Raw genomic sequence first — 64,956 nt, 5'->3', positions numbered from 1 at the left:
CCCCCTCCTAGTTCTTGATATTATTAATTTGACTGCTGGCAATACTAAATAAAGAAAGGATCTGGAATTGTAAATGTTTGTGCTTATTTGCCATTTTTTGAAGGAAATTTTCCCCCAGATTTACTTCATTTTTGTTATGAACAAGCAAAATCCCACATCAGTACAACTAGCTTCAGAGCTGATAGTAGAAATTATTCCAAAATTAATCTTAGGTCACAAATAACTACTATCTCACATAAAAAGAGTAAAACCCCACCCAATCAAGGAAAAGATATCTTGTATAAGTTTCCATGGCGATGAGTTTATGCATTCTCAAATTTTGTCTGGCTGGTTATCCATTACTTATCTAATGGATTCATTAAATCTCTCGGAGAGAACCATATAGACTAATGATAGTAACTGGGACTCACGGGCATATCAAGTTCATGGGGGATACTGCTACTATGCTACTATAAAAATACTCAGGATTTAGGAGAATTCCTCTGCTGAAGGATCCCAAAATGCTTTATAAAAAGCTTATCATTTATTTTTATTTCCCTTTTTATTTTATATTCATTTTTAAATAATAAAAACAAAAAATTGTCAGTAATTATATGACTGATGTGTTGGATTTATACCAATTTTCTGAGTTGTTAAAGCACTAATTTTATACTGATAGATTATAGATTTTTGAGAATTCTCAAATTTAAAAATCATTCGGAGAAATGGGTAAAATCTGCATGTTATTTAGATGTAGATACAGATTTTAGAGAACTTTAAAGTTCTACTCAGGGAAGTAGGTACAGATTTTGGAATATATTGAGATTGATTTCTTTTTCCAATAGAAGAAAAGTCATGAAGATCACATCACATCCAGTAAGAGCGTAGATAACAACGTCCTGGTCTCTTTTGGCTAAACTAACATCACCCCGGTCCAATACCACAGTCGTGCATGGTTTTATATGAAAATCATGGTTGGAAGCCATAAGTAATCCTGAATTTGGAGCAGTTCCAAAGCTGCTGGGGCGGCGACCTTGGTAGGGGTGGTGGCAGTGGAAATGCAGCTGCTGAGTATTAAAACCCCTGAAGTGAGCCAGCATTTGGATGATTTCTGGAAGGTGGTTAGCTTCTGCTCACAACCAAACAACAGTTTACTGGCATGAAATCCTTATAGACTAGAACTACTGGCTAATTTGTAATAAAAGATTCCTATTTTATTCATTTCTCTTTTCTCTGCTCCTTTAGAGGACAATTTAAAAACAAGTGCAGCAAAACAAACACAAAAAAACAGAAAGGAACAAAATCCTCTCAGTTTCCAAAATCCTATGAACCAACAGGAAACTCAGGAATTTAGAATATTTCCAAAGGCAATATATTTGGTGTGTGAAGATAAAAGGTTTTAATGCTGTGTTTGGGCCTATAGCGCACATCAAAGCTTTTTTATACTTTGATAAGGCAGTAATAACAGATTTTAAATAATTAAGAAATATATTTTCAAAGAAAGAGGGGTTTTTATTTTCCTCCATTCTAATAGGAAAATGCTTCAGAAATTTTACAGAAAGTCATAGCTCTTTCTTTACTCTTATTCTGCCCAAAAAGCTAGCAATATGAGCTGTATCATTTAAAGATAAGACTTTACAAAGCTTTCCAGCTATAGCTGGTAACTATTTTCCTTGATTGCTGTGGATATGGATATTTAAAATGAATCTGAACTTTTTTCTATTCAAATTAGAAAGCAAAACATATGGGAAAGCAACAGGTATGTTTACAGAGTTCTGTTAATTGTTTCAACGAGGCTTCCAGTGACTAGCTAGGTTAGCTTGGGCAGGTCAGAGAACTCAGCTTGATTCTATTCATCTATAAAATGGAGATGGCTGCTGGGAAGCATATATGACATTGTGGCTCTGAAAGTTCTTTGAAAACCGTGAAGCCCCATGTGGCTGCAGTGTATTATTATAATCAAGTCCCAGACAAAGTCTGTTTGTTCATTAAAGATTGTAACGCCACATTTCTGTACATGCCTGCGTCACTCACTCACCAGTCAGCATGAACTGATAGGCGTTGTCAGAGATGGAGAAGATGTGGGGCGGGGCCTCCTGGCGTTTTTTGCCTCGGTAGGCAGCCACCACCTCGGGGTTGTACACCGGCAGCCACTTGTAGGGGTTGACGGTGACACAGAAGAGGCCCGAGTAGGTCTGAGAAAATCAGACAATGCAACATGTAGATCTTGTTTTCACTCAGAGAGATAAACGGAATAAAGAGAGGCTGAAGGGCACTCACGTAGATCATCCAGGCTGCGTAACGCTCTTTGAGGTTGTACAGCACAGCGGGCTCGTGGAGATGGGTCATCATGGCCATGTCCTCGATCTTGTCGTATTTCGGAGGGTTCATAGGGTAGACTTGGTCTTCTTTGACAGTTAGAGTCTGGCAAGTAAAGGAAGAGGCCAGTTTATGCTAATGGTTGGAGGTAGGGTTTATGTTTATCTGTTGGTTTTGGTTATAAAACTACACTTGCAGACACTGTCCTTTAAATAAAGTCATGAAAATATATTCATTTCAGAGTTTGGTGCTAAAAAAATCTGTTTCCTATGGTGAGCTAGGATATTACCTTTAAAAAAAATTTTTTTCCTCTGTCCCAAGTTTATCCGGTTATGTCCTTTCACTCTTGTCTTAATAGGTTAATTTTTAAAATTTTCCTTGCCATTAATTTCAAGAAACTTCCATTTGAGGGGAAGTAATGGGGAATATTAATACATTATTTAACTTAGTAAATATTACTTCCGATAGGAGAAGTTAGTTTTGATTTCCCCAGGTGTGGGGATTTAGACTGGGAAGTGGGGGATTTACACTGGGAAGTGGGGAATTGAAGGGAAATGGGGAGGCTGATACTAGTGGGTAGTTGGGAAGGTGAGAAATGAGGTTACTACTGAGAATTCTTTTGCCTTCCAAATCTGGTGTCCATAAATGGACTAGAAAGGTGCTTGTATTGGCAATAGGCTTAGCGATTCCTCATCCGTAAGGCTTCAGCTCGAAGTGAGGAGATAAAGAAAAAAAAATTGTATTTTCTCCTTATGTTTTTACTTACTGCTCCACTTGCCGTCTTTACAGTTACTTTTTCTCCGTCCTTGCTTTGTACGGTGCTTTTTACATAGGATTCCTTGGGTTCCACGACAAAGACTGATGTTTTAGCATCAAAGGGCTTGTTTTGGGCCTCAATCCTCTCCTTTTCCGATTTTCGAAGGTAGGGAGCGGCTGCACCAAAAACAGCCATCTCAGCGTCTGAACTCATGGCTGCGATGTATTGAGCAGAGGATTCTGCCTTAGGGAAGAAATGGGAGAGCTGGAGAAATAGAAACCAGAAATCATGCATGTGAGTTAGGATTTGAAATGAAAGTATTGTTGAGCCTCTACCACCTAGGCAGTAACTATTCTTCCAAGCTGCCATCACCCGAGTTCAAACACAGCAACACTAACTCAGGACTGGTTTAGAATGAGATTGTCATTTGGGTCTTCATTTTTAGAACTTTGAAAATTCCCTTCCTAGATTGCATGTATGTTTACCTTTAGGGCTAGGGTACCTACGGTTGAATGAAAATGGAATCCTTGCCTATTTTAATCTCTAAACTGTAACAGTATCTATAGCTAAAACTGTTGCTGGGTTGTTTTATAGCAACTGTCATTCTTTAATCCCCACTTTTCCTTCTGCATAATGTTTGCAACTGCCATGTGCTAGGGCAATTATAGAGTTAGGAAGGAAAGTTTGTCTTGTGCAAATGAAGGTCGATATTTTCAAAGCTATAAAAAAATCCTTGCCTTTTAGATGGTCGTTTTTGTGTTTTTTTTAACTCATAAACCAAATATTTATTTTTAACATCTACTTGATGTTAACGTTTGGTGTTATGTCTCTCAGTGGGTCATTAAAAGAACCTTATAATAAATTGCCAGTATTTGGGATGTGTAGTCATTTGTCTTGCTCCCAAGAGATTTAGCATTGCCTTAATTCCAAAATCTCTCTGACACTCTCCTTTTGGCATGAGAGATTTCAACCGTCGGTTAACAGATTTAACCACAGAGAAATGAGAGCTTCGGCATGGAGAAGGCCCCCTTTTCCCGCATAAATTCCACTGGCTTTTTTTCTTTCCATCCAGAAAAGAGGAGACAAAAACTTAAAAAGAATTTATCACATGCATGTAAGCCATTGTCCTCTGATAGTAAATATGCCTGTGCAACATTAGCCTGATAGACTGATTAAGTCCTTCATTTCCTTTCAGGTATAATTACTTGGGGAAGGGCCAGGATCTCTTCTAATTTAGTTATATATTTAACAGTCTGTGCGTGTAATACTTGTGACCTTTTAAAAGAACAATAATAAATCTTTAAAAACAAATAACAGTGAACCCTCAAAAAGGAGCTGAAATATTATGGTTTTAACCAGATGTTTGTTTGCGTTACACTTTTAGATAAGAATTTTCCCAGAGTGTTTAAAACGCATTGGTGCAATGTTTAAGTATTCATCACTTTGCAGTAGAGGGAAGTTAACGTGCAATAGTCTCTTGCCCTGGACAGGTCTAAGTGCAGCTGAGAACTCGCTGTCCTTAATGGTCCTTAAAACCTGGAACTCAATTGAGGGTAGTCTCAGAGAAGATGTTCTGAAACAACAACTTGCTAGCATTTATAAGACTATTCGGAAGCACCATCTACTTACATAATTGTAAAAACATAGAAGTGGTATATAATTAAGAGTTGTTCCCAGCTTCATTAGATCAACAAATGAATAAAGCTGAGTCTTACCTCTGAAGTTCCAGACAAAAATGCAGGTTCAGAAGTATCAACACTGTAAGACAACAAAATTTTTTTTTTTATTAGCAAAGCTCTGAATTTCCGGTAAGATAGTTACAGAATTAAAATTCCCCTGCTTCAAAGCTTGAATCTATGAAAATAAAGGTTACGGTTGGAACAGTTTCAGGCTCAGAGATGGGTCATGGGGTAAGCTCTTTCTGCCCCCTGGGGTCCAAAAGTCCCAAGGCCCCCATCACTTACCTCTGGTTTCTTGGTGGAGATAAGGCAGGAGCGATCTGTCATGCTTATATAGGAACTAATGTGCTGATGCTGCAGCTATCGTCTCTTTGTTAGGGCAAGACATTTGGCAACATGAACCCTCAGCATAATTCTTACTGACATTTGTCATGTTTGGATATAATTAGAAGTATTCATATCATTTTGAGTATGTGAACCAATCTCCTATAAATAATTTTACAGGGGCCAATCTGCTGGCAGAGAATGCTTTCTAGTATGCTGGGAAGGTAATCTTTGACATGCCTGGTGGGGCCTCAAAGTAAGTTCCTAAGAGCTATATTCGTTTTGGCAAACTCGTGCATGCCTGTAGTAACTCGGTGATCAAGATACTCAGTGACACATTGTTGTCAGGGTCCTGACCACTTTTCCTTATGTGATACCACAGGGACCCCCCAATTCCTTCCCTTGGGTCACTGCCAAGGCTCATCCTTGGAGTCTGGGCTTGGGCAGCGGAGCCAGTGTGAGAGGAAATTCTACACTGAGTTTCCACCATTGGGCCAGTGCCCACATACTCAACATTGAAAAAAGGTATTATTTCATTAGAAAATAATGTGTATTCATAATAGAAGAAAATTGGCAAAGAGAAAAATGTCTATAATCCTAATATGCAGCAATAAAATAACACGAAGACATATAAGTAGAATATACTATATGCACACACAGAGTATATATATTTATATGTGCCTTGTAATCTGCTTTTAAAATTAATATACCACTAATGTAATTTATACCCTATTCTTTAAACGAATTATATCATAATCATTCTTTTTAAATTAAAATCTTCCTTTTTGCAAAGGTCAGGTACATTGAGATATAATTTATATACGGTAAAAAAAATCATCAACAGTTGTATGAGGTTTCTTGGCTTCTATTAAAACATTTTTAAACTTTATAATGAAATTCACTTATTTTGTTGTATAGTTCTATGAGTTTTTACATGTGCATCGATTCTTTTAACCACCACCACAGACAGGATGCAGAACAATTACATTTCTATGAGTTTTGATAAATATATGCAGTTGTGTAACCTCTTACATTTTAATTACATGAAAAATTAAAGCCTTATAGATCAGGCTAAAATTCCCCTTTGATGAACACTCGCAATGCAGGTATCTCCCTTCTCTCTAGAGGTAACCACCGATTTCAGTTTGGTTTATAATATTTCATACCTTTTCTGTGAATTTACAAATTTATATTTAAGAAAATATAAATTAGTGAAACTGGCCTAAGAAAACTGTCCCATAGAAAATAAAATACAGATATTTTAAATATATTATAAATAGTTTACGTATGTGCCAACTTGCTTTTATCGTTCTATACTCTTGGATCATTTTCCATGTTAATAAATACACAAAAACATGGAGATTTTTCCAAAATATACAGAAGTAAAGAGAATGGTATAATGAAACCATTGTATTATATATATCACCAAGCTTTAATAGTTACCAGTTCACGGTCAATCTTGTTTCGTATATATGCCCCTAACCATTCCTTTCATCCCTGGAGTATTTCAATATTAACTCATGTAAAAATTTCTGTGTAGAATTCTGTATGTTGTAATTGTAGTCATTTCTTTTTTAATAGGAGTTGTAAAAGGTTTCTTTTGGCCTAATAATGATCTTAATTTTACATCTCAGGCTAATAGAAGTTTTAAATTTTTACCTAATCAAAGCTATAAAAACTTTTTCTTTATATTTTTGGTGTTTTTGTGTGTATTATAAAAGGCCTTCCCTAATTTAAGGACTCAGGGTCATAAATACATTCTATATTTTCAAACTAATGTTTTTTAAAGAAAATATTGAGATTTATAATCTAGTTATGTATGTGTGAGAGAGAGAGAAAGGGAGAGAGAGACACAGAGAGAGAGAATATTATCTGTTTCTGAATTCCACATTTTGTACCATATTTCTGTGCTAATAACACTTATGTTTTGATAGCTGATAGGGCAGATTTTCCCTAATTATTTATTTATTTCAAAATTGTCTTGACAATTCTTGCACTCTATTATATGAATTTTAGAATCAGATTATATGGAAAATCCTGCTGGGATTTTGATTTAGATTAAATTGAATGAATAGATTAATTTGATGAGAGCTGATACTTTTATAATAGTGAGTCTTTTAAGAATGATATATTTTTATTTATTCCAAGTTTTAAAAAAAATCTTCTCAAGTCATTTTTTTCTAGTTTTTTAATTTATCAAATTTATTGGGGTAACGTTGGTTAATAATATTATATAAATTTCAGGTGTACAACTTTGTAATACAACATTTGCCTACTCTGTTGTGCGCTTACCACCGAAGTTAAGTCTCCTTCTGTCAGCTTGTATTTGACACCCTCTACCCTCTTCATCCTCCCTCCACCCCCCTCTTCTCCTCTGGTAATCAGCATTCTGTTGTCTGTATCTATGAGTTTGTTTTTTTGTTTGTCGCTTTTTGTTCTATATCCCACATATGAGTGAAATCATATGTTTCTTGTTCTTTTCCATCTGACTTATGATAAAAAATATGGTGAATACTGCTGCTGAGTGCCAACAGAAAGGCAGGGATCTTCCATACGGGAAGCGGCAAGTCGAAACTTAGTAACCGTGTATGATAAGTTTCAACTCATTCCATGCAGTCAGATGTGAGCTATGGTTGAGAGAAGGTGTGTTTTAAAATGTGCCGTAAATCATGGATCACGAACAACATGTTTACGTGAAAAGGTCAAATGGTTTCATCCTCCATCATGACAACGCTCCATGTCACACATCGCTTCTGGTACGGCAATTTCTGTCAATAAAAACTTTACGGTGTGTCCTCATCCACCTTATTCACCAGATCTGGCTTTTCCCTAAAGCCAGACTTCTGGCTTCTGACTTCTGGCTTTTCCCTAAAGTCAAAATGACCATGAAAGGTAAACATTTTGATTTGTTTCAGGAAATTGAGGCAGCCACAGCAAAACAACTAAAGACACTCATAAAAGAGGACTTCCAGAACTGCTTCAGGAATTGGCAAGAACGATGGGATAAATGTGTTCAAAGTGAGGGGGAGGATTTTGTGGGGAATTCATATATGCCTAATAAAATTGAAAACATATGCTTATATAAAAACTTGTACACAAATGTTCATAGCACCATTATGGAAGTGATGAAGCTGTTCTGGAATTAAATAGTGGTTATGGTTACATAATTCTGTGAATCTACTAAAACCACTGAATTGTATATTTAAATGGTGAGTTTTATGGTATGTGAATTATATCTAAAAATACATTGTATTTTATTAGTGGTTTTTTTTCCTGCATCTATTGAGATTATTAATATTTTCTCCTCTAACTTGTTAATGTAGTGAATTTTGTGGTAGGTTTTCTCACTTTTACCATTCTGGAATGCATGAAAAAAACCTATTGATATAATATTGTTTAATTCCCTGGTGCTTTAAGTTTACTAATTTTTATGTGGGATTTCTGTTTCTGAGCTTATATGTGACTAGGCCATAGTTTTCTTTTCTTCTGTTATTCTTTTCTAGTTTTGATATCAGGATCATGCTAGTGTTGTAAAATGAGTAGCTTCCCATTTGTGTCTATTTTCTGCAACAGTGCGCTTAGGATGTGAATAAGCTGTTCCATGACAGGCAGTTCATGAACTCTCTTGGCCTCTTGCCTCTTTGGAGAATAAGTATTTTACTCTTATTTAAGTTTTTTCATGACTGTTGGTTAGTCTATTCAGAGATCTTATTTGATTTTTGGTGGGGTCCATTTGGAAAATTTATATTTTCCTAGAAAATTGTCTATTTCATGTGAGTTTTTAGATTTTTTGGACATTTTTGTGCATATCATTTACAATTAAAAACTCCTATATAGTCATCTATTCCTTTTTATTCTTTACATAATTTAATTTTGTTCTTTTTATTTTATATCATATTTGCCAAAGTTTTGTCATTTGTGTTAGTCTTTTAAGTTAGTTTTACCAAATAACCGTTTTTTTCTCCTATTTTATTGAATTCTGCTTTCAATCTTATTCATTCCTTTCTTTTATTTCTTTAGGTTTATTTTATTGGTCTCTATCTAGATTCTTGAATTAAAAACTTACTTCGTTTATTTTCATTCTTTCTTGTGGTTTTACAAGGTTATTTGTGGTTATAAATTTTTCTTTGGTTACTACTTTGACTGAATCCCACAGGTTGGTATGTAATGCTTTAATTATATTACACTATTATTTTAATTATTTAACATTTTAATTATTTATATAATATTAAATAAATTATTTTAAAAATTTTTAATTATTATTTTAGTATTTTTTATTTTCATTTCAACCCCAGAAGTATCTAGAGCATATTTGTTTTTTCTTCTTTTATTTTGAGATTTTTATTAAAAAATATAGCTAACATACAATATTATATTAGTTTCAGGGGTACACAATAGTTATTCAACATTTATATACCTAAAGAAGTGATCACCATGATAAGTCCAGCAACAATCTAACACCATACCATGCTATCACAGTATTATTGATTATATTTCCCATGCTGTACATTATATCCCCATGACTTTTTTTGTTTTATGCCTGGAAATTTGCATCTCTTATTTCCTGCTCCCTTCCCCCTCTTTTAAATTTATCAATCACAGTTGACATTCAATATTATTTTATGTTAATTTCAGGTCTACAGCATAATGGTTAGACATTTATATAATTTAAGAAGTGATCCCCCTAACTAGCTTAGTACCCACCTAGCACTACACATAGTTATTACCATATCATTAACTATATTCCCTATGCTTTACTTTACATCCCATGACTATTTTGTAACTACCAATTTGTACTTCTTACCCCTTTTACCTTTTTCATCCTGCTCCCAACCCCCTCCCACCTATTACCCAACAAATCTAGTACCCATCTGACACCATGCATAGTTATTACACTATTATTGACTATCTCCCTTACACTATACCCTACATCCCCATAACTACTTTGTAACAACAAATTTGTACTTCTTAATCCATTCCCCTTCTTTTCATACCCCTAACGCCCCTTCCATCTGGCAACCATCAAAATGTTTTCTGTATCTATGAGTTTGTTTCTGCTTTGTTTGTTAATTTTGTTCTTAGATTCCACATATAAGCAAAATCACACTGCATCTGTCTTTGTCTGATATAGTCCACTCAGCACAATACCATCCAGGTCCATCCATGCCACCACAGATGGCAAGAACCCATTCCCTTCCATGGCTGAGCAATATTCCATTGTATATATGTACCACCTCCTCTTTATCCATTCTTACATCGACAGACACCCAGGCTGCCTCCACATCTTGGTCACTGTAAACAATGCTGCAATGAACATATGGATGCACACGTCTCCTTGAAGTAGTGTTTGGATTTCTTTGGATAAATACCCTGAAGTGGGATCACTGGGTCTTTCATTGTCTCTTCCTATAGCCTTTGTTTTAAAGTCTATTTTGTCTGGTATTTTGTCTGAAGTATTGTCTATTTTGTCTGAAGTATTGCTACCTCAACCTTTTTGGTTTCTTTTCCATCTCCATTTTCATGAAATAACTTTTTTCATCCTTTACTTTCTGTCTATGTGTGTCTGCCAATCTGAAGTGAGTCTCTGGTAGGCAGCATATGTAAGGGTTTTGTTTTCTTATCCATTCAGCCCTCCTATGTCTTTTGATTGGAGCATTTAATCCATCTACACTGAAAGTAATTGTTGATAGATATGTAGCTATTGCCATTTATTAGGCCTGTGGGAGAGGCTACGCTGCGAACTGCAGATGGCTGCCACCAGTACCAGGCCTGGGATAACGCTGCAAAAAGTGAGGACACCCAGAGGACTGCTGCCACCTTCTAGCTCCTTTAAGGTTCAGCCACTGATAAAGCCTCATGCAGTACATGAGTTGAGTGAGACAGGGTCTCATGGAGTCACTAGAGTGAGAAGTGTTGTGGTCACCAGGTTAATTTAGACTCTAGTTTCATACCAGTGCTGAGCCTGGAATGACTCAGCAAAAATTGCAGAGCACACCTAGCCCAGTCGCCACCTGCCTAGGGCCCGTGGACTCTGAACATTTTCTAAGAAATAGTGCAATGTGGGAGTTTTGGCTGCTCATGGAGAAAGTGCCTCCAGTGTTGTGCAAGTTGGGTGGGGCAGGGTCTCTCCCAGTGAGTCAGCAGGATGGAGCTTCAGAGCTCATCAGGTCAATCAGACTCTGATTTGGCTGGTGAGGGTTGGCTCAACATAGAAAAGATGGCGCCCGCCTGCCGGCTGCATGAAAGGAGAACCTCTCACCAGGAAAATGCTGACTGTCCTTTAGTCCTCCCCTCGTATGTCTCCAAGGCCCATGAGTCACTGACCCAACACTGGAGCCCAAGGTGAGTACCTGCAAGTGAGTGAGTCTGTGCGCAGGCCATTTAAGGGTTTGTTTGGGTTTCCCACAGCCTTCCATCCTACTGGAACTGTTAGAATTCTTACTGTTTCCCACAAACTGATGTTGAGGGGGCTCCTCTTTCTGGCACTTGTCCTCAGGGATGGGGAACCTGGTGTGGGGCATTGGGGTCCCTTGTTCCTTTGGGCAGAATTGCCACAGCCAAGATATCCCTCCTGATTGTCACACAGGGAGGTTTGGAGCCATTCCGCATCTCCACTCCTCCCACCAGTCTCTATGTGGCAGCTTTTTTATATTTTTAGTTATAGGACTTCTGTTCGGCCAGACTTCAGATGGCTGTCTAGGTTGATTGTTTAGTTGTGATTTTAATGTGTTAATGGAAGGATGCAGGCACAGTGTTTATCTACTCTGCCATCTTGGATCTCTCAGCATGTTTGTTTTTTAAATTTCCACATTTTGGCATTAGGGTGAAGTTCTCTTTTAGCTGTTGCTTATGTGTGTCTGTGTGCAGTTTGTTTTCTAGCAGGCCTAATAGGAATGAGGAATGTGGTTCATGTGTCTGGGCTTTTATGTGTGCGTGTAAGTAATAAAACAATTTAGATAGCATTCACATATGAATATTATTAGCACTCCATAAAAGTAACTGTAATTTTTATGCTTTTCTTTATAGTTTTATTATTTGTGTATGCATTCAAAACAATGCATGTAATTTTTTCATGTTTTTAAGCTTCTTCATATAAATGCAACTTTGTTTATTCCTCAGTATCTTACTTCTTTTACCCAATGTTATTGTGAGATTTTTCTGTTAAGTTGCATATAACTGTATTTATTTTCATTACTGTACAGTAGTACACTGTATGGTATTAAGACAATTTTTTTATTCTACTGTAGACAAAATTCGGTGTCGTTCCCAATGTTTTTGCTATAGTTTTTAATTTTATCTTGTTCTAGAAATAGCTGATATTTCTTTTGTGGCTTTGTACATGAGTTGGTTGTTTTTGTTGTTCCTCCGCTGCCCCCCCTTCTTCTTTTAATAGCTTTATTCAGGTAGAATTTTATATATCTTAAAGTTTATCCAATAAGATTTACTAAATTTAGGCAGTTCTATAACCATCACACCCAGTTTTATAATACATCCATAAATGCAAAAAGTTCCCTTGTGCCTATTTGCAATCAGTTCTACTTCTAACCCCAGACCCGAGGCGGTGGCTGATTTGCTTTCTGTCCCTATAGTTTTGCCTTTTATAGAAATTTCACATAAATGGAATCTTAAAATGTACAGTCTTTTGTGTCTGCCTTCTCTCCCGTAGCTTGTTTTGGAGTTGAGTTCATCAGTATTATTGCATGTATCAGTAGTTCACTCATTTTTATTTCTTAGTAGAAGTCACATTTTGTTTTTCCATTCCATTGATGTGTCACATTTTGTTTTTCTATTTACCAGTTGAAGGATATTTGAGTTGTTTCTAGTTTTTGACTATTTTGAATAATACTGTCATGAATATTCCATATAAGACATTGTGTGGGCATTTGTTTTTATTTTTCTTGAGTAGGTAGCTAGGAGTTGGATTGCTAGGTTATATTTGTTTAACTTATCTCAGAGTTTTTTGCACCCCTCATACCTAATTTTCACTTCTCAAAGAGTGTTATCACCTCTATTGAAAATGCATGTATTAGATGTGTGAAAAGCATTTATATTCTTTCATTGTTGAGTACAAAATGTTATATTTAGCTTTATAATTGAGCTTGTTACCTGTGTTATTCATCTACGTTTTTAGTTTTGTCTACTTGATCTGTTATTTTTCTAGTATATGTAAGTTAAAATCCTCTACTACAATTGTTCTCAGAGTTCAGATTTTTGTTTGTATGATTCGAAGATGGTTACTAACACCATTGAAATTTGTGATTCATTATAACCTTCTGGTAGATTGTATCTTTTAAAAATTAAATATGAGCTGTATTGGTCTCTTTTTGTATTATTTTGCCTGGAATTCTACTTTTGCTAATATTTTGCTATACTTGCTTTCACTTTTTGGTAGCATATATATAGGTTATCTTTATTTTCAACCTTTCTTAGTTATTTTATTTTACACCAAACTTTTAAAATGCAAGTAGTGACTTTAAAAATCCATTATGAGATCCTCTTTTAGTAGAGGCAGGAAACTGGCTTGTATGCTTTTTATGGTGTGCAAAATGTTTTACTGGGTTGTCGGAAAAGTCATGATGCATTTTTGCAATGAAAAACATATAAAAAAATACATCATGACTTTTCTGACAACCCAATATATGTCAATGTAACTAGCCAGATGTTATTTTGTATGGTTTTAGGCAAGTCACCTAACCTCTGTAAGCCCCAGTTTGTTCATCTTTTAAAGGAAAATAATAATAATTTCCCACTACCTCACAGGATTAATGTGAATATTCAGTGAGAAATATACGTAAAGCATCTAGCATAGTTTCCTGGCAATGTAGAAAATATTTGTTAAATATTGGCTATAATCACTCTACTTAAAGTTATATAAAAAGGCTCTATCACTGTGAGTCATGGGATATCATGGGAGTCTTTTACAAGGAACTGACATCATAAGACCTTTGTTTTAAACACAAGTATGGTAACAGCATGGAAGATGAATTAGAGGAGTGAGACAGAGATAAAGAACTCACTTAAGCAGTTGTTGTGCTATTTTAGGAAAGAGTTGTAGACCTGAGATAAGCCACAGCTCTTGAGAAAGAAAAGAGGGGGAGGAAATCAAGAAGTATTTAGATTGTAGGTTTGACTATCCTTGCTGCTGGTGAAATAAAAATACTTTTAGATGTTCAAGAGCCATTTAAAATGATTCTACTCCAAGAGAGCTAAAAATGAACTGAATTTCTTGAGTTTGGGGGTAACTTTTTCATGGAAAGGAAACAGACTTGGAAATAATATTTGGTTGTCGGAAAAGCCATGACGTATTTTTTCTGTTTCTCGTTGCAAAAATGCATCATGACTTTTCCGACAGCCCAATAGAAAGGTTATATATATAACTTGATGGAGAATTGCAATATTAGAATTCTTAGTAAAAGAATGCAAGTGTCAGCTTTTACCAGATAATGAAGTAACAAGCCACCCTACCTGACATCAAACATATTTTAGAAATATGCAGGTCAGATTAAAATAGTGTAAAATTAATGTAGGTGAAGACAAGTAGATCAGTAGAACATAATGTAGTCCAAAAATTGGGCTGTTGCATATATGGCAATTTAGTATATGATAAAGGTGGCATTTCAAATCACTGGCGGAGGAGTGGGGTGGAGAGAAAGGAAGGACTATTCAATGAATAAGGTTGAGAGTTATCATTTGAAAAAATATTAAATTAGGCCCTTGGCTCACACCATTTATAAAAAGTTCTCGCTAAATTGAAGTCTTAGCATTAAGACAAAGCAAAACTATAAAATAATAAAAGATACACACACACACATACAACACACACATGCGCACACACACACATCTTTTGGCACCTTCTGTATATATGTATCCTTCAAATAAAAAAGGAAGGGGGATACATGCAAATAGAAAAAATAGCCAAAAGATATAAATGTAAAATTTGTGGAAGAGGCAATACAAATGGCCAATAAACTTGAAAACATGCTCAACTTTCGGAGGTGCAAGATCAAATAACAGCTAGTATATTTCACCCACCCATCATGTTGACAAAAAAAAACAACAAAACAATTTGGTAGTAGCAAATGGTGCTGTGAGAGAGTGGATGCTCTTACATGCCATGGATAAGGGTATAAAATTCCAGCTCAATTTGTTGCATCTTTTGAAATTTAAAATTGCAGTAATTTCCCTACTTACTCTCTTTCTTACAGAAGCACAGAGGAACAAGAAGGTATGCCAAGGCTGTGCATTTAGCATTTATCCTAACAGCAAAACTTTGGAAAACTTTGAGGACCTTAAATGTCCATTCAGTTACTTTGTATTCATTAAGTGACCACCTGTTAAGTGGTGGTGATCTGATTTATATGGTCAATGGTTGAAACCTGACACTAACTTTAATCGGAGATTTGGATCAACATAACACATTTCCCACCTGTTTTCTTTGAGCTATAACCCTATAAATGAAAAACCTTATTCAAAATGACAATAAACACCAACATACATAGTTTAATGGACAATATATATAAGGAAACTAAACTGTGAGATATATTTTGCTAAAGCCTCTTTATTGGTATATTCCAACCCTTCTCCAATGAGATATTTGTTACACAATTCTTGAGTGACAACTCATTTCTTTTAACTTAGAGTAAAAGTTTTTCCAACATCTGTCTTATATCCCTTTTCCGTGATCTTCTCTCTAGTATCTGCTTACAATTAAGCTCAAGGCCAGCATTAAGTTACCATTTCTAATGTCCCGTCTGCTCCAAGAGTCCTTGCCAAAAATTAGCTTACAATTCCTAAGATTCCCTTTGCCCTACCAATTTCTCTATTTTCTTTCTCCAGTGAGGAAAAGCAGAAGAATAGCAGTCACTTAAGGCATCCCTACCTTTCCTAAGGTGAAACTCTGTGATTATCTCATCTTGAACCAAAAAAAAGGACTCTCCTTTTCTTAAGACTCACACCAGAGAGGAATGTTATTTAGATTCATCTGTTATCGCACATGGTTAATTTCTTCTTATTGTTGGTAAGGAGTAGTCCATTGTGAGGATACACCATATTATGTTCATCTTTTTGTGGACATATTTTTTGGACATATTTTGTGGACATCTTTTTGTGGACATATTTGTCTTCTTTTATGGACATATTTTTCATTTCTTTTGGTTAAACACCAAAAGAGTGGAATTGCTATATCAAAAGGTGTGAAGATGTATATTAAATTTATAAGAAATGTCCAAAAAAATCTAAAGATAATAGTGGAACCATTGTACATCTTCATTAGCAATACATGAGAGAAATAGTTGCTCAGCATACTCACTTGTCATTGTTAGTCTTTATGATTTTAGCCATTTTTATGGATGTGTAGTGGAATCTCCTGTGGTTTTAATCTGTATCCTCTAGACCAGTGATATTGAGAATCTTTTAATCTGGTTATTGCATTACCGATGCAGGGGTCCTTGCCCCTTTCAGGATTGAAATCAAGACAATGGGTGAAATAGTTTTGCAGAGAGGAAGGTTTATTAAAGTGAAAACTTGCTGCACTCTGGAAAAAAAATGGATGTATCTCCCTGAGGCTCACATGTACAGTGGTTTTATGGGCTCTTGGGGCTAAGGGCCACACCTCTTCCTCTTTCTTTCCCCTGCCCCCCCTACACTGTACCTGTGCAGTGTGGGTCTTACACTGTACCTATGCAGTGTACCTACATATTACTCCATGTGTCACATGTCTTCTTAGCATCTTAAATCTCCATGGGGGGGGGTGTTTACTATGATAATGAGGAAAAGTTAACTATAGGACAGCTCTTTTAAAAAATGCACATGCACGACTTTAAAAACTTTCTCTGAGCTTGCTTATCTCCCCTGTTATTATGATTCTGTCTGCTCATTGTTTTTTATTGACTGAGAAATGTGGCTCCAGGTTGTTTTCCTTAGCTGCAAGTTCTGACCACAATTGGACCTTCACACATCTTTTTTTCAAAAGTGTCTGTCAAAGTCTTTTGCTCATTTACATTGGATTGTTTTCTTTTTATTGTCGTTTTGTATGTGTTCTTCATATACAACAAAGTCGTTTGTTGCATATATTATTGCATATATTTTCTCCCATCCTGTGGTTTACCTTTTTTATGTCCTCAAAAGTTCCTTAGTGAGTGATAGTTTTAGTTTTAAAGAGGACAAGTTTATAATTTTTTCTTTTGTATTAATGCTATGTTCTGTTTAAGAATTTCTGCCCAGGATCACAAAGATATGCTCCTACATTTTCTTTTATAAGATTTATAATTTTAGGATTTACATTTAGGTTTGTTATACCTATTTAGTTAATTATCATATATGGTATGAGTTATTATTTTTTTCCATATAGATATCTAATTGATCCAGCATCATTTGTTGCAAAGACTTTTCTTTCTACATTGAATTGCATTGGGAATTTAGTAAAAAGTCATTTGACTGTATATAGTGGATTTATTTTCAAATTCTCTATTCCTCTCTATTCTGTTCCCTCTATCTATATCTTTCTATGTTAATACCACACTGTCTTAATTACTGTCACTTTATAATAAGTTAAAAAATTTGTTGAGTAGGTCCTCCAAATTTGTACTTCTTTTTCAAAATTATAGCTTTGGCTATTCTAGGTCCTTTATATTTCATATGCATTTTATTTATTTATTTTTCTAAATTAAAGCTTTTTGGAGTGACAATGATTAGTAAAGTTACATTAGTTTCAGGTGTACAATTCTGTAATACATCATCTGTATATTACACTGTGTGTTCACCACCCAGAGTCAGCTCTCCTTCCATCACCATATGGTTGATCCCTTTTACCCTCATCCACCACCCTCCTCGCCCTCTGGTAACCATTAAACTATTGTCTGTGTCTATGAGTTTTTGTTTCTTTGTTTGTCTTCTGCCTTTGTTGTTTTCAGTTTTATATCCCACATATCAGTGAAATCATATGGTTCTCAACTTTTTCTGTCTGACTTATTTCGCTTAGCATAATAATCTCAAGCTCCATCCATGTTGTCACACTATTTCCTCTTTTCTTATGGCAAAACAGTATTCCATTGTGTATATATATCACATTTTCTTTATCCAATCATCTATCGAAGGATGCTTTGGTTGTTTCCATGTCTTGGCCACTGTAAATAAAGCTGCAGTGAACATTGGAGCACATATATCTTTACGGATAAATGTTTTCAGGTTTTTTTGGTAGATACCCATGAGAGGGATTGCTGGGTCACATGGTAATTCTATTCTTAATTTTTTGAGGAACCTTCATACTGCCTTCCATAACAGCTGCATTCCCACCAACAATGCATGAGGGTTCCTTCTTCTCCACAGCCTCTCCAACACTTGTTATTACTTGTCTTGTTGATGATGGCCATTCTAACAGGTATGAGGTGAAATCTCATTGTGGTTTTTATTTACATTTCTCTGATGATTAGTGATGTTGAGCATCTTTTCATATGTCTATTGGCCATCTGTGTGTCCTCTTTGGAGAAATGTCTATTCAGGTCCTCTGCCCATTTTTTAATTGTTTTTTTTTTTGTTGTTGTTGTTGAGTTGTATAAGTTCTATATATATTTTGGATATTAGCCCCTTATTGGAGGCAATTGTTTGCAAAAATCTTTGCCCATTTGGTTGGTTGCCTCTTCATTTTGTTGATGGTTTCTTTTGCTGTGCAGAACCTTTTTATTTTGATATAGTCCCATTCATTTATTTTAGCTTTTACTTCCCTTGCCTTTGAGGTCAAATTCACAAAATCCTCTTCAAACCCAAGGTCCTTAAGTTTAGTACCTACGTTTTCTTCTATGCAGTTTACTGTTTCAGGTCTTATGTTTAGGTCTTTGATCCACTTTGAGTTAATTTTGGTACACAGTGACAGATAGCAGTCTAGTTTCATTCTTTTGCACGTGGCTTTCCAATTCTCCCAGCACCATTTGTTGACAAGGCTGTCTTTTCTCCGTTGTATGTTTTTGGCTCCTTTGTCGAAAATTATCTGTCCATATTTATGGGGGTTTATTTCTGGGTTTTCAATTCTATTCCATTGGTCTGTGTGTCTGTTTTTCTGCCAATAGCATGCTGTTTTGATTATTGTTGCTCTGTAGTACAAGCTGAAGTCAGGGAGTGTGATACCTCCAGCATCATTTTTTTTTCTAGGATTGCTTTGGCTATTTGGGGTCTTTTGTGGCTCCATACATATCTGGTGATTTTTTGTTCTATTTCTTTAAAAAATGCCATTGGGATTTTGATGGGGATTGTATTAAATCTGCATATTGCTTTGGGTAATATGGCCATTTTAACTATGTTGATTCTTCCAATCCATGAACACAGAATGTCTTTCATTTCTTTGTGTCTTCTGCGATTTCTTTTAAAAATGTCTTATAGTTTTCAGCATATAGGTCTTTCACATTCTTGGTTAAGTTTATTCTTAGGTATTTTATTCTTTTTGTTGCAATTGCAAAAGGAATTGTTTTTTTAAATTTCTTTTTCTGAGAATTCATTGTTAGTGTATAAGAGTGTAATGGATTTTTGTACGCTGATTTTTGTAACCAGCTACTTTACTGTATTTGTTTATTGTTTCTAATAGTTTTTTAGTGGAGTCTTTAGGGTTTTCTATTAATATATAAAGAATCATGTCATCTGCAAAAAGTGTCAATTTAACTTCTTCATTTCCAATTCAGATGCCTTTTATTTTTTTCTCTTGCCTGATTCCTCTGGCTAGGACTTCCCATACTATGTTGAATAACAGTGGTGACAGGGGCATCCCTCTTTTGTACCTGATCTTAGAGGAAAAGCTTTCAGGTTTTCACTATTAAGCATATTAGCTGAGGATTTGTCATATATAAACTTTATTATGATGAGGTACTTTCCTTCTATACCCATTTTATTAAGCAGTTTAATCATAAATATGTCTTTTTGCATCTATTGATGTAATCATATGATTTTTATCTTTTATTTTGTTTATGTGGTGTATCACATTGATCGATTTGCATATGTTGAACCATCCTTGTGCCCCTGGAATGAATCCCACTTGATCATGATGTATAATCTTTTTAATGCATCATTGTATTCAATTTGCTAGTATTTTGTTTAGAATTTTTGCATCTATATTTACAGAGATATTGGTCTGTAGTTTCTTTTTTTGTGTGTGTTATCCTTGCCATGTTCTAGTATCAGAGTAATGTTGGCCTCATAAAATGAATTAGGAAGTATTGCCTCTTCTTCAATTTTTTTGGAAGAGCTTGATGAGAACAGGTATTAAATCATCTTTGAATGTTTGGTAGAATTCACTAGTGAAGCCATCTGATGCTGGACTTTTCCTTTTAGGGCAGTTTTGGATGATTGATTCAGTTTCCTCACTGTTGATCTGTCTATTTGGATTTTCTAGTTCTTCATGATTCAGTCTAGGAAGGTTATATGTTTCTAAGAACTTGCCCATTTCCTCTAGGTATATGAAGGTGGTATATAGCCCTTCATAGTATTGTTGTGTGATCCTTTGTATGTCTGTGGTATCTGTCATAACTTCTCTTTTATTTCTTATTTTGTTTATTTGTTTCTTTTCTCTTTTTTCCTTAGTGAGTCTAATCAGGAGTTTGTCAATTTTATTAGTCTTGTCAAAGAACCAGCTCTTCGGTGCATTAATTTTTTCTATTGTCTTTTTGTTCTCTATTTCATTTAGTTTAGCTCTAATTTTTATTATTTCCTTCCTTCTGCCAACTTTGGGTTTCATTTGCTCTTCTTTTTCTAGTCCTTTAAGGTATAATGTTAAGTTGTTTATTGGGGATTTTTCCTGTTTCTTGAGATAGGCATGTAATAATATAAATTTCCCTCTTTTTTTTTAAGATTATTTTTTTAAATTGGGGAATTGGGGGAGGGGAACAACGCTGGGGAATCAGGGAAGGGAACAGACAATTTGCTTTTTTGTTTGTTTGTTTTGTTCTTCTGTCTAGTTGTGGAGGACGTTGCTTCACTGGCCCAAGTTGGCACCATCATTGCACTCTTCCTGGGCGAGGCAGATCAGTTGCTGGCTTCTGGACGGCCGCTCACAGCGGCTGCTGGCCGCTCACGCTGGCTGCTGGCTACACACAGTAGCCCATGGCAACCCACTGCAGCAGGGGCTGCAGCCTATCCTGCCGGCGACTCAGGCAGCCCAGCTCCAGGTTGAGGTGTTTTTCAGCATCTTAGCTGTAGAGGGCAGTGTCACTGGCCCTCATATGTGGGATCCAAACAGGGGCCCTCGGGCATCCCAAGCCAGCTCTTAACCAGTGCGCCCCCCTCAGCCAGCCCTAAATTTCCCTCTTATTATTTGCTTTTGCTGCATCCAAATAATTTTGATATGTTGTATTTTCATTCTCATTGGTTTCTATGTATCGTTTGATCTCTTCTTTTATTTCTTCTCTGACCCAGTCATTGGTTAGTAGCATGTTGTTTAATCTCCATGTATTTGTGGTTTTTCCTGCTTTCTTTTTACAGTTGATCTCCAATTTCAAAGCATTGTGGTCAGAGAATATGCTTGGTATGATTTTGTTCCTGTTTACAGAACCTCCTTCAATGATTCATTTAGGGTAGATCTGCTGATGATAACTTTTTCTTAGGTTTCATTCACCTGAGAATGTCTTGATTTCCTTTTCATTCCTGAACCATATGTTTTTCTGGGTACAAGATTTTTGATTGACAGTTTTCTCCTCCCAGCACCCAAAAAAATAGCTTTCTGACCTCCATGGTTTCTGGTGAGAAGTCTGTCATACAAATGATAACATCCTGTAGGTAAGATGTCATTTTTCTTTGGCTACTTTCAAGATGTTTTTCTTTGCCTTTAATATTTAGAAATTTATAATATGCCTTGCTGTGGATTTCTCTGAGTTTATTCTGCTTGGAGAAATTCCTTTTTGAATCTGTAGGTTATGTTTCTTGCCTGATTTAGAATTATTCAGCCATTATTTCTTTGAGTACTTTTCAGTTCCACACTCTTTCTCCTCTTCTTCTAGCACTCCTATAACATGAATGTTAGATTTTTTTTGTTATAGAGCCACAGAGCCTTCAGACTCAGTACAACTTTTTCCCCATTTATCTTCTTTCAGTTTTTCAGGTTCAGTTATTTCTGTTGTTCTGTTCCAGTTCATTGATTCTTTCCTCTGTCCCCTCCATTTTACCAGTGAGTCCATTTGCTGAGCTTTTTGTTTCAGTTATTGTATTTTTCATTTCTAAAATTTTCATTTGTTCTTTTATATATCTTCTATTTTTTTTGCTGAGGCTTTATATTTTTACATTTGTTTCAAGCATTTTAATAAATATTCCTTGAAGCATTTTTATTACAGTTGCTTTAAAATCATTTTCAGTTCATTCTAATATCTTTATCATCTTGGTTTTGGCTTTTCCATTCATTTATCCTTCTTCATTCAGTGTGAGATCATTTTGATGTGAAGAGTGGTTTTCAGTTGAAGCCTGGACACTTTTGTATTATGCTGTGCGATTCTGGGTCTTATTTAAACCTTTTAGTTGGCTTCCTGTGATACTGCTCTGTCAAAGGAAATGGGGTGGTTTCACTTCATTTCTGCCACATGGAGGTACAAGTCCAAGTTTCCTTCTGTTGACACCTGAGAGGGGGTACCCTTATTATTCTTGGGTGAAAATTGCAGTTCTGGCTTCCCATATGGTCTCCTTTGACACCACAGTTGGGGGGGGGTGGCCTCATGACCACTGGGCAATTGTGAAAGCGCTGACTTTTCTTTAAGCCTCTTCTGATAGTGAAGACAAGTGGTGCCTGGTATCTGCTAGGTGGTTGGGAGTCAAGGATCTTCACATTGTTTCCACTGGAACCATTTGTGGGGTCCCATTACCGGCCAGCAGGCATGAAAGTCTCATCTTCCTGACACCACCCAAGTGGGAATGTTGAGGCACCTGATTACAGCCTCACTAGGGTGGAAGTACAGGCTTCCCACTCAGCTTTTGCTGCTGGTCGGGTGGGGCCGTATTATTTTCTGTGTTGTTTGGCTGGAATAGAGCTGTTATGATCTAAAAGTTTTCTGTCTTGCTAGGCTGCCCATTACTTTGTCCTTTGGCTAGAGGAGTGCTTTTTGTTTGTTTGTTTGTTTGTTTGTTTGTTTGTTTGTTTTTGTCTGAACTCATTGGTGTTTCTGTGTTGTCTGCTTTGTCAGCTCTAAGACTGGGGCATATGAGGCAAAAAAAAAAAACCCCAGAGAACTTACCTAGCTGGTCCATCTTCTCTCCACATTTCAGAATATCTTATGTTAGGTTTATGTTTAATCTCCTATAAAGTCCTACTTAATGGGAGGAATAGGGAAGAGTGGGTCAACTTTATCTTCCTGGAAACAAAAGTCTCCTTACTGAATTTTGGTTTTGTTGTTCTATCAATTACTCAATGTCCTCTGCTTTAGGATTTATTTTTGGGTAATACATGTAAAATACCTAACACTGTGCATGGCACAAATATTAAGTTCTTATTAAATTATTATGCATTGCCCAAATATTTCTTGAGCAATTGTTACATGACAGTCAATGTTCAAATCATCAGATGTTCAATGGTGAACAAAACAAAGTCCTGCCCTTGTGGAGCTAATATTTTAGCAGAGGGAGACAGATATTAAACAAATAAATTAATAGTCAATTGGTGATTAGTTGTGTGGACAGATTGAAAGCAAATCAAGAGGATAAGAAGTATAATTGTCAGGGCAGGGAGAAGGAGTGGCCTTTTGATACTGAGTATCCAGTGAAGGCCTTTTTAAAGGTGTAATATGACCAGAATCCTGCAGCTATGAAGGAGCAAGCCATATGAATATCCAGGTGAAGAGTAGAGATCTTTCCTGTCCCCTAGCGAAGTGACAGATTACCAACCTTGTTTCTAGGGGAAGAATGTCATCAGAAACTTTCATTAGTCAGGCTAGACTAGAAATCCAGGACAGTGCTTTACTTCCTGGATGAAGAGTTAGAAGATCTTGGTCTGGGTCTGGGTCTGTCATTTATTAGTTACACAACTTTTGACAAATCACTATCCTCTTTGTAGCTCAGTTTCCAGAAGGATTCTAGCCATGTTATATTGTTGTGAGTATCCAGTGATTAGCAAATTGTACATGGAAGCATTTTGCAAATAAAACCAAGAGTACTACAAATGTAAGATATTAAATTGTATTATAATTACTGACAGTGCTGCCCAACTTGGAATCAAAGACATTTAGATTGGATTTTAGCAATAATTGAGCTCAATTTCCTTATTTTATAGATGAAGAAACTGAAGCCCATAGAGGTTTGGTTGAAACATGGGATATAAACACAGGACTATATAATATCATATATAATAACTTTGTGAAAGATTTGGTGACAATGTAGAGCTGTGGTTTTCAGAATGTAGTCCTTAAACTAGCAGTGTTAGCATCACCTGGGAACTTGTTAGAAATGCAAATTCTTGGTCCTTAACTCAGACCTACTGAATTAGAAACTCTGGAGGTGTAGCCCAACAATTGGTGTTTTAACAAGCCCTCCATATGATTCTGATGCATGCTACATTTGAGAACCACTGATGTGGAGGTTCACATAATCCCTAGACCCATGAGGAAGAATGCTGGATGTCTTAATACCCAGAGTCAGCTTTTGGCAAAATTGTGTGTAAATGGCCTTTGTAGATGCATTTTCTTATCTCCCCGCTTTCCCTTCCTCAGAGTTACCTCCCCTTTAGGCACTTGTCAAGAGACCTCTTTGTTTAGATACTTTTTTAGGTTGATAGCCAATAATTCTGGTTTAGGCATAGATGAAATTAGTATATTTTCAATTTAATAAGAGATTAAATAAAGTGAACATCCTCTGGGATGCCAACGATTCAGTCTCTAATAGGATATTTAGATATAAGACATTATAGAAGGGGAGGTAATGTTTTAGAGTAGAGGTATATTAAGATTTCTTCTTTTCTTGATACACTGTTTGGTTATTTGAACACATAAGTTGAGTTGAGAGAAAAGATTCATGATATATCCAAGTATCAGTATTTCAATGGTCCCAGAATTCACTTCAGATACCATGGTCGTTAAGTCTTCAGAGCATAGAAAAGTAAAGAAACTGGCCTTATTACAAATTCTTAGGGGATTTTAGAGTGTAGTGATGCCTGGCTGCATACCTGAAGCATCAGAGCATGGTCATCTCTGCCTAGTTCCTTATATACACATTTTAAATAAGTTTATCTATAAGTTAGAGAAAAAAGTCCTTTGCCCTTTGTAACACGTTACAATCTTCTTCCAGTCTTAATTTCTTTCTATCACAGTAAGTCTTAGTGCTACTAATCAGGGAGGAATCAGGCTTAAACTACCTTAATTGTTCCTAATTCAGGGTTGTTTTTGGAGACAGCCTCCTGCCTTCTTGCATGCACCCTGTTTGGGTTCTCATATCCAGCATCAATACGTTACAAATAGTTCCCAAATCTCAGAAAATTAAAGAAAAGACAATTAATTCCCAAGTAAAGAAAAGACAGAATATTGTGAGTATTTCTAGATTATCATCCATGGTTTTGTTGTAAGAGATAAGGAAGTAAGTCTAAAATTCACCTAATCTGTGAAGAAGAGTATTAACCAGAATAGCCATGATTCTAAATCCTTCCTGCTTTAATCAGTGACCCTAGAATAACTGACCCATATATAATTAAATCTACTCTCAACTCTCTACATAAACAATTATTTAAATACTTAGGAGACAGAATAATAAAGCAATTACCCAGTGCTTTTGAGGTCAATAGGTTAACTCTACAGAGTTTAATTAAAATTTGATAATAAATGCTTACTCTAGGCAAGATATTTCATTAGTCTTCATCATGGCCCAGGTGAAATATTCCTTATAATTCTTTTCTATCCCCTTTAAGTTCTCTTCTCATGAAGCAGGCTTCTTATCACTAATTAGGAGTCCCACACTGGGGAAGGAGATTCCCTCAAGCAGCCTCCTCATTAGAAAGGTATATCCACCACTGTAAAATAATCAATTGGTGTTCTACTATCTTATTTTTTAAATGTCCACACAATGAAACCAAATTGTAAGCTTTAAAAAAGTATCAAAGAAAAAACCACTCTGGCAATGGCTATGATAAAACACAGTCACATTCTTTTTGCTATTAAGAAATAAATTCCCTTTCTGGTTCTACCTTAAAATATGAATGGTACTGAGAAAGATCAAGTTACTTGGTAAGCAGAATTTTATGTATAAATTAGAAGGTTAACAATAATAATTCTTTAAAAAGTTTTGTCCTTTTTCTTGGAGAGGGAGGTGGTTCAGAGGAAAAGAATTTCCCCCGAAAGGAAATAAAGTCTAGAACCACAAAGTAACTGGGAGGTTTGAATGCTGCAAAACTGTTGAACTTCTTCAGGGCTCTCCCAGCCCTTACTTTATACTACTGTTAGGCCTCTGCTTTCACTCTGCATTCTTGTTCATTTCCATCACTGTCATCTCCAATTTGTCCATTTTCATATCTTTCCTAACAGCCATTCCAGGCTCTGGTCTCTCCTATCCTACTCCATCCTCCATACCACCGCCAGAATTGAGTCAACTATCCTCATGGAATTTGACCGGTTTGATGCATGTTCATTATAATTCCCCACCTCTACGTATGAGGCTCTATCCTTCATAGTCAGGTTTTACCTTCCACCTCTGGCCTCACCTGCTGCTCTTTGCTGCTGGCACCTATGTTTAAACCATGAAATCTCATGCTCGTTTTCTCTTCTTCAAATGACCAGCTCCTTTTCTCTTTCACCTAATAACTACACGCCTTTTAGGAGCTAGCTCACCGTCTTCTTTGAAAAGCCTCTCTGGATTCCGCAGGCTAGCAGCTCACTATGTTATTGTCACATTTTGTTTTCATACTTCAGTCAGAGTATGTATGTTGCGCTGTAATCTGTTTGAATTGTTGTCTGTCCCATTGGCCTGAGCTCCTCAAAGGCAGGGATGATGTCATATCCTGGGTGCCCAATTCTGTATACACACATACTTGGTATTCATTAAAATTGGTTGGATGGAATTGAGGATACATTAACCACCTCTTCATCCTCTCCGAGCACTTCATTTCATTTGCCTTCTATTAAAAGTTCATTCATTGCCCACATTCATTTTTGTCACCATCTCTGACTGCAGCAGTAGGAGCTCAACAAATGTTGAATACATTAATTAGTTCTAATAAATGTTGAATAAATGATTACTATAGAGCTTGTAATCAAGAGACCCATGTATTTTTAGATTGCAAAATTCTCTGCAGATTTTATTTCCTTGATATTACAGTGACATGTGACAGTGACAAAGAACTTCACATTTTGTGCTTTTCTTTGGTCACCTTTCAGCATTAGAATGAATTACTCTTCACTTATGACTTTTGTGTGAACCTCCCGGCTCTTCACCCGCAGCTTGTTGACCTGGGACTCAGCGATGTCAGCCCGTTCCTCGGCCTCTTCCAGCTCGTGCTGGATCTTGCGGAACTTGGCAAGGTTGATGTTGGACTGTTCCTCCTGAGGAAAGAGATGCATTTGAGTGTATAAGAACATTTGACATTTTCTGATTTTTATTGCCTGTGTTACTAGAAGCAGCTACAGGATTCGCTTCATGAATGAGAAAGAAAAACATTTCTGTTATTTGGTGATGTACCTATTTGGGCGCAGGGTCACCTCAATGAATGAGTGGGCTCACAACCCCCTGCCCAATCCCTTTCTCTTAACTCCCTTCCTGGCAAACTTAAGATGCTACAATGACCACAGGAAGGTCAACATAGCAGGAATCTGAATCAATCTTGTTTCTGTGAAACAAACTTTAAAAAGTAGGCACAGTAGTAGTATTGGGTACAGAAAAACTTAAGGAAGGTTTCAGAATTAACAGAATAAGAAACATAACTGCAAAAAAATAAAAAAGAAATGTCCTGAGATGAATTTATCATGAAGTTAAATAAAACTTAAATTTCAGAGCCCTCATTTGAATATCCCGTATGAGTGCTGGGAATATAGCACCCCCAGATGGGAGTTGTAGAGTGTTCTAGACAGGGAGAGAATTGGGTTGTAATGAGAAAGCATGTCTGTGTTAACATGTCTGGAAATTTACTTAAAGAGGTCTCAGAAAAAATGAACCTGATCTCAAAGACTCTAGTAATTCACGGTAAACTGTTTCCATTCTAAATAAATATTCATTTTCATACCTAATTTTGTATTCCTAATTTTGTATTTTTTGCCTTAAAAAAAAGCCTCTTAAATTCTATAAACTTGAGGCTCCACAAAACCTGGACTTGCTCTTGAACCTTTCTCTCTCACTGTGAAGATACTCACAGCCTCTTCAGCTTGTCTCTTATATGCTTTAACTTTGGTTTGTAGTTTGTCCACCAAGTCCTGCAGCCTGAGAACATTCTTGCGGTCCTCCTCAGTCTGAAATGAAAAAGGTAGCAAGTAGATAGTGTCAATATTTGAAAACAACTCATTGTTTTTATTTTCTTGAAAATACAATTGGGAAAACATGGAGAGGCTGGTCACCTGGTAAGTGAGTTCCTTCACTCTCCTCTCGTGTTTGCGAAGACCTTTGACAGCCTCAACATTGCGCTTCTGTTCATTTTCAACCTCGTTTTCAAGTTCCCTAACCTGGAAGAGAACAAATGTGTTTAACAATTGGCTGTAACTAGCTGCATGAACAACCTGGGAATTGAATGAAATGGTGGAGACCCACCCTGGCCTCCAGTTTCTGGATCTGCTTCTTCCCGCCCTTCAGGGCCAGCTGCTCAGCCTCATCCAGACGGTGCTGCAGGTCCTTCACCGTCTGCTCCAGGTTCTTCTTCATCCGCTCCAGGTGGGCGCTGGTGTCCTGCTCCTTCTTCAGCTCCTCCGCCATCATGGCCGCCTAGTTAGCAATAAAAACGAAATCAGTTGAGGGAGCTGAGATAGCACATCACGATTCAGGTTTGACCACCACTGCATTGCCCTCTGCTCACGTCAGTGATGGCCTTCTTGGCTTTCTCTTCTGCGTTGCGGGCTTCCTGGACAATTTCCTCCATCTCTCCCTGGATTTGGGAAATGTCTGTCTCCAGCTTCTTCTTGGTGTTGATCAGGCTGGTGTTCTGTTTTAAATTAATAAAAAAGGAGAAAAGCACATTTAATAATAAATATTTACATGATCAATTTTATTAGTGTATATAGGCATAAACATTGATCTAAAAAGTGTTCAGAATAAAAACCAAATCAAAAGTTGATTTTATGTTTATGCCTACTTTTCTTTCTACTCATATTTCCGTTAATAAAAATTCTCTGAATTCTTCTAGGTAAAGTGTAATTTTTGATATCAAAGATATTTGAAAATTATCAGTGGTTGCTTGTAAGCATAAAGCACTACCCCTACCCCAAGAAAAAATTTAAAGTCCTGTACTGTGTAGCACCACAAAACTCACGAAAAGTTGATTATTAATTTTTAGGTGTTCATTCACATTTGTTTGCTCTATATTTTAAGCACATAAATAGCATCACTAATGGTACAAAAATGACCCAAAAATCTCTTATGTTTTGGAAACTTGATAGTATTTGAAATGTTCAATCAATTGAAGGATACTAATACTGAGTAAGAAAAATGTTGTATCTTAATTTGAATTTAAAATTATTTATAGTATATGATTTTAACATTTCTGTGATGGCTATTTACTTATATTGTAACTTTTAAATTATACAATAATAATATTTATTGTAAAAAATAGTAGAACATACAAACTAGCAAAAAAGAGACAAAGAATGATTATTGTACTCTTACTACTCAGAAATAATCATTGATAACACTTTTGTTTCTGCTTCTGGATATTTCCTGGATTTTTTTTTTTTTTTTTTAGTTGAGCCATCCTGCTACCTATTGGCAGCTTAGCGGCAGCTCAGCTCGGGCCGGGCATCAAACTGCTGTTTCCTGGATATTTTTAACAAAAAAGATTATAGTTTATATATTACTTTTATGTTGCTTCTTTCACTTACTCTATTGTGAACATCTTTCTAAGGAAATAAATGCATACTACAATGGCTGCATATGAGCCATTGTGAAGCTAGACCACCATTTATGTAACAAATCTATTAGAAACAACAAATGCTGACTTGCAGTACTGATCACCTCTATGAGTTCGAACTTAACAACTTCTTTTTATGTTCCATGAGTTAGCTTTATAAGCATACATGACACATAAATATTACTTGGTGGCTTATTCTTTCTCTTTATATTTGCTTATCTTATCTATTTGCAGTTGATGGTTGCAAGACAAGATGACCACATATGTTGTATATATGGTTATTAGTATGGGGTCTTCTGTGCTTTTTAAAAAAAGTTTATAGAACTCAAAATTATTTGAAATCAATATGATTATGCCAGCGCATAAATATACTTGTGAACCAGCTAGGACCCAGTATGTACTTATTGATATGCATTTTCCAGAATTCCAGGAAAGGATCCTTGCCAAGATTACTCCTTACTATACAAACAAGCTTAACTTCTCAAGTTATCTTCAGCTTCAGGGAGTACATTTGCTCATCCATAGTCCTGAATCTCACCTGGGTGTGCAAGAGTTGCACACGCTCACTAGCATCCAGCAGCTCTTGCTCTGCCACCCTCCTGCTTCTCTCAGTCTGTTCCAGGGATGCCCTTAGCTCTTCAATCTCAGCCTGCATCAGGTTAGCTCTGCGCTCAACCATTGCCAGTTGTTCTTTAAGGTCATCCTGGCCTCTGATGGCATCATCCAAATGTATTTGAGTGTCCTACACAGAAAGAGAAAATGACTCTTACTCATGCTCCAATGAAATAATACAAATTTAGGGTCATGTACACATGTTGATCTTAATATCTTAGAGTATGATTAGACAGGAAAAATCTGCAAGTCCCTTTAATGACAAATCATTTGTAGCCCAGGGTAGTAGTCCTACTCAAAAGAACATGATGTTATATTATTTTAGATCCTGAATCATTGAAAAATATGATGGCTTAAGCTACAAAATTTTGGATCAAGAAATTATCTTTAGAGATCAGCTAGTCTAATGGTGTTATTTTATGTATATTAAACAAATGAAGTCCAGATAAATGAAGTGATATATGCAGTGGCATGTAACAAAACTCTCTCATCACTTCCTCTGTCTCCTCAGCCCTCACCACCTTGTCTTCTCTTCAGACAACAATGTAAACTGTATCCTGTGCTTTCCAGAATTAAGCTCTTCTTTAGCTGTGTACATAAAAATTGCAACTGGTCACAGTATTATTTGGATGACATATGGCATTTGGTCCTCCTAAAGTATTAAAATTTGAGTTACCCATCATGTCCAGGCTGTATGACACCCTGTGTGTTTATCCCAATGTACCTTCAGTATTCCTTGTGTGTTCCTGAGATTCTTTATTGCCTCAGCAGCCTGGCGGTTGGCATGGTTCAGCTGAATTTCCATTTCATTCAGATCTCCCTCCATCTTCTTCTTGATCCTCAGGGCATCGTTCCTGCTCCTGATCTCAGCATCTAGGGTGCTCTGCATCGACTCCACAACTCTGAGATGGTTCCTCTTTAGCTGATCAATTTCTTCATCTTTTTCAGCAATTTTCCGGTCAATCTCAGATTTCACCTGATTTAACTCAAGTTGGATGCGAAGAATTTTGCCTTCTTCATGTTCCAGAGATGCCTTTAGAAAAAGCAACATTTAGGTCACCTAAGCGTAAAGTTCAAAGAGCTTTTTTAAAATATACATTATGATAATTTCTTCAAGAAGGCATTAAGAACTCACATATTTTCATGCATCTTAATTAAGCCTATTAGTTATGCATTCCCAAGGTATGCAAGAAATAGCCCTTATACAGGCTATTTCTCACTGAATCATATGAGTTACCCCCTACAGGTTTGCAACATGATTCATGTCAGTTACTATTAGTTTTTCAACTTATTTATAATGCACAGGTGAGAAAACAAAATATGTACCTCTGCTTCCTCTAGGGCAGCCTGTAATTCGCTCTTCTCTTGATCTATTTGTTTCTTTATTTTCTCCAATTCATGGATATGCTTTCCTCCCTCTGCAATTTGCTCGGTTAGGTCAGAAATCTCCTCTGTAGTGTAATAATAAGATACCAAATTCAGTTGAGAGAAATGAAACATTGAAAAGATACTTTCCTACCATTTTTGAAATAGAATGATTACAGAGACTCACGCTGTAAGTTCTTATTCTCTCGCTTCAAGGTTTCAAGATGGTCCAGGGATTCCTCATAGGCATTCTTCACCTTGAACAGCTCAGTGCTGAGAGAACGAGACTCCTTCTGGGAAGCCTCAAGTTCAGCCTGAGTTTCCTCATACTTCTGTTTCCATTCTGATAGGACCTGGAAGTACATCAGAGCTAAGCCTCTGTAACCTAGAATCATGCCAATTTCCCCCTAGAAAGCTGGTCACTGTGGGCTACCTTGTCAAAGTTCCTTTGCTTCTTATCAAGAGCCGCGCAGGCAGCATTAGATCTCTCCACATCAATCATGAGGTCCTCCACTTCATTCTGGAGCCGCTGCTTGGTCTTTTCTAGAGAAGCACATTTGGAATTCACAGCTTCCACATGTTCCTCAGCATCCTGCAAACGCTGGGCCAGCTTCTTCCTGAAAAGTTGGTCAGTGTGAGTGACCAAGAGCAGAGTCAAAGTTATTGCAGTCAACTTTATAAAGCTGCTGACTAAGAAAACATATTTTTTTCAAGATCCTTTGCTCTTAAGTCTGTAAGTTAAGGTTTTCTAAAAAGTCTTCTCAGCATCCATTTTATCTCTTCTAGAATTCTGTTTTCTCTAGTGAATTTTTATCTTTATCTCAGGGGTTGTCAGGCATATTTACGAGGCCATTTGTTTGTGTGTGTGGTGATAGAGAAAGAGAAGGAGGTGGAGAGGTGGGGAGAGGTTTAGCTGACTGAGAAATGTGAGGATGTGGGGATGAAGAAGAAGTGACAACAATGACCAAGAGTCATATCATCAAAGAATGTTAGCATAGAATAGGATCCCTAAACATTTTCTTGTATGGTCCTCTTTACAAATGAGGAAACTGGCCCAGAGTGACATATTCAAGATCATACAATTAATCAGTAACTTTCTGGGTTTAGGCAGCCCAAACAATAAATATTATTCCATTATTACACTTCCCAAATATCCTCCAATTTTACTGCTTCCTTCACCAGCCCACCTAATTCACACCGTTTCCCAGCCCACACTCTTATCTAGAATAGTCCCTCTGCCAAACGCTCTCATTCCATCTCATTCTAACAACTACTAAGATAAATCAAATTTAGAGAAGCTTCCTTCACTGGGGACATAATGGTTATTTTCCTTCCATGTGTAACTCCCATGAGTTTTATTCCACAAACTGTGTGTTATTAGTGAATAAGCTCATTTTTCTTGTTGTTAGTTAAGTAATAACAGAATATGATAGCCTTATTCTGAATTTCCAATACTCCAAGTAAGGATAAACTAATTAGTGTTAATTATAATATTCATAATTATGTACCAGGTAGTCTCAATGTCTCCATTTTTCTTTGTATTAAAGGAAATTAATTCTACTTAATTCATAAAGGGTATGCTGATAATTATTAATTCATTTTGGTGGAAATAAATTTAAGATCCTTTTGTAGTGGACCAGAATGGGGAGAGGGTGCTGGTCTTGGCCCATGCTCCAATGGACATACACTGGGATTTAAGAAGGAGAATATGGTAGAACCCACCACTCTGCAATACAATGAGCTGAAATCCTTCACTTGTCTCCATGTCTGGAATATTCTCTTACTTTCATTTTTCCTTTGCTGTTTTTAAACTTTTACTTCTTTCTGCCCTCTCCCCACTAAGAGCCCGTACTTGGCCTCCTCCAGCTCCTCTGTGCGCTGGATGGCGTCTGTCTCATATTTGGTCCTCCACTGGGCAACCTCGCTGTTGGCCTTGGACATTGCCCTCTGCAGCTCGGCTTTACCTTCCTGTTCCTCTTCGTACTGTTCCCGCAGCAGGTCACAGTCATGGCGGGCAGACTGCAGGGCGTGGGCCAGGGCGTTCTTGGCCTGAACCAACCAAAAAGTGTGCAATGTAAGTTTATGTTCTGGTCATCAATATTATCTATATGAAGTTCAATAGTGTCTTCATGATGCAAAGTTCAAGTGGTTAGAAGTACCAAATGGAGAATTCTCACCTTAGATTCTTCTTCTAGCTGCCTCTTTAATTCCTCAACCTGTTGTGTAAATGCTTGTTTGCCTCGGGATAGCTGAGACACCATAGCTTCTTTCTCATCTAGCTGTCGTGAAAATTCACCTGTGAAAGACAAAACATGAGTGATTTTGTTCTGTTGTCTAGGTGAAGAATAATTGAAAGAATTAAACAACATTAGAACTCTTATTTCATATAATGGAAAGATTAACTCAAGCGCTTTGAGGCTGTTGAGAAGGTTATTTCTTGCTCTTTTAAAAATGTATGTGTTTTCTTTGGTATTTTAGGATTTGGTTGTTTTTTGTTTTGTTTTGTTTTGTTTTTGAGTAATGCTGAGTCAACAACAATTTCCTCCTCTCAGGGAGCTTACTTTTTTCCCAATTATAGCTTATAAATCATTCTTTTCACCATCTCACAATAAAAAGATGAAAGAATAACAAATCAATGGCAAAAGGGTGTATGTGACCCAAGAAATTATTTGTGCTTGACAGGTATACACAGGTGGAGGTCTGCCTTTCATTCTTCACCTCTCCACAGGCTGGCCATATTTACTTACCTGATTCTGTATGTAAACGTGCCCTCTGGGCTGACAATTCATTTATTAAGCGTTGTTGTTCCTCTTCCTTTGTTTTCATTTCATTCAGCTGGTCCTCTAGTGTGCGGCACATTTTCTCAAAGTTTCCCTGTGGTGAGAAGTACACAACAGGAAAGATGAGACATTTCTATTCATAAATCTGGGAACTGGGGATCTGTCAGTACTTGTGGAAAGGAGCTGAGTTTCACTTACTTTTCTATCTACCTTAAAGCCCTGCGTATGCCTTAGATATAGAGGTACCTAATTTTGCCTGAGTTAATAAATAAATGATTGTGGAAATAATATTGGAAATAATTGCGAAGCATAAGCATCATTTAGATTCTGCATCATGTAGAGTGTGGATTTTAGGTAAGTTATTTTTTTCTTTCTGTATTTACATTCTCTCATGATGTTAGTGACAAAGTTTAAAGAGATTTCTACAAATAAAATATGAACCAAAATTATTCAATTCAACATAGTGATGCCTATTAGGAATAATTTTAGTATTTTAGATAACATCTAAAGTTTGTACAGTTAGATTAGATATAGTCACATATAAACTTGATCATTTTGAATTGTTGCAAATAAAGATGAAAAGGGGACAAGTTAAGAAAGACCTTGGCTTTGGAGACAGTCTCCATGTTGCTAGAGAGGTCATCGATCTCCATCTTCAGCTCACTCTTCTCCTTCTCCAGCTTCTGCTTGACCCTCTGCAGGTTGTCGATCTGCTCCCCGAGCTCAGCTACGCTGTCCGCGTGCTTCTTCCTCAGGGTGGCCGCCGTGGCTTCGTGCTGCAGGGTGGCCTCCTCCAGGTCCCTGCGCATTTTCTGGAACTCAGCCTCCCTCTTCTTGTTCATCTCAATCTGGGCTGAAGTTGCCCCGCCGGCTTCTTCCAGGCGCTCGCTGATCTCCTCCAGTTCCCGGGAGAGGTCAGAGCGCTGCTTCTCTGCTTTGGCCCTAGAGGCCCGCTCAGCCTCGATTTCCTCCTCCAGCTCCTCAGTGCGGGCCTGCGAGTGACATATCAATATTAATGTGAACTCATGTCAGCTTTGCTTCCTGTAATGCCCAGAGAAGGTGGATGTCATGTACTTACTTGTAACTCCTTGATCTTTTTCTGCAGCTGCATCCCAAGGGCCTGTTCATCTTCAATCTTGCTTTGCAGGTTGCTCATTTCAAACTCTTTCCTGTTAGAAGGACATCACATTAGCTCACAGTCAATTCTCTTAACAGTCTTCTTTTCTGTGTCTTTATGCTGCTGGTGTTGAAGTGAGCAGTACATGTTTTACAAGTCAATAATCACTATTTTCATTAAATAAAAAAGTGAAAGATGTCATTGTTTTTCCCCATATACCATGAAGTAATATTTTAGAGATCTTCAAAGCATATATTTCATCTGAATTGACAGATAATAAGCAGGTTACAATGGAATTATATCATACTCACTTTTTGAGTTTCTCGTCAAGCTGCTGTTTGTCATTTTCTACATCCATTGTGGATTCTTGGGCCAATTTTAGGTCACCCTCCAGTTTTCTCTTGGCTCTTTCTAAATCCATGCGAAGTTTCTTTTCTTGTTCCAGAGATCCTTCAAGCTAAATTTATAATGGATTTTATTTACTTCAGTTCTTAAGCACTGGACTTTATATTACTAGCTTTCAAAGATACACAGGACAATTGAAAAAGATACACCAAATAGCCTGAAACCATTAATTATTGGGTTGTCGAAAAAATCATGGTGTATTTTTTCTACGTTTTTTGTTGCAAAAATGTGTCATGACTTTTCCGACAACCCAATATTATTTGCAAACCAGCAGTTAAAAGTTAATGAGCATCATTTATGGTTATGTGTTACAATTATTTATTTCATTTTAAGGGGAAACACTGTGGTTTTCACACTTACATCATCCACTTGCTGCTCTAGCTTCGTTTTAGCTTTGGTCAAGGTGTTGACTTTGTCTTCTTCTGCCTGCAGGTCATCCAGGGTCTGCTGGTGGGCCTCTTGGAGGGCCTTCTTCTCTTTGGTCAGCTTTGCGATGGTCTCATCCAGGCTTGCCATCTCTTCTGTGAGGTTTTTCACCTTTAGATTTGAACAAGTTACAGGAATGTTAATGACATCCTGTCATCTTGAAGAAAAACATGGTAATATCTTAGAGCAACATCAGCCTGATGAAAAAGGGAAACTACAAACTAACTCAGGACTGTGTCACTAAAACATGTGGGAGATAAAGGTCAAGGTAAATAGAAATGGTAAAGACTAATGTGATGACCCAATTATGACAGTACTTTCCTTTCATATTCAATAATTTTAAGATAAACTTTCAATTAAAATACTGCAGTATAACCTAGCACTTGTAAATGTTCTAAAATGAATCACAATTTGTACCTTGTTCTCTGTGGCATGCTTTTCCTTTTCAACCTTGGCCAGTGTCAGTTCAAGGTCATCAATGTCTTTCTTCAGCTCTGAACATTCGTCCTCCAGTTTCCTCTTCTTGGCCGTCAGCTCAGCATTGATCTCTTCTTCATCCTCAGCTCTCTCAGTCACCTCTTTGATCTTGGCTTCGAGCTGGATTTTGGTTTTGATCAGCTGGTCGCACCTTTCCTCTGCATCAGCCAAACCTTCAGCTTCCTAAAGGAAGAAATAAAATATTTTCATGTATCTAAGCTATAGCTGCAAATACATAAAATTTATTAAAAGGTGGAAACTTCAATGACTCAACCAGTTTGGTCAACACATATGCCAACTAACTTGCCAAATTTTAAAAATCAGAAGGAAAAAATGTTAGTAATTTCAATCTACTGATTAAATATAATAACAGATTTTCTACAAATATCTATGCATGGAAGGCCAAATCAGAAAAATGAGCCTTTTGGCAAAATTTACACCTTTGATACTTTGGAAAAGTCATTTATTTATTCTAGAACTCAGCTTTCTTATATTTGAGGGGGGATTGATTTAGCCTTTCTTCTGTCCTGGTAAAAACAACATAACTTGTAGTTTATGCAAAAAATATTCACTAAGGAAAGAACGTTCTAATCCAAGAGAAGGTTCTATAAAGAAAGAAAAATATCTATGGATATTTTTGTTACTTTGCTCACTGATGCCCAGACGATGACTATACATATGAACATAAGCAGCATAATTTGTGACTTTGCATTTATTGCTTCTTTAGGTCTGAGTCTTAGTATTTTTGAAAGGCAAACAATTACAACAAATGTTTCAGTGGAAACCATTTCTTTATAAACCTTAAATTTAAAAAATTCTCATATCAAGTCAGATAGTGTTTGGATGATACAAGGTGTAGCTAAACTATGCAATGTTTAATACTCACAGATTGCACTTGAAGCTGTAAGTCATTTTTCTCTTGCATCAGAGACACCATTTTCTCTTCAAGTTCTTTCCTTTTTGCCTCCGATTTAGCCAGATTTTCTTTAGTCTTCTCAAACTCTTCCTTCATGTTGGCCATCTCCTTCTCTGTCTCTGCACTCTTGAGGAGGGGCTTGATCTTGAAATACAGCTTCATCCAGGGCCAGTGCTTCACATTCATGAAAGCACGGACATTGTACTGGATGCAGAAGATGGACTCTCTGTAAGAAAGAAAAAAAAGATGCAAATGAAAAAGAATGTGAAAAGTGAATACCCCTCAACAAAAGTAATGACTGCATTGGATTCAACTATGAAAGTGGAGGAGGACTTGTACTTGGTCCCTTACCTCCTCTCCATCATCTTTCTGAACTCCACTCTCATTAGGAATCCTCTGCATATGGCTTGAGTGCGTGTGATGAGTTGAGCCAACTTATCATCTCGCATCTCCTCTAGAGTTCCCAACAGGCCAGCTTTAAAGAAAACCTTGCCAAAGAACCAATTTAATATGTTATTTCCATTCATGAGAAAGTCCAAAGGAGATAAAATTATGGTAGATAGCAATTTGCATTGGTGGTACCTTGGTATGACCAAATTTGTACTGGGTGTGGTCAATGTCAATAGACCCTAAAAGTTTCTCAGAAGCCTTCTTGCTGTCGATGAACTGACCCTCTGGGATAGCACTTGCATTTAGAACCTTGTATCTGTCAGAATGAAAAGAATATTAAAATGTGGTTTTTCTTCACTGAAATAAAAAAAGGTGGAACTTTTGGTAGCTATCATTCACAAAATTATAGATCGATTTTTGGAAAAAAATTGCACTCAAATAATCAATCAGTGCTTTATGTAAAACTTGCAAAGATATGATGAAAAATGTATGAGAATATAAACCAAGACTTCTTTCTAAATAATTACATTTCAGTGTTCAAGGAAAAGTTTAAATGTATTTGAATTATATGGCAATGTTGATGTAGACTAGCAAATTGAAAGAAATAAAGAATGAGACACTAACCTCTGTTTGAAGTCTGCATACAGGATTCTGCTGGGGAAGCCCTTCCTGCAGATCCGGATACCTTCCAGCACACCGTTGCACCTCAGCTGGTGCAGGACAAGCTCATGCTCCATGGCCCCTAAGAAGAAGATACGTTCTCTGTGTAAAAGTCTAATGAAAAGTCACATCGAAGTCTTATTCGGATATCGGCAATATCTTACCAGGAGTTTTAGTTTCATTGGGAATGAGACAGCGTACAAAGTGGGGGTGAGTGCTCTTCAAGTTGGTCATCAGCTTATTTAAATTCTCCTATAAAACCATATGAAAAGTTTAAAAATAATTTCTGGTTGCATCTACTTGAGAGTCCCTATCAATGACGTGTGGTTAATGAGCTCCTATTTCATGTTTTAATGAGCTGTCTCAGTGAAGAACAAATCATGATAGCCAAGAGAAATCATATGTATGGAGTATAGATAGAAAATTATAGATTACTCAATGCCAGTCAACTTAAGTTTATTTTTCTCAATCACTGCCTATCAGAGAAAATTTGTATTGAGACTTTGGTCATACAAAATAGATGTAACTGAATACAGTGGTTGCTTTTAAGAGAGGGTTTGATTTCATGTGAAATTTATTTAATACCAGATATTTTAGATTTGGGGCTTAGAGAGGATAGCATTTATTTATTGTAAGGTTTGATGTGAAGGGACACACTGTGGGTCCACTTCTTGTTAAATTTTTCCTAACATATTTTTCAGATATTTTTTAGTACATAACTACTTTTTTCAGCTTCACCATAGATTTCTTTAAAAGTTTTTGTAAAGTTACAATACCTTAATTTTTTACAAAAGTAATCCTTTTGGAATTCAAGAATATACTGTACCCTGAAAAGAGCTGACACTGTCTGGAAAGAAGAACCCTTCTTCTTGGCACCTTTCTTTCCACCACCGCTTTCTGAAAAATAAAATAATTAAAATGATTTGCAATGGTCTTTTAAGTACTATCCACAGACATCAGGGCTGCCAAAATTCCAGATTTGGAAAATATAAGCATTGGCTCACGTTATAAACATTCAGGGAAACAAGCCCAAAAATGGAAGAACTGTGTATGAAAAGGGTAAATGTGAGGAAGGGATGGGACTTCTCTAATCCAAATCAGCAAAGTCTATCTCCTGGAACAAGTACCCAGGAGAGAGAGTAGCGATGCCTGCTTTAGTGCACACATCCCCCAGAGAACAGGCAAAGTGGCCTGCTTGGTCTCAGGTAGGGGAGTCTCTGCTAACTTGCAGGGATGCCCTGTCTCCTATTTTCTATATGTTCATAATATTACTTGTACATCTGATCTTAGGAAACTAAAACAAAACAAACAAAAAAAAAAAACTTCAATTTCTCAAGCACTAGTGCCCTGACAAACAATTTCCTCATCTCCAACTTAGCTGGATCCTTGAAGGAATCGATACTATTAATATGGTAAAAATGAGCTGTATGATACTGAGCAAGTCACTTAAGCTCTCTGAGTCTCTGTTTCCTTATTGGTGAAAGGAAACCATTGACTAAATGATCTATAGTGTCAATTTTAGTTCTGAAAGTCTATGATCGTAAGATGGTACCACACTTATTAAATATATTACTTCATTTCATTAGATCCATATTGGCTGGTATTTTCATGTTAGGTTTTGCTATAATTATACCTGTCTCTAATAATATATTTCTGTTTTGTGACTTGAGGAACATATTCACGATATTAAAAATGACCTGCGTCAGCACTTGCTCCCCCAACGAAGAGGAGAGACAGAGTCTTCAGTGAAGATTTCTGGTACAGCCCGAGCACGGTCTCGTTCAGGGGGTCCTTGTTCTTGTCAAGCCAGCCGGCGATGTTGTAATCCACGGTGCCCGCGTAATGCACCAGCGAGAAGTGGGCCTCGGCCTTGCCTTTGGCAGGCTTGGGCTTCTGGAAGTTGTTGGACTTTCCAAGATGCTGTTCATACAGCTTGTTCTTGAAGGAAGTGTCTGTGGCCTTGGGGAACATGCACTCCTCTTCCAGGATGGAGAAGATGCCCATGGGCTAAGAGTAGGAAAAATAGGACAATGATGAGTCCCTCAGAAAAATATGCTCCAACCATTTATGTACTTGGTGGAAACCTGAAAATACAATGTTTCAAACGAAGATTTGGGATGATAAGAAATTAAATAGGCATGATACTATTGTACTTTATTGCCTCTTCTCTACTACTGAAATGTGAAGCAATCATGTACACGGACATATGGGAAATAAGTTTGCTAAAAAGACGCAATAAAAAAAAAAAGAAGCCCATCTGTGCCACTTGACAAACTTTATGTTCAGAGAATGAATTAAATTCTGAAATTACATTTGAAAGCTGAATTCTTTATTCCATAAATGTATGCATCTAAATGCTTTCTTTCCTACTGACAGTGTAACTTCCTTCACCTCAAATCTAGACATGACAAAAATATAAAGAGAAGAGAGATTATGAATAATGACTAGAAATGATCCATTCCCAGTAGAAAAGCTCATCTCATGTTGTAGCATTAAAACTCTTTGTACTCGAAGCTATATTCCCCACCACTGTGGAGTTAAGTGATGCTAATTTGGTTTTGCTTTGTAAGCAGATTGACTCTTTTCAGTGGCAAATTTGATATGAAAGCCTGGTAGAAAATTCAACACTGATGATTTTGCTTCTGTCACCAATTATCTCCCCAAAACTATTTTCAGTGTTCCAGAAATTGAAATACTACAAAACAACAGAAATGCCTTTTTCTGAGGAATAGTATTTTAATGAGTAGTAGAGATATTATATCATCAAATTAAAATATCTTTCACCCCCCAATTGGGCAGACCTAGTCTGCTTTTATGCTCTCATCTCTCATATTTTTATGAATTCTGATGTTAGTATTTGAAGTTTTCCTTCATGGCAGTTGCATTTGCTTTTCCCACTGCTTATGATAGGATTCACACTTATGCTTTATTGATATCAGCAGGTACATGATCAATTTCCACTATACTTTTGAAGGTGTTTAATGATTGCCTGATGAGTTTTAACATCTTCAGAACTGATACAATGATTGCTCTACCCTCTTGATAATGGGGAAGTCAGGGCTCATTTCCAGGTAAGGCTCTAGAGAGGTTTGGTGTTTATTTAGTAGTCATTATCAGTTTACTCAGTAGTCATCATAGTCTTAATGACTGTAACAGTTGAGCTAACCTTCCAACCTTTAAGACATCTTGACATATCCTGCCTTAACACACATGAACGATGATATATACACAATACTCCACCATGGGTTCACCAGAGTTAATTAAAATACTCAGAGGACTAGCTGTGATTTTATTTCTTTCTCACATGTGCATGAAATCATGTAGGAATAACAGTGAGGGAAAATGAAGAGATTAGAGGGATAAATGTGACTGTGCACGTGTGTGTGTGTGTGTTGTAATCATTTTTCTACAAATTACTTTCTTCTTTAAGAACAGATCACTTGTGATGCACCTCACAACTGACTGGAGTACAGAAGTATGTCATAAAACATCACTGCTTGTTCTTTGAAAATTGGAATTGCAGTTAAACATTGGAAGGTGGACTATTTGTTTTTCATGTTTTGAAGGCTTGAAAAGTCATACAAACCTTCTCAATGAGCTCAATGCAGGCAGCCAGGTCCATCCCGAAGTCGATGAACTCCCACTCGATGCCCTCCTTCTTGTACTCCTCCTGCTCCAGCACGAACATGTGGTGGTTGAAAAACTGTTGCAGTTTCTCATTGGTGAAGTTGATGCACAGCTGCTCCAGGCTGTTGAACTATAGGAATATAAATATTAGAAATTACTCATAAGTATTTGTATCTACAGAGCAACTACTAATATCTCCTTCTGAATTTTAGGCATTTTGGTTTATTAAATTACAAAGGTTCAGATTAATTTTTTTAATATGTGAAATAATTCTAAACAAAGGAGAATTGACTCCTTAGTAGTTTGTTTTCCATGTAACTGCATGAAATCATGCATATGAGGCAAAATGCTGTTAAATGAGGACAGAACATGAAATATTCAGAGTAATTTAAGGAAGTGTTTCTATACTCATCTGCTTGGATCCAGGATAGATGTTGACTATTTTAACCTTTCATGGACCATTTTTTGAGACTTCTAGACTTGACAGACTAAAACTCTATCTCTTTTCCTATTTATACTTATTTACTAGTTTCCATATCTCTTCAAAGACCCTTCTTTAGCACAAATCCCATTTTGTCCTTTTACAAAGATAATTTTGAATTCTCTAAATGACTTGGTCTTCTTTCATGTGTCTAGTCTGTAGTACAGCTATTTTTCATAGACCCTTTCCAATATTGACGGCAGCAGCATGATTTGTAAACTTTCCTGCTACAAAGTTTCTGTAAACTCACATCAAAGATCTCAAAGCCAGCGATGTCCAAGACCCCGATGAAGTACTGCCGGGGCTGCTTGGTGTCCAGCTGCTGGTTGATACGGGTCACCATCCACAGGAACATCTTCTCGTAGATGGCTTTGGCCAGAGCGCCTACTGAGTTGATCACCTTCAAGAATAATGGTAGTTCAGTTTTTGGATTGAAGACAATGATGGACCCTTGAGTCTCCTGTGGTTCATTCAAATGAATCAGGGGGTGTAAGTCATCTTTACCTGCTGCACAGTCTGGCCTTTGGTGACGTACTCATTGCCGACCTTGACCCTGGGGTAGCATAGGGCTTTCAGCAGGTCAGCAGAGTTCAGACCCTGGAGATAGGCTGCCTTGTCAGCAACTGCATGAACAAGGGGAATGGTGAAACCGATCATGGCTTACACAATTTAAGGTAAATGACAATGACACAGGAAAGAAGTTTTACTCAAAGAGTAATACGTACTAATGTGGCAAAATAAATTCATTTGCTAATATTGCTTCAAAAGTATTGCCACATTTCATGCAAATTTTAGTCATTTTTTTGAAATGATAATTTGAAACTTTAGAAAGTGATGGTCTGTGTGATATTTGAAACACAGCTAAAGTGGACCACAGATAAAAATGATTCGAAAAACTCTAATCTAGACAAATAGTGATAGGAAAATCCAGATCTGTTTTTTTGTTGTTGTTGTTGTTGTTTTTCCAGTGCACATGGGCACAACAGTTTATTTACTGGAACAAAAAATGTTTTAATCACATAGGAAATACTAGCTTGCAATAAGCCAATGAAGAATGGAATGGGCAGAAATCATATCTTCACAAATTTGCTCAGTCATGTAAAACACCAGGCAGTAAGTGTGTCATTTCTTTCCTCTGACACTGTTTCTCCTCATTCAATAAGTCAAAGAAAGTAAAATCATGGTTCATGCCTCTGAGGAACTAATGATATCAATTGAAAAATATCAACAGTGAGCGGTACCTTCGGTGCCGTCTGGCTCTGCTTGCTCTTCCCTTTGCTTTTGCTTGAATTTCATGTTCCCATAATGCATCACAGCTCCTGTCAGCTTGTAAATGGCCACCTTTTCATCAGAGCTGAAACCCAGGATGTCCACAGCACTCTGTGGGAAGAGTTGGATTTAACTCACCTCACAATTATCACCATGGAAGCCTCAAGACACTCTCCCCACTTTTTTTTCATCATGCCTTGTCTTATATTTGACTAATACTTTGTCATTTTCAAAAGACACTCAGATTCATTACCATTTTGTTCCACATAGCAACACCTAGAGGTATGTAGACAATAAAAGTTGAGTCTTGTGGACAGTAAAGATGTTAGATGACTTGTCCACACTCACTCAGCCAGGACTCGGAGCCATGGCTTTGGGTACCAAGGCCAGTGCTTTCGCCATTTCTCCACATTAGCCTGGCCTTGCTGCACATACTTATTGTCTCATGGCCTTCCTTGCTCTTTTCTGCAGCCTCACAAATCTCTCTGTTTGCTCCTCCTTCACCTATCCTGTCCTAACCCAATACATAATCGAAGTCTACCTTCCCACACTAATGGGCATGAAGGATGCCGTTGGGGAGAAAATATGAGAACAACAGCAATGGCCCGAGTTTTTCTCCACAGGCCTCTCTGATATCAGGTCAGCTGATCATGACATGCCTGGCACTGAACTTTACCTGGTAGTTATTATTCATGTAGGTAAGAGACATCTGTGAAAAGAACTTTCTTCTTTTATTGAAATACTTTTGCACCTTTTTTCTCTATCAGATTTTGATAATCTTCTTAGTTGCCCATCCTAGGCTTTGAAAAGGCTTATGCAATGGGGGCTGGCATCAGAGAAGATAGAAGAAGGTATGGTTATTTACCACTTTTGTCTCCTAAGACTCTTTCCTGAGATTATTGCCATCCAGTTCCACTCACTGACTCTACCTATTTACAGAACCTAGACATTATTTCAGAAGTCCTGGAGTGAGACTGCTACATTTTCCTAACCTCATGTCACTAGGAGCATTTCTCAACTCCATATCATGTTTGGACATATGAATATAGTAGTAAGTTATAGAGAGTAAGAGCTGATATTTATAAGATAAAGGCACACAAATAGTTTATAGACTTCTTGAAAATAATACTTTAAAAATATATTTGCAAGCAAGTTTCAGTCCTATCTTGGGAATGTTGGGATATTTCCACTGGTATTAAAGTTAGGAATAATCAAAGAAGGTTGACTATTCATAAACTCAAAAGAAAATGCAAAATATGTATAAAGAAAATAAGCCAGAGACACAATCCTTAAGAAAAGAGGAGGGGTCTCCCATCCAAGTACTAAGCGAAATAAGTCAGACAGAAAAAGTTGAGACCCATATGATTTCACTCATATGTGGGATATAAAACTGAAAACAACAAACAAATAAGACAAACAAACAAACAAAAACTCATAAATACAGACAACAGTTTAGTGGTTGTCAGGGGGTAAGGGGGAGATGGGGTGATAGAAGAGGGAAAAGGGAGTCAAATATATGGCAATGGAAGGAGAACTGACTCTGAACATACAATGCAATATATAGATGATGGATTATAGAAATGTACACTTGAAACCTATATAATTTTACTAAACCATGTCACCCCAATAAATTTAATTTTAAAAATTTAAAAAAGAAGAGGGGGAGAGAATCTATAGTTCCAAAAATAAAGGTAAAAGCTTCATGGAGTCCCAGAAAGAGTATTTCTAAGGTAAACAATCCATTTCTTCTTATGCTGCATAGGGAGGAGAGGATTATATTATTAGCCCACAGAGGTATATTCAAAAGAAAGTTCGTGTTTACATCTGATTATAGAGGAACTGTGGGACTTTTATATTCTATTACAAAAAATGTAAAAATATAGTTCTTTCCCAGATTCTTGGGTGTAGACTCTGGTATAAAATAGAAGAGAAGCATCACTATTGGAGTACAAAAATTGACCAAAAATGACTGATGAGATAAGAAAAAAAATGTCAATCATCCAAGGAATGACTGAGACCTAACATTTATTACAGACATTTAAAGTTTCTAATAGATGTGTGTGGGTGGGGTAGGGGGGTGGGGGGGCACGTTGCAATATCTTTTCATTTCATTCCAGGGATAGGAAAGGCTGAAAGGTAGTATTGCCTATTTATAGTCTTTCTCCTTATCCACTCTAATAGAGGAGAGTGTTGTGTACTGGAAAATGACCTGTTACTTACATCAGTGGCCATCAGCTCTTCCTGGTCATCAATGCTGGGGACTGTGATTTCACCTTGACTGACAAAGGCGAAGTCATAGGGGTTGGTGGTGATCAGGAGCATTTCTGAACACATGAAAAAGAATAAATACAGGCAGAGTTACTTTAGTCATCAAAAACATTTCTTAGATGGGCTGTTATTGCTTCTTGGTAGAATTCAATCACAGACATCTCTTACCAATAAGCTCTGGTCTTTTGTTGGACATGATTTGATAAAATATGTGGTAGCTTCTTTCAGCCTTTAGCTGGAAAGTAACTCGGGACTTCTCTAGCAGATCTAGAAAGTGAGATTAAACACATTTAAAAGAAAAGGTCACAGTGGAAAATTAAGTGTTTGAAAAGTTCACATAACATAGATAAGGACAAGATTTTTAATAGATACCCCCAAAGAAAAAGATTCTCAATCACTAATATTGATTTACTTACATGTTTCAATATCTGCAGAAGCCAGTTTGCCTGTGGCACCAAAATGGATCCTGATGAATTTACCCTTAAAGAGGCAAAGGAGGACTTATTGTGCATATTAAAAGGCAGACACTATTTCTTTAGTTATGGAACAAATAGATAGAAAAGATATTGCTACAGAAGAGGCCTGCTGTTTCTTGCATGAAAAAGAAGACCAAGAAACTTACAAAGCGAGAGGAGTTGTCATTCCTCACGGTCTTGGCATTGCCAAAGGCCTCCAGTAGGGGGTTGGCGCTGATGATTTGATCTTCAAGTGTCCCCTTAAGAGAATCGAATAAGATACATAAAGAAACTCTAGAAAAGATGCATTGCAGTCTGCTAAAATAATTTCCCATTGACCGCCCCCCTTCCACTTTTCCCCTTTCCCCTCTCCCCTTTGCAGTATTCTGTAACTTTGGGGTAAGGGTTTTTAAAGCGAGTGAGAAGGAGGACAAATTGCGGGGAGGGGGGACACTACAGTGACATGGTCTTTATTTCTATATCCTTCGTGCCCTCTTTTTCCTCCTAATAAATGGTCGTGAGAACTTTTGCATGTTGAACCTGCCAATCCACCTTATTCTCACAAGACCTTCCAAGGGTTATTTTCCAAATCTGGCATTGTATGCAGTTCGGCTGTCATGATTTTGAAGTGCTGTAGCCACATTTTTGAACGTCTATTAGTTTTTCCATCCTCAGGTGGACATCATACCCACCTGCAGTTTGCCACCAGACTCCTCTTTTTTCTTCTCTCCAGTGACGGCAATTGTTGCAAAGTACTGGATGACACGCTTGGTGTTCACAGTCTTCCCTGCACCAGATTCTCCACTGTCAAGTCCAGACAGGAGAAAAAGTCAGAATCTAAGGCTATAGTAGTAACCACTACAAGGATCAAAACTCAACAGAAAAGAAGATGTGAAATGCACATACGTAATCAGGATCGACTGGTTCTCACGATCTGTGAATGAAAAACCGAAACTGAAGATAATGTTTAAAAAAAAAAAAAAGAAACTTAGCACATAGATTAATACAGACCTTGTAAACTCAAAATTGTCTTTTAAAAGCCCCCACTCACACAAAAATTATAACTATATCAATTGGTGCTTTGCTTTTTTTTACAAGATACTTTTTAAAAATAAGTAGTTAAGTAAAAATAAAAAGATGTGCTAATTAATCGGTGTGCAGAACTCCCAGTAGCTTTAGTGTGAGAATATGTAATGCATTATTTCACCATATTATCCATGAGAATAAACTATCGGTAGCAGATGGATGAATCATAGTTTCATGTCCATTAGTTACCTAGTTCATAGTTCAAACTGCTGTCATGATATTAATAATGTTCAACCCAAAGTTTTATATAGTAACTTTGATAAGTTGTCACTATGAGATTTCAAAGTTTATTTTTTTAGAAGAGATGTTATATTAGCTATAATTAAAATGCATAGCTGATGCCTAAATTTAGTTGGTTTTGAGCTGGAATTTGCATTAATTAATTTGGGTTTTAGCATAGAAATCTAAGAAAAATTCCTTATGTTTTTGGAATTGGTGCATTTTGTTCTAAATATATTTCCCCAATTTTATTAGTGCTATTATTATGTTTGTGCTGAACATTTTATTCTCAAAGTACTGGCCCTAAGTCTTCTGTGTTACCAATATACAAATATTTTATAATTGGCTATAGAAATTGTAATTATGTACTTACCAGTCAGCATGAACTGATAGGCGTTGTCAGAGATGGAGAAGATGTGGGGCGGGGCCTCCTGACGCTTTTTGCCTCGGTAGGCAGACACCACCTCTGGATTATACACCGGCAACCACTTGTAGGGGTTGACGGTGACACAGAAGAGGCCCGAGTAGGTCTGTGGGAAATGACACAGTTGCTCAATCAGAAATCACCTCATTAATTTGCCTTGGAATTTTGGAGAGAGGGACCTAAGTGCTGCGTTAGTTCTCATAAGGCTTAATGGTTTCATTCATTTGCTGCCTTCTTCTAATGCCCACGGTGGCACAAAACGCTTCCGTTTTCCAGCTAATTCAGTATTAAGGAGATGGCTTTCCACATACATATTTTCGAATACTTCAGGATTTACAACACTAACCAAATGATTGGCCTTGAGATACTATCGCAGTAGCAAAGTCTGAAGATAAAGTCTTTCGTTTGTTTTAGCTAACAGAGTACATGGAGTTATGGAAGAGTAATGTCCAAGGGGACACTCACGTAGATCATCCAGGCTGCGTAACGCTCTTTGAGGTTGTACAGCACAGCGGGCTCGTGGAGATGGGTCATCATGGCCATGTCCTCGATCTTGTCGTATTTGGGAGGGTTCATGGAGAAGACTTGGTCATCTTTCACTGTGACAGTCTGTTAAGAAAAGAAGAAGCCAGTGTGTATCAACTAAGCAGTAGAGAAGGGTTAAACGGTCCACTATGCCTCCCCCTCCTTTTTTTTTTACTCACAGCTCCACCTTCAGTCTTGGCTGTCACCTTCCCTGATTCTCTGCTCTGCACTGTCGCTTTCACGTAGGACTCCTTAGGGTCCACCACAAAGACAGAGTTCTTGGCATCAAAGGGCTTGTTCTGGGCCTCAATGCGCTCCTTTTCAGACTTTCGGAGGTAAGGAGCAGCCTCCCCAAATATGGCCATCTCGGCGTCGCTACTCATGGCTGCAGGTTATGGATGGCAACACAGCACCAGGCGGACCTAGAGGGAAGCAACAGCGCTGGATGATGACCCAGGGTGCGCGTGGCCATTGTCCTGTCGCTTTCACACTAATGTGCTTCAGCGGCCATGCTTACTTCCTCACCCCTGCTTTGATGCCTCACTCCTATGCACCACGTAAAGGTTGTGAAAGAGTAGATTATTGCTTTGAAAGCCTTGTATTAGTAGCTTAATTTTTGTGACATTTTAAGCCTCCATTTTATCTTCTCTATCAGTTGAGAAATGCAGAGGAATTGACGTTTCAATCAGCAACATCTGTAATGCCCCAAGTGTGTCCAGAATCTTTTCTTTTTCTGCTTGCTTTTCTTTTCTTTCCACACCACCCCCCTTTTTCAACAGTGATGATGCAAAGAAATGGAAAATAATTGTTAACAGTGGCTTTACAATCTAAATGGACCTATTTTAAAAACTCAAATATTTAGGCAAATTTTCCTCCTGCCCCAAATTATTAAAGTTGGATGTATAAACTGGATGTAAAAATTATTAAAATTGGATGTATGAAAAGGTACCTCTGCTCTGTGAAGACATAGTCCGTGTTGTAAACATCTAATTAGCACAAATAAATTCCCAGGTAACCAACAAGTATTAAGTAAGTAAAGGGAAAAATAAGTACAACAAAAGCTGAAAATCTAACAAGTGACTTTGTCCTAAGTCAAAATTAAGTATGTTTCATCAGTTCTTAAATTGTGAAAGTCAGAAATATTATCTAAACAAAAGATAACTTTATAAGTTTCTTGGAGGAAAACAACCTGAATTTTTAATAACATTTTTGCAGCAATTGTATGTTCTTAGTCTATACTTCTCTTTTTTTTAGCTGAATTGTAGCATACCAATCATTTTTATGATTCTTATTGTTTTACCTCTTCCCCCTTCCCTCCTTCCTCCTCTCATCTTAAAAATACCAATCCTCTGAAAATCTCTTCTGAAACGGATAGCCAGTATAAAGTTTCAAGCCCAAATAAACTTGAATTTTTCCAACTGAGAAATTAATTGTGAGAGAATGAGTTTCTTGCCCTGATTTCAAGGACAGGCTAAGTGACCAGGGTTAAGAAAGAGGACCTTTGTGGAGCAGAAGAGGTGCTGGTTTGTGGGAAACAGTATCTTGGTTGCCAAGGACAACTGCCTCAACCTTTTATAGGCTTTCCAGGAGCCTTGCTCTTTTGTCATCAGCATTAAACTTCCTTTCAACTTACACAATGTTAAATATGAAATTTGCTGTATGCTGTATCTCTGAAATCAAGGTAGTTCATGCTTGTAAAAGTCTCTTAGACATTTTCAGGTGACAGGTATTGGGACTTTTAACATTAGGTTTTTTTTACTTCAAAGGAGAAATGTGATTCAACTACATTTTTTGTTTGTTTGTTTCTGTGTTTGTTTTTACATCTGGCAATTCTGAATTAACAACACACTACCGTGTAGAGATGACTATATACAGTGTGTCCACAAAACACAGAAAGGATGTTATCCTTCCCATCTCATGTCTTATTTCCCAGCTTGTGGGTCACAAACCCCCAAGGATCCTCAGGCTTGTTACAGCAAGTCCCTGATCCACTTGCACGGTGATAATTGTCTCAAGTTCAACAAGCAACATTCCCACACAAACAATGTTTCCTGTTCTTTTCTAAATGAGTAAACTAATATATTAAACTCATATAAGCTCATATAAATGATGATATAAACTCATGTAAAATAATTATTAAATGGATGTAGGTTTTCATCAATATGTATATTCTTAACATAGGTAAAATTACAGGTCCCAACACATGGAATTGAACATGTTTTTGTTCTATGGGAGGAGTCCTTGGAAACCCCCGACTTACATCAGAGATGGCAAGAGCCGGGGAACCTTAGCAGTCACCTAGAACCCAGCCTCCTCATTTTACTGATGAGGAAACTAAGGCTCCTTCAACTAACAAGAGCTGAAGGGTCATTCAGTGTCACAGAGGTATAAGTGGTGGTGCTCGGACATGAACCCTGTTCTCCTAAGTCCAGGGTCAGTGCTAATTCCACTGCAACATACTATTTCAAGATGCGTAAATGCCAACTGGCTTGACCTAGGAAACTAGAGTTAGTGACAAGCCTGGCTTGGCATCTAGAAATTTTAACTTCCAGATCACATATTGTTGATATTACTACTCCATCTCTCTGCTATATCCTTATGGGTTAAGTTGCAGTAGTAGTTCACATTAAATATTGCATGCAATCATTGCATTCTTTTGGAAGTTCTAACAACAAGTAAAAGAGAAGAGTCATTAAATTTTGTTTTGTTAAATGATCTGAAAAGTCAAAATTTTATGAGAAGCCATGTTTAAAGAGCAGCTGCTCCTTGTAGCCTATCCCCAATAGTAGCTAAGAAATAAAATGGTAGCTCTTTAAGACATGGCAATTTAGAGATCCCTTTGTTCTTTAGAGTGAATAATAGATTACTCTTACCTCTTATGTTACCAGATGGAGAAGATGGCAGGCTCAAAGCAGACAACTACTGTTGAAAGAAAAAACAAATAGGGGAATGCGTATTCTTTTATTTATTTTTTCCATTTAATCACAAAATAATAGCAACTATGTGCACAATAGCATTCTTAGGAATGTTGGAAAGAAAAATTAAAATTTGGGAAACAGTAGCCATCTCCCTTAAGTGAATATTAATTATCAGGGATGTAAAAGTAGCCAAGTGTTCTTCCACGGATACATACCTTAAAGAATTTTGAGGAAGGACAGGACAGAGACATCTCCACTCCACTTTTATAGAGACCATTCTGCCAACACAGCAGCCACCTCAGCTGTCCTATCTGGGAACCTACTTGGCAAAACCTTTTTTTGGCAATCTCTTTGCACAATATTCACTGACTGTGGCTGTGAATGGATATAATTAGAAATATTTGTTGTCACCTATAAATAATTTGATGGAGGATGATCTAGGGTTTTTTTTAATTTATTTTTTAATAGGCATTTGATAGGGGATGGGGATTCAAGGCTTCTAAGGGTGTTTCTCCAGCTTTGCTTTTGCATCATTCATCACAGAATTCAAAGCCAGGTTCTCCTGCCTATAAAATTGGTCCGACAGAATGAGCCTGATGTGAGAAGTTGAGGGCGAATTGATTTGTTGGTGCTTAGAGCCATGAAGAAGCTGGGTTGAATTTTAGATCTGATGCTATGATTGGAAACAGTGACTGATGGATATTAAGGCAGAAAATTCCTAGCTTAGGTCTGGGTTTTAGAAACCCTGGCGGTAGATTCTTTTAAAGCCTGATAGACTAAACACGAAGGAGAAAGTGAATTCTTAAATTAGGCACTGGTGATGAACCAGTGGGGGAGTCATAAGGGATTTAGAATAGATACCAACACTTCTGTTCCTTTTCTGGAGGACTTGCCATGGATATCTCCAGCTCATATGTTTTCACTGAGGGGACAACATGATGCTGGGGGACAACATGATGTTCCGTGCATGTTTCCACTGCATAATGGAAGGAGACACAAACATGCATTCCTAGTTCATGGGCAAATCCTATGACTAGCTGTAGCTCTAATGAGGTGGGTACTACATATTTTTATTTCAGGTGGGAGGAAAGGCACGGTATCCACAATACTCTCTGTGAATTGATATGAGTGGGCCATCACATATGTGCATGATACTTGTAATCTGGGCTCTGGTGGTTTTGCCACATACACAGCTGTTGCTGAATATGACAGGAAATCTGTCTACTCTAAGTATGTCCCTAAGGTCTGGTGTGATATTTTTGACTGTCATCTGCTAGCTTAAATTACTGATTAATGTGATTAAAGTTTTTATATATCCTATTGACTTAGAATTTCTCTTTAACACATAACAGATTGAGTCATTTATACTTTTTAATTCTTTTGATCAATAATGTAGACTAGTTGGTCAGATTTTGTTTTTTAAATCTCCATGGAAATAATTCATCGAAGCCTAGTGATTTACCAAAAATGTTAGCCAGAAAGAAGAAACATTTTCTGATTTTTCTCTAATTCAAGATTATTATGATTACACACTTATTTTTACTTCTTTTGCATGTAAGTTATAGACATAATAAAACAAACACTTGTACTACTTTTGGAGTTGAAAGATAAAGAAGAAGCTGTGAACGAGACCAAGACACATAGGCTGAGTTATACAGCTATAGCTGATGAGATTCTGCCTACTCTGCTTAAAAGTCAGAGCTTTGACCAACTGCAGGCAGAACGATCATTCAGAGCTTGAAAGCTCTGAAACATGACAGTGATATTGTAGTGGAGATGAGCATGGACCACCAGGAGTGGCTCAGAAAACCTTGCAGAGCTTGGATAAGGGAGAAGAGAACCAATGCAGGAGGAGGCATTCGACTTACACTTGTTTCTCTAAGGGCTGTCTAAATAGAAAATGCAGGAAATTAAGACTAAGCCTTCTTGTATTTGTGTGGTTCTTTATGATTAGATATGGGTGGGAAGGAGAATGATTTTGGATGTTATATTTAGGCGGTCTGGATAAAAGCTTCTCTAGCATTCCCCTCCCCCCCCCCATTATCCTCAAGATTTGGAAATATTATAGGCTTCTGTGATCTTGTACTTCTTTATGAATGAAAAACATAAATCTGGTGAAAACCTAATATTTACTTCACCTTATAGAGTTGTATGAATTAGATTATATAAGTAATCTTAGGTTTATAATACTTATATAAGTAATATATGTATTATAGATGATTATATTACTATATTATAAATGGAGATGATATATAATTTGTATGTAATGTCATTTAATTTATGCACACACAAACACATATGTAAAATGCTTAGAATAATGTCAGCAGGGAATGCTGAAGCAGGCATTTCTTAATTGGAGGTAAAGGTCACAATGGTGACATTTTACCTGGCTGACACTTCTCCCAAATATACTCGGAATCAAAGTGGTAGTAAAGAGCCGATGATAGATGGGGGTTAGGAAATGTCAATAAACAAGATTATTTTTGTTGTTATGTTTTTCTTATATAAATTGTGTTAAAAAAATACAGTTGGGAGTGAGGTTGGAGAAGGTGTTCATGTCCTAGCTTCTGTGTGTCCAGCATGACAACATGACCTCAAGAAAACCTCTTGAGATTTGGGAAGTCAGACTGTTGTTTGTCTTCTTTTAAATTTCTCTGTGACTCCAGTGGGTCATCACTACTGAAAAGAAGTTGTATATTAATTTTTAAGTCAACTGTTTGTTACACGTTATAGAGTTCTCATTCTAACATTTGGGTACAGTCATTTGCTCATTTGTCTACACAATAAATATTTATTGAATGTTCACTACATGTCAACCACTGTTCTAACACAGGGTATTACTATGAAAACTGGCAAAGCCCATGCCCTTATGGCGATTTCAGTAAATGGGGGTGGACATATGCAAGCAAACAAGTCAATACATGGCATGCCAGACAGTATCAAGTGCTAAAAAAAAAACAAAGCAGAGTAAAGGGGAAAGGGAGTATTGTACCAAAGTGGGTGATCTGGGAAAGCTTGTATAACATGGTGACATTTAGGTAGAAGTTAGAGGGAATGAAAGAGCAAGGACTATCTAGACGAAGAGTGTTTCAGACAAAGAGAACAGAAAGCACAAAGTCTCTGAGGTAGGAGCACACCTGTTCAAGGAGCAGCAAGGAAATTTGTGACCAAAGCAAAATGGGCAGGGGGAGAATGGCAGGTGAGGTAGGGAGGGTCAGGTAATGTAGGATCTTGTGGGACCATGTAAGGACCTTAGCTTTTAATCAGAATGAGATGGAGAACCAGGGGGGAAATTTAGGAAGTGGAGCAATGTAAGCTGACTGAAGATTTCAAAGAGCCACTCAGACTCCTGTGTTGAATGTAGATTATAGGCAGCACAGGGAAGCCAAAGGCAGGAAGCAGGCTATTGCCTGGATGTAGATGGAATATAATGGTGGTTAGGACCATGTTTCAGTTACTGTAGCTGCATAACAAATTATCCCAAACATAATGGCTTAAAACAAGCCTTTTATTATGCTCATTAACTCTGTGGGTCAGGAATTTGGAATCGGAAGGGACACAGCAGTCTCTGTTCTACAATACCTGGGACATGTGAGAAGCCCAACATCTAGGGGGAAGTTTTATGTCTCATAATAAAGATTAGAGAAAAAAAGATTGTTGAGAAGGGTAGCTAATAAATGAAGTGATATCTGGAGGTAGCCATGGGGTCATGGGTAGGTTTGTTAAAAGACGTGAGAGGCCAAGCATATTTGCTTTGGTGAGAAGGATCTTGTAGAGTTAGAGAAATTGATGATGCAACAGAGGGAGGGGATGATTGTGGGTCGCAGGCAGGAGGGGCTGGAGTCCAGAGGCCAAGCAGAAGAGTTGGACTCTGATGCAAGCAGGGACACCTCATGTATTAAGAAAGGGGACCGAGAGTGAGGGTAAGACACAGAAGAGTTGGTAGATTTGGTGGTGGGAAGATAAGGGCATTCCTATTTGCTTGTTTCTATTTTCTCAATGAAGTATGAGGCAAGGTCATTGCCTAAGAGTGAGGGCAGTGGGGGAGATGTAATGGGTGTACAGGTAGGAGATATGAAGTATTCATTTTGGTGGGTGAGAGGTGTCCTAGGCTTGCCCAGAAGTATTGAGTTCTAATCATGAAGTTAAAGTGAGACCAGTTCAGTAGGTCTGTATGTTTTTCTCCAGCAAATTTAGTTGCTTGGATGTGGCCACAGAAAAGATGAACAACGAAATATAGGGAGAGAGGGGCAAAGGAATTAAGAATCTTTTTGAGTGATTATGATATTGGACCATGAAATTTAAACTTGGATAAGGAAGAAAATGAGAATATGAAGGAACATATCAGAACAATGAAAAAGTGGTGGGGGTCAATGGATAGGTGGTCTTTAGGATGTCAAAGAATTGCAGGGATGGAATACCTGGAGTAGGTGAGCTGGAAGAAGAGGGGGTATTGGATAGAGATTGAATGGAATAAATCCCACTTGGTCGTGGTGTGTAATTCTTTTTATATACTGTTGGATTCAACTTGCTAATATTTTGTTGGGGGCTTTTGCATCTATGTTCCTGAGATATATTGGTTTGTAATTTTCCCGTCTTAAAATGTCTTTATCTGGTTTTGGTATTAGGGTCATGGTGGTCTCATAAAATGAGTTAGAAAATGTTCCCTTTGCTTCTATTTTCTTGAAGACATTATGGAGAATTGGTATCGTTTCTCCTAAATGTTTGGTAGAATTCACTAATAGAACTATCTGGGTTTCATGCTTCTTTGGGAAGCTTATTAATTATTAATTCAATATGTTTAACAGTTTTAGGCCTATTCAGATTATCTATTTCTCCTTGTGTGCTTTGGTAATTTGCGCAGAGATTAAATGGGATGCTTGAAATTGAGATTGTTGTGAAGGTACAGATATTGATAGTAATAAAGTCGATGATGACATTGTGATTTATCAGTCTAAAATCTGAACTTTTCTTCAACAAGAGAGATAAGACAGATGCACTAATTAAAGAGGAGAAAGAAAGTAAGGTGCGTTAACTGAGCAGGAGATATAAGACAGGATGGAATAACTGAACAGAAGACATAAGACAAGATGCAGTAATTGAAGAGGAGAGATAAGAAAGAATGCAATAAATGAGAGAGAAGGAGGGAGAAAGAGAGAGAAAGGAGAAAAGATATAAAAACTGAACAGGAGAGATAAGATAGGATGGAATAACTAAAAAAGAGAGATAAGACAAGATACAATAAATGAGAGAGGGCAAGGGAGGGAAAGAGAGAAAGAAAGAGGACAGGATGCAATAAATGAACATAGAGATAAGACAGGAAGGAATAACTGAACTGCAGAGGTAAGACAGGATACAATAAGTGAGCAGGAAAGATAAAACAAGGTGCAAAATGAATGGGAGAGACAAAACAGGATAGAATAACTGGGAGAGATGAGACAGGCGGCAATAAATGATGAAGAGGGATAAGACAAGTTGCAATAAATGAAACTGAGGGATAAGATAGGATACAATGAATGTGCAGGAGAGATAATAAAGGATGAAATAACTAGACAGGCTAGTTATGACAAGAAACAGTAAATGAGCAGGAGATATGGACAGGATGCAATAACTGAATGTAAGATAAGACAGGATGGAATAATTCAATGAGAGAGATAAGACAGGAGAGGATAATTGAACAGGAGGAAGTATTAGGTAATTGCGCTATAGAGGTTCTCCTTCCTACTAGTGAAGCCTTCTTGGATTGGTGCCTTTAGGGATGAATAGGGTGAACTTACAAAGAGGGTGAATGGGCACTATGACCAGAGGCAACAGGAGCAAGGAGAATATGACAGTGATAGTAAAATATGGAAAAGGAACATTTAAATCTACATAGGTGTCATAGAACATGTAAGAGTGAATGTCTTGACTCATAAAGAAGACATTAAAGGGAGTAACATTTAAGCTGAGACTTAAAGAATGTGTAAACATTTGCCAAATGGAAAGAGCTGGCGGGCATGCAGGAAGCAAATTCAAAAGTATGTGAACATCATTTATTCATTCTTTCAAAATATAATTATTGAGCATGTACTCTACTCAAGCACAATGCCAAATGGAGTGATACAGGGATGAAGAAGACCCCTTACCTACACTCATGTAGCTTACATTTTAATGAGGGAGAAAGACAGTCTTTATAATTCAGTAAGTGATCAGTGAAGAGAACATATTATAGGGAAATCTGACCTATTCTGGAGAGTCTAGGAAGGTTTTCTTAAGTAAGTGAGATTTAAGCTGAGATTTAGTCAAATATCTAGTCAAAGTATGAAGATGAGAGGTGAGAAAGATGCTTTGAAGCTGAGGGACCAGCATGTGCTAAGTCCCTGATGTGAGAACACTGAATATATTCATGGAACTGGAAGGAGGTCAGAGCAGCTGAAACATAAAGAGGGAAAAGGAGAGAACCATAAGGCAAAGCTTGCAATGTGAGCAAGAGAAATCTTCAGGATTTCAGTCTTTGTGCCAAGAGCAAAGGGCTGGTTTTAAGCTACAGAATGATCCACTCAGATTCTTGTTTTTAAAAAGATCTCTCTGGCTGTAGTTTAGATTTTGCCAGAATGGTTTAGACTTGGGAAGGAAGAATAGACGTGTGAGAGACCAGGCAGTAGATGATGGCAGTTTGGACAGGGACTATGACAAAAAGAAAGAGAGAAGTTGATGATCTTGAAAGATATGTGTATTTAGAAGTAGTAACGAAAAAACATGACCATTGATTGGCTATGGGTGAATGAGGACGGTAGACTTCAAGGATGATTCCTCAATATTTAGCTTGAGCAAGTGAGTTACTGCTGCTATCCACTCTGATAAGAAACAGTATAGGAATACAAGAGAGGTTTTAAGGAAAGGAGGGGAAGATCATGAATTCATTTTGATTGTGTTGAGTTTGAAGTGTTTATTAGCAGAGATATCAAGTCTGGAGCTCAGAACAGAGAACTAGAGCCAGGATATAAATTTGGAATTCATAGGGTATGGATGGTAATAGAAGCCGAAGGAGTAGATGAGATCAACCAAGGAGAAAATGTAAGTGAGAAGAGAGGGGCCTAAGATGGAAACTTGTGCCACAGCACACTGAGTTCACAAAAACATTTGACAGTTAAGCAGAGGCAGATGAGCTGATGAAGGAGAGGAAAAGAGAAGCTGGAGAGCCAGAACTATAAAGAAAGCCAGAGCAGGGCAGAGTGTTGGAAATTAAGGGAAGAGAACATTTCCAATAAGAGAGAATGACCAGATGTATAATATGCAGTTGGAAGGCCGATTTAATTAAGGATTGTGAAGAGTTCGTTTGATTTAGCAAGGAGGTCACAGGATCCTAGTGAGATCCATTTCGATGGAGTAGACGGAGTGAAAGCCATTTTGGAGTGAGTGGAGGAGAAGGTAAGAGGTGAGAAAGTGGAGACAGACTAGATCTACGACTCTTCCGAGAAATTTTCTTGTCAAGGAAAATAGACAAATGAGACAATAACTAGAGGAAGAAAAATAGGATCAAGGGAGAGCTTAAGAAATGATCCAGTGAAGTGGGAGGGATTGGGAATGAAAGTGAAGAAGAAGGATGGTCTACCGTACAAATAGTCTAAGAAGGAAGGAGGAGGAAATGAAATTCAGAGCCAAGCTGGGCAAGTGGCTCTAATTGGATGAGAAACCTCCACGGTGAAAGAAAGAAGATGGCTTGGCAGTAGAAATCTAAGTCCATTTCCATCCGATGGCATCGACTTTTTCTTTTAAGCAGGATGTGAGATCATTTCCTAGGGCCAAAAGGGGAATTGGAGATTTGAGGAGAGTGGAGAAGATTTGATACAGAAAGAAATAGAGTGATTGGGCAAGTTGACTATGTAACTCCAGCACAGAAGGCCCAGTGGGGTTAGTGGTAGGGAATTTATAGTTGTACCATTTTCTCTGAAGTGTGGAGCAGTGAATTATCAGATTCATTCAGTTTTAGTGTTTTTACACTCAAGTATGACAGGGGGATAGGGGATAGCAAGGATTGTTTAGGGTATTGTCAAGAGAGTAGACAAAAAGATAGTTGGTGAATTTTTCCCTAGTTGCGAGAGAAATGAAGATAAAAGAGGGGATGATGAATGTGGAAAAAGTGAAAGGCCAGAATACTGGAGGTCTCAATGGTGTTGAAGAACTATTATGCTGGGGATAGTCCAACAATCAAGCTAGAAAATCAGGAAAGAGATACTTGATTAAGTGTCTTAGAAGACTGGGCATTTTCTAGAGTGAGGCTGTGGGAAAGGCAGAGTGGAAGAGAAGGCAGTGGGGGGTGGGAGGCAATGTATTCAATCAATCATCCATGTGGACATTGAAGCCTCCCAGAAATGTGGCAATAATTGGGTGGAGAGGTAAGAAGTGTCAAAATCTTAATGAATGAAAGTCAGTAGATGACAGTAGTAGGTAGGTGAAAGCCAAATAGCATGAATCTTAAAGAAGGAAAAGCTTTCTATAAGACGATAAGCAGCAATAGGGATTAAGAGGGGGTAGATCATTTCTAGATCAGGACTAAAGAATTCTTAAAGCATGAGAGAATAATGGTTACTTCTAAAGATGCCTTCCAAGGAAACATTGTTTTCAGGAAGAGGCAGATTTCAATTTAAGCCAAGAGGTCGGGGGATGTTCCAAGGGGCATAAGAAATCCCATGTTTTTCAGGAGAGTCAGCATCAGGTGACAGTACAACTAGGATCGGTTACTATTATCAGATCCTACCTTCCTTTCCTGCCTCATTGCTTAGCATTTGTCTATTTATCTATTCATTGTCCTCAACAAGTGAATAACCAAATAAAACGGCAATGTGGAATTGGACGATTACATTGTAACCTCTGTCAGAAAATTGGATAATATATTAAGGACTGTTAAAAATTGCTTTATAATTGCTTCAAAGTCAGCTCAAGGTGCAGTGTTAGAGTCATCAGTGATCATTAGAAAATCAGTGAAGGTCCGTAACAACCCAGAGGGGTTCTTCCCCAGGAATTGAAGTCCAGAGGTGTGCAGCTGGATAATTTAACCTACTGGATAATAAGTGAAACCATTTAATTTTGTATTGTTTCTCTTAAATAGATTGTATACTAGTCTTGTAAGACCTTTGTATAATCTGATTAGACAAGATATGTGTTATTTTCCTTGATCCTTGTCTGTTACAAAATGAGATAAATAGAAAGCCCTCAGCGCATGTAAATCTCTAGTAGGGTGGTACTACTACATTAAACATTATAATAGTGATAATTGCCACAGCACTATAGAAAGGCACAATGTAGCAACCAAAAGAAAATAATGAGAATAGAGAACCGACTTTTTAAAAGTATTAATTGGCCTATTGCTATCAGAAGTCCCAGGAGGAAGTCTTGTAAAAGTTACAGAAGTTTCCAAAGAGAGACAAGAATAAATACTGAAAATATATTCATTCTTAACTCCTGTTTATCATTCTAATGTAATAACAAGGGAAGAGGCTCAGTAAAACAGACAACTAAACATCTGTAGGTAACAAAAATCTAAAAATCACCTCTGTATTTAAAAAGGACCAGAAAAATCTATAGGACGCATTTACCTCTCAAGGGATCCAAATCCCAATTTAATAGTTCACATTGTTATAGTGAGAGTTACATAGAGAGTTTTGCATGTGAAATATTTTTGAGTGTCTAATCTAAACTTTTTACTTTTTCTTTTATTTTATGTCAGTAATTAATGCCTTACTATGTTTTTACTCAGTCTTGGGACCAAGACTTTTCACTTTATTAACAGAAATCTGCTTTCCTGAGAACTAGTTGATGTTTTGCCAAGTGAGGTTTACCAAATACTCATCTGTCTGCCTCCAGGCGTCACCTGCTCGCCACAGGGGCATGCATGCTTTAGAGCACTTACTAACCGGGATTGGCCTGGCTGCTCCTATCACCTTTTATTTCTGGTGACTAAATCCCTCTCCATAAGATACAAGCAAAATGTTTGTTTCTTTATTTGACGCATAAAAAGGTAAATTGACACAGTGCGGGGGAGAAAAAAAATAGACTCACAAGTTCTTTGCAAATAAATTTTTTATCTGCAAAAACTGTAAGTACAAAACAGTGACAAAGAACTTCACATTTTGCGCATTTCTTTGGTCACCTTTTAGCATTAGAATGAATTACTCTTCACTTATGACTTTTGTGTGAACCTCCCGGCTCTTCACCCGCAGCTTGTTGACCTGGGACTCAGCGATGTCAGCCCGTTCCTCGGCCTCTTCCAGCTCGTGCTGGAGCTTGCGGAACCTGGAGAGGTTGACGTTGGATTGTTCCTCCTGAGAATGAAAGGAAATGCATTTAGGAGCGAATACGGTTCAGAACTAGTTTCTTAGGTCAGTGGGTCTTGAATTTGCTTTTTACTTAAAAATGATTCACTCTAGTAAGCCTTTTGTAAAAACCTAGAGAAATGCTCTTAAACTTTTATGTATTAACTCCTTTCATGCATCTTGAACTCATAGATAACAAGGACAGGCACCATTTGTCTTTAAGATGTTCTGAAGGTTCTGCTTTTAGAACTTCTAAACGTCTTAGAGCTACTCCTAATATGCCAGTTTTCCAGCCTCTTTTTTACCCCAGAATCCTGAGAATGGAACCAGACCTTTTAAAAATGCAAATACGCAATCTATATTATACCAAACTAATAGCCTTGAGTATAAATTATTCCCACTTAAGGCAGTGTAGGAATTAAACAAGAAATTGAGTGTTTCTTAAAATAGTCTGAGTGGTCTCTGATTGTGTTTGAATACATAGCAGTGAATTTGAGAAGATCAGTTCTGGTTTAGTCTCTAGTAATCATTCTTTTTTAAAAGACTCATTTAGAACCATCCAAAAGGTGGCATTCACATTTAGAACATTAATAAAACTTAGAATCACCACATAATAGAGTTTGAAAAAAACCCTCAGATCTTTTTCTTACAGATAAAGAAAGTAAGAGGTAGAGAAAAGTTAACTAACTCTCTCTCTCTCTCTCTCTCTCTCTCTCTCTCTCTCTCACTTTAGAGGTCAGGGGAAAAATAAAAACCATAAATGAACAGAAGAACTAATTTGTGATTTGTAGGTATGTATATCCATACTCCCATACTTAGGAAATTGATATTACTTTATTATTTCAGATGAATCACAGACTGGGGAAATGAGATAAGGTGAAATGCTAAGAATCCATGGTGTGAACAAAACTGAAACCTTCTGAGCTCCAGACTTAATTAATATTTAACTGCTTACTTGACACGACTTTACTTGTGTATACAATGATATTGCAAACAATGTTTCTGAAACAAATTCCTGTTTTCTTCTTGCCCTGAAAATCTGTTCCTCCCTTAAATCCCTGTTTTAATAAATAATATGCCATCCACCTGGCTACTCAAACCATGATTTGGTGAATTACCTTTGATTTCCTTTCTCTTACCTCCCAAGTGTAACCTATTAGCATATCTCATAGTTTCCACTTCCAAAACATCTCCGCTTCTCTCTCTACACTCCGCTACTGTCCTAATCGAAGCCACGGGACCACCTGAAAAGCCTCCTAAAATGTTCTGCTGTCCCTACCTGTGTTATCTGACAATCATTCTCCACTTAATAACCAGAATAGTCTTTTTAAAAAAATAAAAACCAGGGCGTGACTAACCCACTTAAAACCCTCCTGTGGCTTTCCAGGGTCTCACTGTAGAATAGAAGCCAGACTTCTTATCATGGGCTAGAAGATCCTGAGATCCTCCTCCTACCTTGCTCCTCAGCCCCATGCTACTTCAACCTCCTTTGTTCCTCTGCTTCTTGAATGGAACTTCTTCCTACTCAAAAGCTTTGCATTCACTCTTCCCTGTCCCTAGGACATTTTCCCCTGGCTCATCAGGTGGTTGGTTTCTTCTCAATCTTCAGACCTCCACTGAACCATTTCCCTTTCATCTTTCTTCATTTTACCTTTATTTTCTTTCATCCCTTTAACTAAATTGGATGGGACATTTCTGAGAACTGGAGGCTGCCCAGTCACAGCAAGGGATTCTGAACTCACCGCTTCTTCAGCTTGTCTCTTGTAAGCTTTCACCTTTCCTTGCAGTTTATCTACCAGATCCTGGAGCCTTAGGACATTCTTGCGATCTTCCTCAGTCTGAAATAATATTTTAAAGAGTTAGTGTCTTGGAAGACCAAATGCATCCTTTTTGTTGTACATTTGACTTTGGATCCCTTGCAGACTAGGGTGAAAACCTAGACAGGCTACTTTCCTTACTTGATAAGTGAGTTCCTTGACTCTTCTTTCGTGTTTGCGTAGACCCTTGACAGTTTCAACGTTGCGCTTCTGTTCACTTTCAACTTCTGCCTCAAGTTCTCGCACCTGTGAGAAGATAGCATTTTAAAGACATTGACAACGATCTATTCATTTGTTGAATGTTTACCCTTCAAATGACCTGTAGTACTTCTTTTACTCTGTATGTAGATTTTGATGCCCTCGTCTAAGCACCCATCTTATCAA

General features: G+C 37.4%; 3 protein-coding genes across 3 annotated transcripts in view; all 3 read right to left on the bottom strand.

Moving 5' to 3' along the window:
* LOC109389122 (myosin-8) overlaps positions 1-3,268 on the bottom strand; it is a 27,387-nt gene extending 24,119 nt beyond the window's left edge. The window contains exons 1-3 of the mRNA XM_019654419.1: positions 3,065-3,268; positions 2,260-2,403; positions 2,018-2,174 (exon numbers count right to left, since the gene is read on the bottom strand). Coding sequence (XP_019509964.1) covers positions 2,018-2,174; positions 2,260-2,403; positions 3,065-3,268 — 505 coding nt within the window. The remainder of the gene's footprint in view (positions 1-2,017; positions 2,175-2,259; positions 2,404-3,064) is intronic.
* Positions 3,269-27,259: 23,991 nt separating this feature from the next.
* On the bottom strand, positions 27,260-52,698 carry LOC109389125 (myosin-4). The gene is made up of 40 exons (XM_019654421.1): positions 52,676-52,698; positions 52,416-52,464; positions 49,722-49,964; positions 49,483-49,626; positions 48,967-49,123; positions 48,195-48,222; positions 47,981-48,092; positions 47,456-47,548; positions 47,250-47,313; positions 47,002-47,100; positions 46,786-46,889; positions 44,538-44,676; positions 43,801-43,919; positions 43,547-43,696; positions 42,775-42,945; positions 40,886-41,195; positions 40,015-40,085; positions 39,353-39,440; positions 39,153-39,270; positions 38,721-38,844; positions 38,490-38,626; positions 38,109-38,364; positions 37,163-37,405; positions 36,680-36,856; positions 36,226-36,371; positions 35,876-35,966; positions 35,400-35,789; positions 34,765-34,891; positions 34,195-34,313; positions 33,870-34,066; positions 32,451-32,634; positions 32,205-32,370; positions 31,979-32,103; positions 31,377-31,685; positions 30,579-30,782; positions 28,994-29,119; positions 28,732-28,902; positions 28,542-28,646; positions 28,341-28,436; positions 27,260-27,536 (listed from the first exon to the last, which is right to left on the bottom strand). Exons 3-40 carry the CDS (start codon positions 49,923-49,925, stop codon positions 27,384-27,386), a joined length of 5,817 nt encoding a protein of 1,938 aa, XP_019509966.1. The 5' UTR covers positions 49,926-49,964; positions 52,416-52,464; positions 52,676-52,698; the 3' UTR covers positions 27,260-27,383.
* A 9,806-nt stretch (positions 52,699-62,504) lies between these two features.
* The window catches only part of LOC109389121 (myosin-1-like), a 28,019-nt gene continuing 25,567 nt past the window's right edge, over positions 62,505-64,956 (bottom strand). Inside the window, exons 34-36 of the mRNA XM_019654418.1 lie at positions 64,714-64,818; positions 64,498-64,593; positions 62,505-62,764 (exon numbers count right to left, since the gene is read on the bottom strand). Of these exons, the coding sequence (XP_019509963.1) occupies positions 62,612-62,764; positions 64,498-64,593; positions 64,714-64,818 (354 nt within the window). The 3' untranslated portion in view covers positions 62,505-62,611. The remainder of the gene's footprint in view (positions 62,765-64,497; positions 64,594-64,713; positions 64,819-64,956) is intronic.

This window comes from Hipposideros armiger, unplaced genomic scaffold (genome assembly GCF_001890085.2).
Source record: "Hipposideros armiger isolate ML-2016 unplaced genomic scaffold, ASM189008v1 scaffold_222, whole genome shotgun sequence".
NCBI classification, from domain to species: domain Eukaryota; kingdom Metazoa; phylum Chordata; class Mammalia; order Chiroptera; family Hipposideridae; genus Hipposideros; species Hipposideros armiger.
The sequence above is the reverse complement of the archived record's forward strand: the minus strand, read 5'-3'. Positions and strand labels throughout refer to the sequence as shown.

Excerpts from the sequence above, each read along its gene's own strand:
- LOC109389125 (XM_019654421.1), bottom strand. The coding sequence starts at position 49,925 with ATGAGTAGCGACGCCGAGATGGCCATATTTGGGGAGGCTGCTCCTTAC. Across the intron at positions 47,101-47,249 it reads TTCTGCAGATATTGAAACAT|ATCTGCTAGAGAAGTCCCGA; the intron begins GTAAGTAAATCA and ends CTCACTTTCTAG. Across the intron at positions 35,967-36,225 it reads CTTGACGAGAAACTCAAAAA|GAAAGAGTTTGAAATGAGCA; the intron begins GTGAGTATGATA and ends TCCTTCTAACAG.